The sequence below is a fragment of the Oryctolagus cuniculus genome, chromosome 1 (assembly GCF_051225735.1).
Source record: "Oryctolagus cuniculus isolate XC-2025 breed Fujian yellow rabbit chromosome 1, ASM5122573v1, whole genome shotgun sequence".
Lineage (NCBI taxonomy): Eukaryota > Metazoa > Chordata > Mammalia > Lagomorpha > Leporidae > Oryctolagus > Oryctolagus cuniculus.
Window position 1 is genome coordinate 174,291,620 of NC_142867.1, and position 72,089 is coordinate 174,363,708.

The 72,089-nt window shown below is 36.2% G+C and overlaps 1 pseudogene; it reads left to right on the forward strand.

The window, feature by feature from the left end:
• The first annotated feature begins 30,150 nt into the window (after positions 1-30,150).
• LOC100351554 (RAD52 motif-containing protein 1 pseudogene) lies at positions 30,151-31,074 on the forward strand (annotated as a pseudogene).
• The last annotated feature ends 41,015 nt before the right edge of the window (positions 31,075-72,089 follow it).

Here is a 72,089-nt window from a genome sequence, read left to right on the forward strand (position 1 = left end):
TATAATAAAACCTATCCTCTGCTGAACTTATTTAAAAAATAAAATATACAATAGACCTCAAAGGTTTCTGACATGGAACTATTTTATGTCAGTTCTTAGAACAAAATCTATTGATAATACCTCACAATATGACATCATCTTCAAAAGGCTCATGGCAATATCACATTGTGAAAAGAGGCATAGATTTCAACCTTTTTTAATCTAAATAAACTCATGTTTTAATTCCATTTTCCATGGATTTTTGTTTTTAGTTTTTTAAAGATTTAATTATTTATTTGAAAGTCAGAGTTAGAGAGAGAAAGAGAGAGAGAGTTCTTCCATCTTCTGGTTCACTCCCTATACGGCTGCAACAGCCAGGACCCCAACAGGCATTCACATTGGAAATGGGAGTCACAGGCAGTCTTGAGTTCACTTTTTGGTTTTCCTCACATCATGGTCAAATCAAAATTTCTTATTGTTTTTGTCCATTTGTCAAACAAATATATTGCATTCTCTGTGACATTTTTCAGTGTCTAAAAATATTAATTGATTTAATCTTCATAATAAGTTTGTGAACCAGATAAGGGAAAAGAGAAACAAGAAATTAAGAAAATGTGACTGGTTACATTCCTCATTGTTGGGTTTAATCCAAGGACTTTCTTTCTCTGAGTAGTCCAAGATCTTGACTGAAAAGCTATTCCCTTTCTAACTTTGAGCACATGTAAACTGATGAATACACAAAAGTCGCTGAGAATACCTACCTGGATGATTTGGAGATATAGATGGGTTTCCAAGATGTTGCCTTGTTAGATAGCTGCTACTTCAAGATAAAGTTATATTTCTATTAGTGTCAAATACTAAGAGAAGAATCCTGAATATAATTGTGATATTTTCTAATGTCAATGTTAATAATATATACATTTCCTATCAACAGTGTATAATTTTCAAATTATTGATAACTATTTAGCAGCCTAATTATACGGGATATAGTATTACGTATTTTATAATAATTGTTGCTAACTATTTCCTTGGGAACAACTTAAGTGGAATTATCAAACTGTATATATAATCTCCATCTTCATGTGACATTTTTCTTTTTTTAAATTTTTATTTATTTATTTGACAGGCAGAGTTAGACAGTGAGAGAGACAAAGAAAAAGGTCTTCCTTCCGTTGGTTCACCCCCGAAATGGCCACTAAGGCTAGCGGGCTGCGCCAATCCGAAGCCAGGAGCCAGGTGCTTCCTCCTGGTCTCCCCTGCGGGTGCAGGGCCCAAGCACTTGGGCCATCCTCCACTGCACTCCCAGGCCACAGCAGAGAGCTGGACTGGAAGAGGAGCAACCAGGACAGAATCCAGTGCCCCAACCGAGACTAGAACCTGGGGTACTGGCGCCGCAGGAGGAGGATTAGTCTAGTGATCTGCGGAGCCAGCCTATGTGCCAATTTTTACTTCATATGTTCTTGGATAGTCCTAAACATTCTTAAAATTAATTATGTCACATATGGGAGTAATGATTTCTACCCCCCTAATATGGTCCTTTTCCCATGTATCACTCCACTCTAATTACTTAGCACTACTATTTCAATACCTATCAGTTATGATAAGAATAGGCCTAATAAGGTGACAGCAATTTCTAAAATGTTAATATTTCATGATCCATTTTGCCATGCATTAAAATTAATGTTCATAATAACACAATGTATGTCTCATATATTGGAAATAACACAATATACATCTCATATGTTAGAAAAGTAAAATCTTCCAATGAACCATGGTTCCAGTGGGAAAGGGTACAAAAATTCAATTGCATAATATCTAGAAAATAATAATGCAAAGCATGTTTAGTGAAGTACGTGTGTGTGTGTGTGTGTGTGAATATGTATATGGATAGAAAAGAGATCCTGTCTAATACCTGGTTTAATGTAAAAGATCAATAACAAAAGCTACTAGCAACTATCATAATTATAAAGAAAAAAGTGAATGACTTTTTTGTAGGTTATTAAAACTATAAAATTATAATCTCCTTATATTTAGTACAATAAGGTCAGTATAAATGGAAAGTAAGTAATCATAAAATTAAAGTTACAAATACTCTAATGCGAAACAATAATGCTCGGGGATACGTTCAACAACAACAAAAAGCAAGATTTTACACTAAAAATGACAATCCATTGCCAATATTAATACAAATGGGCCTATGAAATGAACATATACCAGACTCACAAATTTTAAAATTCATTATTTTCTGTATGTTATTTCCAAATGGATCTTTACAGTCAATGAAAGTCCAGAAAAATGGCAGCATTTTTTGGAAGACATTTACATGCAGAATATAAAGATTGTATGAAATGTAAATCATCTAGAACAGTCCAAACGACCTAGGAAAAGAACAATTTTGGAGGAATAACAGTAACTATAATGCTAGAGTGAACAAAATCATACGTATTATATAAAAAATTGACAAGCTCAGTTGCAGAACATGTTTTTCACCAAGGCAACATGGGGTGAAGTCTGGCTATCCACAGACGAAAGTGCATCCTTTATTCAGGCACTCTTCAAAAATCACTAACCATGCAATTTAGAATGATACAACAAACTAATCTTCTGCTAATCAAAAGAAAACACTGAAAATATAAAACAAAATTGAATAGATGAGCCTCTGAGTTAAATACATACATCTGATGAAGGACTCATATCTAAGATGCATAAAACATTTACAGCCTAAATTGCCATAGCAGCCAGGGCTGGGGCAGATGGAAGCCAGGCCCCAGAAACATAATCTAGTTCCTAATATCTAATCTAGTTCCTAATATCTGAGCTATTACCTCTGCCACCCACAGAGTACATTAGAAGGGAGCTGGAACCACAAGCAGAGCTAGGCTTTGAACCCAGGCGCTCTGATGTGGGATGTAGACATCTCAAGTGGCTTCTTAACAGCTAGGCCAAACAACTGCCAGAAGTAATGATGTTAAAAGAAATCAGAGCAGTGATTGCTTATTGTAGATTAAATGGGAAGGAAGATTATAGACTTTTTTTTGGAAAAGATGTATTTATTTATTTGAATGTCAGAGCTACACAACGAGACAAGGAGAGGTAATTGGTTCACTCCCTAATTAACTGCATGGTTGGAGCTGCTCTGATCAGAAACCAGGAGCCAGGAGCTTCCTCTTTGTCTCCCACATCGATGCAGAGGCCCAAGGACTTGGGCCATCTTCCACTGCTTTCCCAGGCCATACCAGAGATCTGGATCAGACATGGAGTTGCAGGACTTGAACTGGCACCATATGACATACTGGCACTGCAGGCAGCAGCTCTACCTACTATGCTACTGCACCAGCCCAATTATAGACTTCTGTGGGGGTGAGTTTCAAGAGTGCTGGGATTTGTCAATTCATAGCTTTATGCATTTAACTTTAAATGATACTTCAATGTACATATTACATGGCCAAAAGTACATGTACCAAACTAAAATAAGTGAAATTTTTTTTCATATATTACATTGAAGTTATACCTCACAGCATCTAAATAACAGGTTGCATTTATTGATAAAAAATAAATTTATTTTACTTTCAGACATAAAAAGGGAGATTTGGAAGATACAACTAGGTATGTTTAAAATTTCTTGCCATGTTTAGGTCAATACAGAGCTATATTTGCATAGATATCAGACCGCCCCTTCCTTCTGATCCTCTTGTTCCTTTTCTTATATTATGATTTAAATGGAAGTCTCTTTTACTTTTCCATTTTTTGATACTTCTTTTTATTGGTTCTTGCTCTCTTCTGTTGAATGGCTATGATGTCTTCAATTTCAAAGTAATAATGTTTCCTGACTTCAGTCTGAAAAGTAGTTAGGAATTTCTTGTGGCAATGTAAATGTCGTTCATAGGTGTTCAACATTCTTATCCTTTTTTTTTTTTTTTTTTGACAGGCAGAGTGGACAGTGAGAGAGAGAGACAGAGAGAAAGGTCTTCCTTTGTCGTTGGCTCACCCTCCAACGGCTGCCGCGGCCGGCACGCTGCAGCTGGTGCACTGCGCTGATCCGATGGCAGGAGCCAGGTGCTTCTCCTGGTCTCCCATGGGGGGCAGGGCCCAAGCACTTGGGCCATCCGCCACTGCACTCCCGGGCCACAGCAGAGAGCTGGCCTGGAAGAGGGGCAACCGGAACAGAATCAGGCACCCCGACCGGGACTAGAACCCGGTGTGCCGGCGCCGCAAGGCGGAGGATTAGCCTAGTGAGCCGTGGCGGCGGGCAACATTCTTTACAATGGAGCATCATCTAGGTTTTGGCCCTTTTAATAGAGACTTTATCTCAAAGAAAACTTTTGTGTATAATAATGTGTGACTGTCTTACTAGGGAAAAATTTTCCAGGGGTGATGAAAGTAGTTTGGGATGACAGCATAAAATGCTTTCCTCTGTACTTCTTACATCTCAAGAATAATTCTCAAGAGGACAAGGTGTTTTAGGTGGGAAACTGGCCCTCAGCAAAGGATGCAGTAGGATTTATCGTCCTTGCCACCTCTTTTCCCCAGATTCAGCTTTGTTTACCTCCTGACATCTCACCTTTTCTTTTCTGGGCTCCCACGTGTAGGTTACACATGGCTGCTAGTCCCAGCTGAAGTGTTAGTTGATAATGAGGATGCTAGCTGAAGCCTCAGGTGCTAGCAAAGAAAATTTAAGGTATCAGCCTTCCTGATGACTTCGTATTTTAATCAAGGACTGTGAGAAATGAAATCTGAGTTTAGATTTTGTGTTTTCAAGGCTCAGTCTTTAGTATGTTTTCCTTGATTCTCAATATTCAAAAACAACATTTCAACTGATGAGATTAGGACAAATATCATATTTAAGTGGAAATATGTCAGTTTTTATAATCTGCTCCTTCCGTCACTGATGCTGGCTGCTGAGAACATACACAATTACAGAGGAAGTAACACCAACAACATGCAGAATAGATTTCTGAACACTTCTAATCCCTTAGATACATCAAGTAAACACCTATATAAAGATCAGTTCTTTCCAAGAGAAAGTCAGAATCCAGTTGAAAGACTCCTAAGTATGAAATGACTGAGAAAATCCATCAAAATGGATAGACAGATTGGAGATACACTCACATATGTGTACTGATCTGACTATGAGCACGGGCTATAGCCAGCAACCTAACCTTTAAAGTGAGGGGGAGATAAAATTTTACTCAGACAAACAAAAAGTGAGGGGATTTTTTTAACACTAAAATGCCTTAAAATAATGATGCAAATATTTATTAAAGCTGAAGGAAAATATTGTTATTTAACTACATGCAAACAAATGAAAAATAAAATCACTGGTAAGCATAACTATATAGTCAAACTCAAAACACAAATATAAAATGCAATGGTTGTATGAAAATAAAATAATCCTCAGTATAAAGATAAAGCTCAAAACTATTAAGGACTAGCTATAAAAACAATTTATTAAAGGACACAATTATAAAAGATGCAAGCTGCAGGGCTGGTGTTGAATAAAGTGAGTAATGCTGCCACCTGCCATGCTACAATCCCATGTAGGCACCAGTTTGTATTCCAGCTGCTCCACTTTTGATCCAGCTCCCTACTAATGGCCAGGGAAAAGCAAAAGAAAAATGGCCCAAGTGCTTGGGCCTCTGCCACCCACATGGGATACCTGGAAGAATTTCTTTGCCTCTGGCTTTAAACTGATTCAGCCCTGGCCATTGCATCCATTTTTGGGGGGTGAATCAGTGGATGGAAGATCTCTCTCTCTCTCTCTCTCTCTCTCCTTCTTTCTCTTAATAATTCTGACTTTCACATAAATAAAAAATTCTGTAAAAATAATTGAAGATACAAGGTATGTAAAGCAAAACAAATTGTGGGACGGGTATAAAATTGTAGAGTTCCTACAACTGAAAAGTCGTTGTCAACTTAACATAGCATATTATTAGTATAAGATATTTAATGTAGGTTTTACAGTAACCAAAAAGGAAAATCCTTAGTAGATACACAAAAAATGAAAAGATAAGAATCAAAGCATACCAGTTCAGAAAACCACCAAAATGCAATGGAAGAGCAGGAGAGGGAGAGAATAACAAAGAATCTGCAAATTAATCAGAAAAGAATGAACAGAATAACAATTGTAAGTGCTTACCTATCAATAGTTACCTTGAATATGAATCCACTAAGTTCTCCTAAGGACCTCAACTGTCTAAAAGAATAAAATAAAAAGAGAATCCAATATATGCTGTCTACAAGAGACTCATTTTACCTCTAGAGACACATACGATTGAATGTAAAGGAATGGAAAATGATATTTTGGAGAAATAGAAACCAAAAGAGTGAGATAACTATACTTATATGAGAACAAAATAAACTTTAATTCTAAAAATGTAAAACATGACAAGGAATGTCACAGTGCAATGATAAATAGGTCAATTCATCAAGAAGATAAAAACAATTGTAAATATTTAGGCATCCAACAGTGCAATATATGTTTATTTAAAGCAAATATTAATAATTCTGAAGGGAGAGATAGACTACAATACAATAATGGTAGGAGAATTAAATACTCCATTTTCAATGCTGGCCAGATCATCTAGACAGAAAATCAATAAGAAGATATTGGACTTGAACTGCACTTTAGATGAAATGGACCTAACAGATATTTAGAGAATATTATATCAGAAAGCAACAGAATACACATCCTTCTCAAGTGCACAAAAGGACATTCTCCAGGATAAATCATATGTTGGGCTACAAAATAAATTGTAACACCTTTAAGATGATTGAAATCATATCAAGTATATTTTCTGATCACAGTCTTGTAAAAGTAGAAATCAATAGGAGAATCTTGGAAATCTCAAAAATAGGTAGAAATTAAACATGCTCCTGAAAAAGCAACAAGTCAAAGATTAAAACTGAATTAAAATATATCTTGAGGACTTTCATGGTGGCACAGTTATTCCTACCTCTGCGGCACTGACATCCCCCATGGGCTCCGGTGCCAGTCCCAGCTGCTCCATTTCAAATCCAGCTCTCTGCTGTAGCCTGGGAGAACAGTAGAAGATGGCCCAAGTGCTTGGATCCCTGCACCCCTGTGGGACACTTGAAGCTCCTGGTTCCTGGCTTCGGATTGGCCAGTGCAGCTGTTGCAGCCACTTGGGGAGTGGACCAGTGGATGGACGGCCTTTCTCTCTGTCTCTCCCTCTCACTGGCTATAACCCTACCTCTCAAATAAATAAATAAAAGCTTTAAAGAATATATCTTGGGATAAAGCAAAATGGAAATAAAACATACTAAAACTTTGAGGTACAGGAGAAGCAATGTTGAGGCAGAAGTTTATAGCAAAAAATGCCTACATCATAAAAGAATAAACTACAATAAACAATCTAACATTACATCTCAAGAAACTAAAATATAATAACAAAATAAGCCCAAACTTAGAAGAAGGAAGAAAATAGCAAAAGGAAGAGCAAACACAAACAAAATAGAAAATAGAATAATAATAGAAAAAAATCAACGCAATGAAATATTTTGTTTTCCTAAAAAGATAGCCAAAATCAATGGAACTGTAACTACATTTGGAAAGAAAATCATCAGAGAGAAGAAATTAAAAGGGAAGATGTTGCAACTGAAAGCATAGAAATACAAAGGACCAGAAAAAACCGCTATGAATATCTATTCACCAAAAAAAATTGTATAGCCTAGAAGATATGGATGAATTCCTGGAAACATGCCATCTACAAATACTGAATCAAAAACAATTAGAAATACAACAAATAATACTGTATTTTGGATATGATTGAGAAGTATCCAGTACAAGGTTAGATTAGCCTAGTGAGCCGCAGCGCTGGCCGAGGTAGTTCTTTTGCAGCTTCAATGTAGTTCTTGCACCAGTGAGTAACTATAAAAGCAGCAAGCCTATTCTGGTTTTTCTCTTTTGTGGGATTAAATGCACAACCTCCATGGTCTGCATTTGCAGAAAATCTGAGTCAGGAGCCAGAGGAATTGGAGCACAGGCACTCTAATATGGGATGCAAAGTGCATCTGAGTCACTGGACTAACTGCTTGTCCCTCATATAATATATTTCACAAAAAGTAGGGGATTAAGAATTTTGAGGATGAAAATTATGATTAGTGCTAATAGTTGTCGTAAGCATATACCAGACTCTGTACTAAGCATTTTAGCTATCATCTTTTTTTTTCTTTTTTTTAAATTCTATTTAAGTTATACAAGTTCCATGTATATCATATATACAGATTTAAGAACATAGTGATAATCCCCCCCCACCTCTCTACTGTCCATGCTCCAACCCTTCTTCCTCGTCCCTTTCACATTCCCAGTATTCATTTTTACAAAGATCTATGTTCAGTTTACTTTATGATCATATATTATGTCATTAACCCTATGTAAAGAAAAGAGTTCAACAAATAGGATGAGGAAAAAAAAAAAAAACACATTTCCTCAACAGGAGAGATGAGTACTGTAGACAATTATCCAATCTCAAAATGTCCATTTCACTCCAATGAATTACATTTTAGGTAATCTATTAGTTACCTCAAATCACGGAAAACACATAATATATGTTTTTGGGACTGGCTTATTTCACTAAGTATAGTAGTTTCCAGTTGCTTCCATCTTGTTGATTTTATTCTTTTTTTACATCTGAGTAGTACTTCATAGTGAATATATATACCATAATTTCTGTATCCAGTCAACAGTGATGGACATCTGAGTTGATTCCATATTTCAGCTGTTGTGAATTGTGCTGCAATGAACATGCGGGGTACTGATAACTCTTTAATATGCTGATTCCATTTGATGTGGCTAAATTACCAGGAGTGGGATGGTTGGATCATATGGTAGGTCTGTATTTAGATTTCTGAGATATCTCCATACTGTCTTCCACAGTGGCTGCACCAGTTTACATTCCCTCTAACAGTGGGTTAGCATACCTTTCTCTCCACATCTTTGGAGCATTTGTTGTTTGTTGGTTTCTGTATGAGAGCAATTCTAATTGGAATGAGGTGAAACCTCATTATGGTTTGGATTTGCATTTCCCTGATAGCTAATGATAGTGACCATTTTTTCAAGTGTTTGTTGGCCATTTGAATATCCTCTCTTGAAAAATGCTGTTCTTGACCGGTGCCAGAGCTCACTAGGCTAATCCTCAACCTGCGGCGCCAGCACACCGGGTTCTAGTCCCAGTCGGGGTGCTGGATTCTGTCCCGGTTGCTCTTCTTTCAGTCCAGCTCTCTGCTGTGGCCCAGGAGTACAGTGGAGGATGGCCCAAGTGTTTGGGCCCTACACCCACATGGGAGACCAGGAGGAAGCCCCTGGCTGCTGGCTTCGGATTGACGCAGTGTGCCAGCCGAAGTGGCCATTTTGGGGGTAAACCAACGGAAGGAAGACCTTTCTCTCTGACTCTCTCTCTCACTGTCTAACTCTGCCTGTCAGAAAAAAAAAAATCCCCCTCCCTCCCTCCTTCTCTCCCTCTGATTAAAGAAACCAGAAAATAACTGTGTGTTAACAGAATCATTTTACATTTGTGGTATAAGTGGTTTTGGTGGGTCATTGACTCAGAGATTAAAATTGACACAATTGAATAGCAATTTATGCTCACTGATGCATCACTAGGAAATGACTTAAATTAGATAGCCCTTGTTAAAAGTAATTTGGTACATGACATTACAGAAAGTGAAATGCTAAGATGTTAAGCAGAAATAAGAAAGAGTTGTAATAATTTTGTGGAAAACAATACTCTTTGTTTAATAAATATTAGTATTTATAAAACTCAGGATGAATTACTTTCTGGAACAATTAAAATTTATAAAATATGAAAGTATATACATATTCTTTTTATAAAGTCTGGGATAATTTCATTTAAAATTAACAGAAAAAGGTCAAAACTATGATTATATTTTTCTTATTCTAGGACATTAGCAATTTTATAAAAAATTGTCATACTAAATATAGTAACAATATCAACATGTCTGGTTGATAGCCATTATTGATGCACTGTGAATAGATATAATTAATTGATATTTTGATTGAGCATTCTAACTAATTTGACATCATAATCCAGCTTTGAAAGAAGTAAAACTACTAGAATATAAAAAAGGGGATATTGATTTGTTTTACATTTCATTTGATATGACCCATGAATGTAAAGGGAAAGTGTACTATTATTATCTTTAATTTTTTTGAAACTATATAAGACAAGGACTTTGTCGCACAGAGATTACTGGCACATAATTATTATTATTATTATTATTTATTTTTTGCCAGGCAGAGTTAGACAGTGAGAGAGAGAGAGAGACAGAGAGTTAGAGTTATAAACAGTGAGACAGAGAGAAAGGTCTTCCTTCTGTTGGTTCACTCCCCCAATGGCTGCCACTGCCGGCACTGTGCCGATCCAAAGCCAGGATGCGGGTACTTCCTCCTGGTCTCTCATGTGGTTGCAGGGACCCAAACACCTGGGCCATACCTGCTGCCCTCCTAGGCTACAGCAGAGAGCTGGACTGGAAGAGGAGCAACTGGGACCAGAACCCAGGGTACTGGCGCCACAGGCCAGGTGGAGGATTAGCCAAATGAGCCACGGTGCCTGCTCTGGCATGTAATTAAAGCATACAATCCTCCTCCCCAATACAATGAAATAAGTTTTGGTACAATAATGCATGTGTTACAACAATACATTCACATATAAGTGTACGCATGACGCACATTAAATGTCTGTTTACATGGAGGGCATAGGCAATGTTATACATAAATAACTAAGTCCCCTAAGTGAGGTCATATGACCAAGTTTTCACCAACAGAGTAGGAGAGAAATGAAATGCTTCTCACTGTAGGCCTCTTCAGTCCAGAGCAAAATATTTCTCAGGGCTTTTTTCTCCTTCTAGATATGCAGTCAACCAGTTCTAAGCATGAACACAATCATCTTGAGGAAGTACTCAACTATACAGAAAAACAGGTCCTGAAGGTTTTCATGAAACAGTGCTACCGTGGTAGCCTAGATTTGTCAGAATGCTACAGGAAGGGAAGAAATAATATTCTATCTTACTAAAGCCATTGTAGTACTGATAATTAGAAAAGAATTCTGAGGAGATTTGTTTTGTCAATCATCAACACTAACAAATTATGTTCACATGGAAGTCAAAAAGTTTTGCATCACTATCAAGAAAGCATAATTGTAACATATAATTGAATAAAGTGTGAACTAAATATTTTGTGGAAAGGACTAAAAATTATGAAACAGATAAAACATTAGAAATTCTCCAATTTTCTCCTGTTTTTAAAAATTTCAGATACACAATTTTAGTTCACAATTGATCACACTGATAGGTCTAAGAGTCAAAGGGATCACACAAACAAGACTAGTGTCTGCTAATACTAACTGATAGAATCAAAAAGGGAGAGAATGTTCCAACATGGGAAGTGGGATACACAGCAGACTCATATAATGGCAGATGTCCTAAATAGCACTCTGGCCTCAGAATCAGCCCTTAAGGCATTCGGATATGGCTGAAGAGCCCATGAGAGTATTTTAGGCATAGAAAGCCAAGACACCTTGGGGGAAAAAAAAAAAAAAAAAACCCTAAATGAAAGATCTCTGCGAGTGAGATCCCAGTGAAAAGAACAGGTCATCAAAGAAGGAGGTACCTTTCTCTGAAGGGAGGAGAGAACTTCCACTTTGACTATGACCTTGTTGGAATAAGATCAAAGTCGGTGAACTCAAAAGGCTTCCGTAGCCTTGGCAACTCATGACTAGAGCCTAGGGAGATTACTGATGCCATAAACAAGAGTGTCAAATTGTTAAGTCAACAACAGGAGTCACTGTGTACTTACTTCTCATGTGGGATCTGTCCTTAATGTGTTGTCCAATGTGAATTAATGCTATAACTAGTACTGAAAGATTATTTTACAATTTGTGTTTCTGTGTGGGTGCAAACTGATGAAATCTTTACTTAATATATACTAAATCGATCTTCTGTATATAAAGATAATTGAAAATGAATCTTGATGTGAATGGCATGGGAGAGGGAGCGGGAGATGGGAGGGGTGCCAGTGGGAGGGAAATTATGGGGGGGGGAGCCATTGTAATCCATAAACTGTACTTTGGAAATTTATATTTACTAAATAAATTAAATTAAATTAAATTAAAAATTAAAAAAAAAATTGAGATACAAAGAGATAAAATGGAAATAGAGGTGATTATAGTGAGATCTTCCATTCACTGGATCTGTCCCCAAATATGTGGAAGCAAAGAATCCAATCTAGACTTCCTATAGGAGTGGGAGAAACTCAAGTACTTAAGCCATCAGCCATTGCCTCCCAGGGTGCATATTAGCAGGAAGCTGGAGTTGGGAGGGATTCAGGGACTTGAATTCAGTACTCAATATGGAATATAGACTCGCAAGTAGTGTCCTAACTTTTGCACCAAACTCCTGTACCCACTTGCCCTTCTGTTACACAATTTTAGAAATAAAATTTATCGGGGCCAGTGCTGTGCATAGTGGGTAAAGCTGCAGCCTGAAGTGCTGGCATCCCATATGGACACTGGTTTGAGTCCCAGCTGCTCCACTTCTGATCCAACTCTCTGCTATGGCCCCCACAGCTGCGTGGGAAACCCAGAGGAAGCTCCTGGCTCCCGGCTTTGGATCGGCACAGTTCTGGCCATTGCGGCCAATTGGGGAGTGAACCAGCAGATGGAAGACTTTGGAAGACTTTCTCTCTCTCTCTCTCTGTGTGTGTAACTGACTTGTAAATAAATAAATAAATCTTCAAAAAAAAAGAAAAGAAAATTTATCTTTTTGTCCCTCAAAATCTTGTACTTCACCATCATCCTATAGGTAAATAATGTTAGCAGTTTATGTCTTCATTTACCTAGTTAATAGAAATATATCTCTATGTAGAAGCATATATACAAGTGCATGTTCTTTTCCATGTTATAGGGAATCATATTGTGTAACGTTTAGTAATTCAAATTTTAAATTTTAAAAATATTATAAGAAGATTCCTAGTTCGATACAAACAGAGCCACCTTATTTATTGATTGATTGATTGGCAATAAATTCTTTTCATCTAGAATACAATAAAAGTAGTTGTTGAAGTTGTTATCAATATTTTAGTAAGTCATACATAGGTGTGTGTGTATATATATATATGAATATATTTTGTAGCTAGAATCCTAGAGGTTTTGTTATTCAACATAAACACAATTCATGCTAAAATCTTCCACCCCAAATGTTGGCAATAAATGATACATTAGAATGTGTATTCTTTATACTCTCTTTTCTCTCTCTCTCTCTCTCTTTTTTTTTTTTTTTGACAGGCAGAGTGGACAGTGAGAGAGAGAGACAGAGAGAAAGTTCTTCCTTTGCCATTGGTTCACCCCCTAATGGCCACTGTGGCCTGCGCGCTGTGGCCGGCGCACCGTGCTGATCCGAAGCCAGGTGCTTCTGGTCTCCCATGTGGGTGCAGGGCCCAAGGACTTGGACCATCCTCCACTGCACTCCCTGGCCACAGCAGAGAGCTGGACTGGAAGAGGAGTGACCAGGACAGAATCCGGCACCCTGACCGGGACTAGAACCCAGGGTGCCAGCGCCACAGGCGGAGGATTACCCCATTGAGCTAATGTGCTGGCCTCTTTATACTCTCATCACCAAATCTTAGATCTTTGTATTCAGAATATGATTAACTAATTAAATAGCTCTTAAAATTCAGCAAGATGAGATGTAAGTGAAAAGTGTAAGGAGAATAATTTAAATATAAACATTCACTAACATAAAGAAGGGTAATGGTTACTAACAGTTGGTGCATGACTTTATAGATTCTTATGTGGCATAGACATGATTTTCTGTTTCAAAACATACAATAATCACATTTCTTAAGCTTTCACAATATATTTGGTATTCATTTTTTCTATTGTTCATGTCATACCCTCCATAACTATCTGATGGTATAATTGAGATTTACAGCATCACAATGATTGAAATATGATGATATCTGAATTGCTTTCATCATCCCCAGGTCTTAAATTCAATTATTTTTATGAACATGAGTGGGGGGATTGCAATCACAGAAAAGTCCAATATATCCCCTGCTGTTTAAGGCATTGAACCAAATATTGCATAGCACGCAGTTAATATAAAGTGCATTGCATTAACTCAAAATTCCCATTTCAATTCTGTAGGAGAAAAACAAAGATGGCATGAAGAAATTGATCTTGATTTAAAATAGTTTCAGAGTTCTCTTATTTATTTCTATTTTTCTTTTCTACTTTCTATCATTTTGTTTGTGCATATGTGTGAAAGTCGAGGAATAAAGTGACTATTTTCAGAAAGAGTAAAAGAGAAATGACTAGAAAATGTGGCCTGGGGTAGTAATTGAGGAATCTGAAGTGATATAAAGTCAATGGGGGCTTTAAAATATTACACTTATGAAACCAGGGTCTGAATTTTTTGGATGGGTAAACTTATAAAAAAAAGGATTAGTGAAATTGTGTATAATAAAAATCAAATATTCATTTTGTATTACCATTGTAATCTGGAAAGCAATAAATAAATATTTCTTGAAATGCAGACTTTTTAATTCAGACCTCAAAATGGTAAGTTCTTTAACAGTAAAGGAAGTAAATCCCAAATAGAGAGTACTATTAAACTGAGTATTTTATAGGATACCATGATTCTTCACACAAAAATAATATGCTCTAGCAGAAAGTCAAATCACCATTTGACACTCATTCTATACTTGAAGAGTACATTAGGGGCAGGAAAGCAGGTTTCGAAAGATATCATAGAAACATATACAGTGAATGTGCATACAAAAAACCCAGTTGTACTTGTTTAATCAGATGCTTGTAACAGCAGCAAACAATAGTAAAGAAGGCATGGAAACAGAGTGTTAATGAGATTCAAATAAATCAGACATCACTGTTGGACTGCAGATGAAAGAGAAGCCCCAGTATATCTGCATTTTAATCAGTCTGATCACAGTTTTGATGAATGTGCCAAAGGGACTCTTCTTTGCTCTGTTTTCACAATGAGTGAGAAGCAACAAAAGGAGCAGTTTTGATTCTCACACTTCTTGACAGATGTCATGTGGGATTAATGCTGGAATTCATTAAAGGTAGAATTCTAGCTAAGGATCATACTTCATTTCATATATACGTTACCATTTTATAAATGTGATTCTTAGGATCCTGCTTTTTGGCTATTGAGCAGGACCTGAATATATACTTACCCTATGAATAAATATATTTGCATACATAACCACACACATAATAAAATGTATGACACTTATACTAGGAGATATTCTGACCATTTAATGAAAAAAGCATTTTAATTTGTTGCTATTAAATTAAAGCTAGAGTTTTCAGATATAGTCATACTCTCTCTTTTTTTAAAGGTTTATTTATTTTACTTGGATGGTGGGTGAAGTTACGGAGAGGGAGAGCCAGAGGCAGAGAGAGAGAATCTTTCATCTGCTGGTTCATTCCCCAAATGGCCAAGATGGTTGGAGCTGAGCCAATCCAAAGCCAGGAGCTTCTTTAGGGCCTCCCACAGAGCTGTGGCTTAGTGGGCTAAAACTCTGCCTGCAGTGCCTGCATCCTATACTACTGCTGCTTCATGTCCTGGCTGCTCCTCTTCCAATCCAGTTCTCTGTGGTGGCCTGGGAAAGCAGTAGATGTTCTGCTTTTCCCTGCATGGGAAATCTGGCAGAATCTTCTGGCCCTTGGCTCCTGGCTCCTGGCTCCTGGCTTCAGATCACAGCCATTGCAGCCATTTGGGGTGTGAACCAGTGGATGGAAAACTTTCAGTTTGTCCATCCCTCTGTCTGTAAATTAAAAAAAAATACAAAAGAAATCAAATAAAGCACAGAGCAACTGAGAACTATGGCAAAGCACCAAATTTCAATATTTGCATCCCTCCCACCACAAGCTCACATGTTATGATCTTGTCCCCTGAGGCAATCAGATTTTGGGAGCTCCAAATTCGTAACTGAGATTAGTACACTTGTGAAATAGATTCAGAAGACCTAGCTGATCCTTGCCATCTATAATGACATCAGGTCAAAGCAAAAAGAAAGTCATCTGGCAAGGAAGGAGCCCTCACTAGACTCTGAATATGCTGGTATCTTGATCTTGGATGCGCCAGCCTCCAGAACCATGAAGAAAAATTTTATTATTTATAGGCTACTCAGTATAAGGTATATTGGTGTGGTAGTCCAAGTAGACTAAGACAATAGGCATAATCCAAATTTCAGAAGATGAAGTAGGAGAGATCAGGGAAGAAAATATATTTTAAAAAACAATATATTTTAAAAGTCTATATTTTAAAAAATAATATATTTTAAAAATAATGGCTGCATATTTCCTATAATATATGACAGACATTGCACCAAGAATCCAAAAAAATACTGAAAACACAAAAATAGTAATATTAACACACACAGATACATGCTTAGCCAAATCATAATCATGTATTTAAACTCTTTAAGAAAGAAAAGCAGATGTTATATATTTGGAACAAAGACTTGAAACACAAATTTCTCACTGAATACCATGTAAAGCAGCAAACATGGACTAGCATTTTTAAAATGCCTAAAGAACAACAAACAAAATTCACAAAGAAACCTACAATCTATAATCCTATACACAGTGAAAATTGTGAACAAAATTTAAATGAAGAAAAGAAATTCTCATACCCACACCACCAACAGAATTGAAGGGATCCATTTGCTTCAATTAATAGTTTTAATTCACTAAGTAACAAGTAATACAGACGTAATTGCTTAACATAGCATGAATTTATTGTTTGATGGTTTCTGTGGCTTACTAGTCTGGGTTCTCTGTTTAGAGCCTTTCATAGCTAAATCATTTTCTTGGCTCGGTGGCTAAATTGGACTTCTCGTGCTCCTCTAAGCTCATTCACTTTGCTGAAGGATTCCCATGTCAATGTAGGATGTAGGTTTTCCTTTTCCTTTTGGGTGACAAACAGGGGCTATACTCAGCGCCTCGAAAATGTTCCCTAATCCCCACTACCTGCCTTTTCTACAACAGTATAACTTGTGTTCCAAGACGAGCACAAGACTGTCTGCGGCATCGAATCTCTGATAAGTAAACTCAGATTTAAAGAGCCCATGCGATTAGGTCAGTCCCACATAGATAGTTTCCTTGTTGGTTATTTAAAAAGAAAATTAGTAAACCTGAATTACATTGACAATATCCTATTTTTGTTACAATGAGACATGATCTTTAGAATGATCGCCATCAATCACAGGATTCACTCAAACTCAAAAGGTAGAGAATTTTGTATTGAGTATATCCTAAATGGTTAGAATCAAAAAACATTTTTATATGAACCAATTTCATCAGAGTCTTTTGGAAAATGATCAAGATAAACTGGTGGAAAGTGTCTTCCAAATTTCAAATTTGACATTGAAAATTCAAATTTTATTCTTAGAAAGAAGTCCTACCAGTTGATTTACTTGAAGCAACAGTTCCATTTTGTTCTTTTGCAAGAAAATATTTGACAAACACTAAGTCTGCTTGCCCTGTCAGTTTCACTTTCAACTAAATTGTGTTACCAATAGTACAGGCCATTTTGGCTCAGAACTCAATCACTTAGGTACTTTTTCCCCCAACAACAATCGTGCCTCAGTGTACAGCATTAATCCTAATTATATACATCCTATTTTATCGCACTTTTACACACATGTATGTCTATCATAAAGACACATATATGAATATGTCTACAACACATGTGTAGTCTAGTGTTGAGATCAGTAATGGTGGACTTTATTACTTCATCAAGGAAATTCATACTTTTTTTTTTTCAAAATATCTGTTTTCAATGTATGTGCTTGACAGTGACAAGTTCAGTGACTTTTAGTACAATTTATTGAACTGTTTTAGTTATGCTAATGGGGTAGTTGTTTTATCTTCCCAATTATTTTATAACATATTATAAATTTAAGCCAAGTCTTAATATTGTTGTAAGAATAATTCTGAATTTGCAGAGGCCTTCCAAATTTCAGAATCACTTTAAGTCAATGGACACTTATTTATTTATTTATTTATTAATATCACTACTGGGGCCGGCGTTGTGGCATAGCAGGTAAAGCTTCCACCTGCAGCGCCGGTTCATATGGACGGTCCATATGGACGCCGGTTCGAGTCCTAGCTGTTCCACTTCTGATCCAGCTGTCTGCTGTGGCCTGGGAAAGCAGTGGAAGATGGCCCAAGTGCCTGGGCCCCTGCACCCATGTGGGAGATCTGGAGGAAGCTCTTGGCTCCTGGCTTTGGATTGGCACAGCTCTGGCCATTGCTGCCAACTGGGGAGAGAACCAACAGATGGAAGACCTCTCTCATTCTGCCTCTCCTCTCTCTGTGTAACTCTGCCTTTCAAATAAATGAATAAATCTTTAAAAAGTAAAAAAAATCAGTGCTTGATTTTATGAACAAACCATAAAGCAGAAGGCTATATCCTCTGGAGAAATAGTTTCTCATTTTCAGCTAATCTGTATGGATAGAATGAACATTTTCTGTTTTTCTGGGTTGTAACTTTTTATTATCATTAATTTATCTACTATGTATAAACTATACATGTATATTTTAGAGTATATATAAAGTATGCATATATATATTAAATATACTAAGTATACATTATATATAAAGTGTACATATGTATGTATAAAGATCTATTTACTCTTAAAAGTGCCCTGATACAGGAAATGAATTACATACTTATCTTAAATTGTAGCAGGCATTATTTACATGATCATAGCATGATATAAAATGCACATTCTGTACTAGAGACACTACAGTGTGTCCTTTATAGGTCATTGCCCTTTGCTAAGTGAAATGTGTATTTATTTTCAAGTAAAAACTTCTATTGATTTAGACCGTACTGTGAGTATTCCAACTGTAGACCTCAGATGGTTGCATGACCACCACATAATTTTCAGAGTTTGAAAACATACATGTATGTTGTACATTCTTTGGAAACAATGCATACTGGAAATAAATATTTTGAAAAAGACAATAATTTATTATTTCAAGGATTGCTTTTATTTCTCATGTCGTTAAGGAAAATACTGCCAATTAAGCCATGAGCTACCATTGATTGTAAGACAACCTATTTTCCAGAGAAAGTAAAAGGTAGAGAAATATTTGGGTTCAAATTGATGAAATGAGGTATAATGTTGCTGTGCTGCATAACAACAAATTAACAAGGTAGTGGTAATGGGTACCAAAATTGTGTATTCTTTGTAAGTAGCCTTGTATTTATGCTAAATGTGTATCATTGATTCAACTATTCTGTGGGGGTCATCATAATCTAGATTATAATTTAGCAAATTGGGAGGCTTGAAATATGTTTTACAAATTTTTGCCATTTTATATCTTATTTGATACACTTTCAAAATTCTTTTGATATATCTGATTTTGAATTTTGTAGAAGTATTTAACCATAATTGTTTTATTCACTTAGTATTTCACTGAATAATAGTGAAAGCATTGTGATGACAGAACAACTCCCACAGACAACGTTCACCCTCTTTAAATTTCTGAATGTGTTTAATAACACAGGTAGATTCCATAGTCAGAGATAAAAATGAAATAACTCTGTAATAATAATTAGAGGGAAAGTTCCTTTCAAAGCTCCACATCATTTCTTAATTGAATTTCCAAGAAGTACAGCTGGCTCTCGTTCTGCATGGAAGTTTGAGTGTAAACATAAATGGAGAAAGGGGCATTTTGAAATTTATTGTTAAAGTATGTATTTATTTATTTGAAAGGCAGAGTTACAGAGAGAGAAGAGGAGACAAAGAGAGTGAGAGAGAGAGAGAGTGAGAGAGAGTGGGGAGGGGGGGATCTTCCATCCATTGATTCTCTCCCCAAATGGCAGCAACAGCCAGGGCTAGTCCAAAGCCAGGGTGAGGAGCTTCATCCGAGTCTCCCATGTGGGTGCAGAGGCCTTGGGCCATCTTCTGCTGTTTTCCAGGCACATTAACAGGGAGCTGCATTGGAACTGGAGCAACTGGGACTGGAACAGGGCCATATGGGATGGGACCGTAGGTAGTGGCTTTACCCCTTCGCCAAATGCTGGCCCCGGAAGAAGACATTTATAAAGTCTTTGATGAGTCATTAGCTAAATTTAGCTGGAGAGATGAAGGAGATACATTCTCTGTTTTTGAACTATGGTTTTAATTCTTTCTCACCTGAAGGATTCTCATGTATCATGAAAACAAAAGTAAAAATACTTAAGTTAGAGTTTCCTCTGTCTTCAGATTTTCCTGAATTTATATTTGGATTTCATAATTATGCCATTAGATGCAGTTAAACTTTGTGAACAAAATATAGAGATTCAAGGAAAAAATTATCAGGGATTCTCACTTATGTTATTGTTATTTATATGAAGCTAAAATGGAAACAAAGGTTATTATAGTTTATTTTAAATTTTAAAATCAAGTGATCTTACAACAAAGATGATAAAATATTATGTTTATCTCAATTATATATTACTATATGGAATCATATATATTTATAAATCTAGCCAGGAGCCAGGAGCTTCTTCTGGTCTCCCATTTAGGTGGCAAGGGCCCAGGCATTTCCAGTGCTTTCCTACTGTCTTCCCAGGCCATATTCCATTGCCCTCCCAGGCCATAAGCAGAGAGCTAGAACAGAAGAGGAACAGCTGGGACATGAACTGGCACCCATATGGGAACCAGCGATCTGATATTGTTGCAGTTGGCCATGGTAGAATATCACTATAACTAAAATATTTTTTCTGTTCCTGTGGCTGTCAATGAAAGATGAAATATCACTTAAAAATAAATTTAAATTTATTTGAAGGCAGAGAGAGAAAAGAGAGATACAAGAGACAGTGATCTGTCTGCTGCTTCCTTCACAGGTGGTCACGATAGCAGGGGCTGGGTTGAGGTGAAGCTGGGGCCAGTAGCATAAGCAGGATCTACTGAGTGGCAGGGACTCAAATAATTGGGAAATAATCAAATGTTAGTCATGAAAAAAGGAGCTGTTACTATGTACTAAATAATATTATACACCTGCTCAAGGAAAAATACGGATTTACTTGGCATGGTAGTATCACTGAAACATAATAACTAAGTTATATTTGTATTTGAACCTATCAAAAATAGTTGTAGGGAGACACCATTCAGATTATAAATAATATGACATTAAATGTACAATGGTACCTTAAAATGTTCATGGAAAAATAGAATTCAAAGTGTGAGATTAGAGTCCAGCACTGTGGCATAGTAGGTGAAAATTCTGCCTAAGACACTGGCATCCTTTGGTCTCCAATTTGTACCCAGCTGATCCACTTCTAATCCAGCTCCCTACTAATAACCAGGGAAAGCAATGGAAAATGGCCCAAGTGGTTGAGGCAGAAGAAGCTTCAGCCTGGCAGTTGCAGCCATCTGGGAGTGAACCAGAAGATTGAAGATCTCGCTCTCTGTGTCTTTCTCTCTCTGTAACTCTAAATTTCAAATAAGATAAATAAATATTCAAAATAACATAAAGATTCAATAAAATAAATAAATATTTAAAAAGTGTGAACTTATTTTACTGCAGGCTTATTTGAAGTCTATGCCTACTACTTTTAAACCTTTTTATATATTATGAAAATTTTGCACCAAAAATTTTTGCATCAAATAAACTCATATTTTAAATTCTTTTTTTTAATTTGACAGGTAGAGTTATAGACAGTGAGAGAGAGACAGAGAGAAAGGTCTTCCTTCCATTGGTTGACTCCCCAAATGGCCATTACAGCTGGCTCTGCGCTGATCTGAAGCCAGGAGCCAGGTGCTTCTTCCTGGTTTCCCATGTGGGTGCAGGGCCCAAGCACTTGAGCCATCCTCCACTGCCTTCCCAGGCAACAGCAGAGCTGGACTGTAAGAGGAGCAAGCAGGACTAGAACTCGGTGCCCATATGGGATGCCGGCGCCGCAGGCAGAGGATTAACCAAGTGAGCAACTGCACCGGCCCTTATAAATTCATTTTTTAAAAGATTTATTTTCATTTGAAAGGTGGAGCCACAGAGAGACAGAGGCAGAGAGAGAGAGAGAGAGAGAGAGAGATCCTCCATTTGCTGGTTCACTCCCCAGATGGCCACAATGGCCAGAGCTGTGCCTATGCAGGGAAGGAACCTGGAGCTTTTCCGGGTCTCCCAAGCGGGTGCAGGGGCCCAAGGACTTCGGCCATCTTCTACTGCTTTCCTAGGCCATGGCAGAGAGCCGGATTGGAAGTCTAGCAGCCAGGACTTGAATTGATGCTCCTATGGGGTGCCTGCACTGCAGATGGTGGCTTTAACCTCTATGCAACAGCACTGGCCCCCTAAATTCATTTTTAATGACTGCTCTGAAATACTTTCCTAAGTGATATGTAATAAAAGCTACTTTTCTATGTTATGTATGTACACAAAATTAATAAAAGGGTTAATCTTTTTGAAGCATATTGGATTAAGATAGTGGCCAAAGAAAACTGTGATGATGTTTTTTGAATTAATTTTAAAACAAGAATGTAAGCATTTACTAACCTAAAAAGGTTTTTCAAGTTACACATGAATGTGTTTTGTAAAAAACAGAACAATATACAAAATAAATGACAAACCAATTTCAGAATCTTCCCCGATTTAGATTTCTTATTGACAATGTAAGAATTAGTAAGAGCAAACATATCAGAGTTAGACGGTAGGAAAACTAATGGGAATTTGTTAATAATGATGAGTTAGTGTCTTTACTAAAAGTGGAAAAACTGCATCATTAATGCAGAGCTCTTTATGGGGAAATAGTGTGTTCTACAGAGGAAATTTACACTGGGACATCAGTCTTTCTGCAGTAAAAACACACTTAAAAGAAATTAATCTTGAACATTTGTGTTCATGGTAAATAAAGTTCCTTTGACTGATTGAAACATTTGTGGAATGCTTAGTATATTCCATGCATTGTTTTATGCATAGCATTTATAAATATATGAAATGCTATCTAATTGCTGTGATAAAATAACAAGATGTGTTGACTGAATTATTCTAGCTATCCCATTGGTATGTTGTTGCCCTATACATTTTTCAAGACTGCTTCACTGATGTTTGAATGCAAAAACTTATAAAATTAGAAAAAAACACATTTTCCAGCTATGATACATTTATACATTTTTGTGGTTTTTTGGTGTCACATCCACTTAAAACAATTCTGCCTCTAATTCATGACGCATAGATGATAGATGTTTTCTTTCTTCAATTCCTTCTTCATTCAAACAGGGGGTAGTGTGGAGCTGTTCTAGAATTGGATCCAAGTCTTTAATATTTCACTTGATCTTAAAGTAGGAGATCAAAGTAAAAATCTGGAAAGCTCACCCAAGCTCACCCAAGTGTCAGAATCGGTTATTCTTGTAGTTAACATGAGGAAATGAATGAACTTGCATGATATTATCACCAGGACAGCAATTTAAATGATACTTATAACCGCATAAATAATCAAATGCTAGTGAAAAATTTTAAAATGATAGTCAGAATGAATGTCTTTCATATTTGCAAATCCACTTAACTAGGTCACATGTAACATTTCAGAAATGTCAATATATTTTGAACATTTGTATTAAATGCGAATTTTACAGGACATGAAGTACAGCCTCACTTGACATCCCACTCAAATTGAAATTTGACAAGTGGTAAATTTATATTGAGTAGTGGCCCCTATAGGGATAAGAGACCAGCAAAAAAGGTTCCCATTGTAAAAGATTTATAAAGTATATGCTTAATTTTTATGCCAACTTAACTGCATAGTCCACTGTGAGGATAATTAAAAATATAACAGTCTCAGAAAGTGCTAGTTTCACCATTTAGTCTACAAAATTTAAAATAACATAAAATATTTTTCATTAAACTAGGTGATTGAAGACTTAATTACTCTGGTTTCCAAGAACTCTCTTAATTTTAATGATTTATAATCTGTCCTGTTACCAGCTTTGGGTGGAATTTTAAGAATATTATGATTAACATGACCTTGAAAGTAATGTTCAGATACTTATAAACAAATAACTTATTTTTAAAAAGATTTGTCTACTTATTTGAAAGATTTACATAGAGAGAAGTCTCTATCCATCTGCTGGTTTACCCCCTAGATGGCCAAAACAACCAGGGGTGAGCCATGCTGAAGACAGGAGCCAGGAGCTTCCTCTGGGTCTCCCAAATGGGTGGCAGGGGCCCAAACACTCGGGCCACCTTCTGTTGCCATTAGAAGGAGCTGGATTGTGAATGGAGCAGTCAGGATACAAATAAGCAGTTGCCAGTGTTACAATTGAATGCTTTTCCTGTTATGCCACAGCACTGGCCTCACAAATAACTTAGACTAAAAAGCAGTTATATGCATAATACTTAAACAATGTTCCAAATAAGATACTAGTTTTTTTTTTAAAGCAAATGAACCAAAAAGTGATTTTCTAAGTTTTACTAACTTTCAAATAAAGAATAATATTATAATGCTGTTTGATAACTCTATAAACAATTTCCTATTTAGTTTCTCTCTCTGTGTGTATACATACATACATACATATATATGCATTTACATATACACATACACACATATATCCACACAAATGGCTGGTGTTCTGCAGCAGGTTAAGCTGCTGCTTCAGACACACGCATCCCATATTGAAGTGCCAATTCAAGTACTGGCTACCCTGCTTCCTACCCAGCTACCTGCTAATATCCCTGGAGAGGCAGCAGATGAAGGCCCAGTTACTCTGGCCACTGCCACCTGTGTGGGAGACTCAGATATAATTTCATATTCCTGGTATCATCCTGGCCCAACTCTGGCTGCTGCAACCATTTGGAGAGTGAACCAGTAGGTGAAAGATATTTCTCTCTCCTCTCTCTCTCTCTCCTCTCTTTCTCTCTCTCTCTCTCTGTCTCTGTCTCTCGCTGCCTTTCAAATAAACAAATCTGTTTAAAAAACAGCCAAAAAAAAAAAAAAAAAGTGAGGCCGACATTGTGGTACAGTAGGTTGGTTGCTGCCTGTGATTCCGAAGGTCTACCATAGGTGTGCCAGTTACATCCCTGGATCTGTCCTATCCAGCTCCTGGCTAATGCACCTGGGAAAGCAGTGGAAGATGGACCCAGTGCTTGTACCCCTGCTACCCACATTGGAGGCCTGGATGCAGTTGGGCTGGCTCAGTCCCAGCTGCAGACCATTGCAGCTACTCAGGGAGTAAATCAGCAAATGAAAGAACTCTCTCTGGCTCTCCCTCTGGCTCTTGGCTCTTGCTCTCTCTCTTCAGTATGTGTGTGTGTGTGTGTGTGTGTGTGTGTAACTCTGCTTTTCAAATAATATAAAAAAATAAGAAATTGGAAAATGTACATTTTCCACCAAGTTTTGAAGACTCTGTCTGTGGTTATATACACAAACACATAATAAAACTTAAAAAAGAATATAGAAGTCAGAGGTGAAAAATAATATGATTTATATTAAAACATATAGATGTACTGGAATATAACATTAATGAGAAAATTGTATATATATGTATATATATATACATATAACTAATAACACTAATAATCCATTTTTGCTTCTGAATAAATAAAAGTACCACATGGAAGGAACTAATTTCCCCAGCAAAGTGACAGCTCAGATAAATTTCCAAAAGGAAAATAAAGAAGCATGCTATTAAAATGTAAACTCCCTTCAAGTTATTACACTTAGAACAGGAAAACAGAGCATGAGAGTCAAAACTTTATTTAAAATGGTTTAAAATGACAATCTATAAATCATGATCCTCACTTGAACAAAAGAAAGTCAAAGACAAAGCTGTTAACTTGCAGCATTTTAAAGACAGCAACACAGATTCAATAGAGGAGTGAGTTCAACAGGTTCAGTAAGACATGAAAAAATGAGGGAAACCCCTGGAGTTCCATGCTGAATGCTCCAGTGCTTGGGAAAAAGATCAGTGTACATATTTTTAGGGACATTATCATTTATATCATATGTGAGTATGTTTCCACAACTATCTTGTTCCCAATACAGTGATAACTATCATTGCTAGGCTTGCAGAAACTCAGAAATCCTCTTCTTTTTTTAATAATAATAACATTTTGAAATTGCTTTTTGGGTGGAGAGCAACATAAAAATAGTAAATCATTCATAGCATTATCCTATGATAAAAATTAGTGAAAATTGTAGAAAATAAAAAGGTCAGTAGATTTGCCTACTTGTAAAAATACACACCTAGAACATAGCAAAATGGAGGATCATTATTTTTTGTAAGAATATTACTACTCATTCATTCATTAGATGATTTGGGGTAGGGATAATTTCTGAGGTTATGCTAATGAAGAATTTTTTTAAGATTCATTTTATATTTTAAAGGCAGAGTTAGAGGAGAGAGAGAGGAAGCAATACAAAGAGATATCTTCCATTTGCTAGATAACTCCCCAAATGGCCACAAGAGCCAGTGCTGGGCCAGGCTGAAGCAAGGTGCTATGAGCCTCACCCAGTTCTCCTTTGTGTGTGCAGGGATCCAAGCACTTAGCCAATATTCCACTGCTTTCCCAGATGCATTTGCAGGGAGCTGGATCAGAAGTGGAGCAGCAGGGACTAACAATGGCACCTGTAAGGGATGCTGGCATTGCAGGCAGTGGCTTAATCTGTTCCTCCACAATGCTGGTCTCAATAAATGCTTTTAGGTAAAACTTTACTTAGAAACTTAAAAAATTCAGCTGAGATCTTTGTAATAACTATCCTAATTAAGAGAAAATTTCTCCAGCACATTACCATTATGTTTGTAATTGAAAAAATCCAATTATATAGATACTTAAAATTTAAAACTTGTTAATTGAAAGTTTCTTTCACATTTTCTATAGTTTCTTTAATATATAAGTCAATGTTTTATAAAAATGTAACTGAGAAATTACTTTTTGTAGCATGGATTCCTTGACCCTGTTATGAGCAACAGAGGCAGTGAAATTTGAGGATTTCCCAACAGTTTTATAGCAATAGACAAAGTAGTTTCACTACCACAGTCAGTTTTCTCTTGTGACTCCAGCAATTCTACTGTCTTTATTGCAGCCAATTTGTTATTTTAACCATTTTCGTCTAAAGTCAAGTAATTTCATTCAGTTCCTTGGCCTGTCCTGATTCCCATGGCTCTCTCTAACTTAAAAGTGATTCTGATGGGTCTAAGACAGAAATTTCTCTCAAAATCAATTTGAGGGCTCAAAAATACCTAGTGTAACATTTGGAATAAATATTACTTTTATTTGAAACACTCATTCCTGAAGGACAAGAACTAATATAGTCCTATCAATATGCTGCTGATAGATCGCCAATAAGCTTTGTCCTCTCATAGTAGGACATGGGAGCCACGCTTCATGTCACAGGTAGATAAAGGACACACTTCTGTCCAGAAGGAACTATCCACAAATATTAATGTTTTTACAGGGCGTCTTGTTCAGTTGTTATAAAACCTATTTACTTTTCCAGGGTTTCACAAGTTGAACATTATGACCAGATTTTTTTCTTGTTCAATCATATTGCCCACTGCAAGTATCAGTATTTCTAGTGATATCTCAGTGTAGATTATGAATTGCAATCAAACTTTGAGAAAGGTTCACAGAAAGCAATCAGATTGCAGGCACTTGAAGATCAGTTACTGCTGAACACATTGGTTCCTGCTTATTAATTTACACATTGTAGCCTTGTTTGTCTTGGTTCCCCTTATTTATAAACTAAATGGGCTAACTTCCATCAACACTAATGTGACTGATGTTGTTTTTGATGATCTATGTTTCTCCAATCCTATTGTCAAATTTATCTATTTTATATGCAATATCCTTCATGACAGATCTTACAATTTGCGAGAAAGTAGAAATATTTATTTCTTATAAAAATGAGTGATCTGTTTCTTTGACCTAAAAATATTTTTTACAATTCTGATGATGACACAATAATATAAGTAGTATCCATGACCACAACACTGCAGAATTTACCTAATTGTGATAAATTGCTTCGGATATTTTTGAAAATAGAAAATCCATCTTCTCTTTTGTAACATTCTGTCTGCAGTTTCATTCACACTGTTGTATAAAAATGCAGTTCATAATTTTATATACCTGCAAGGTGCTTTCTTTTTTGAAATCTGCTATTGAAATATATTCAGATTGGTTTTAGGTTTTTAGTTTAAAAAAATCCAGAAAACCAAGTATCACGGTCATTGTTTCTTTGTAAAACTTGTATGAGTACCTAAACCTTAGATTAGGTTAGTTTTCAATTTTACTATCATGAATTTTAGTTTATCTGCAGTTTTCTATTTAAGAAGACCTTTTCAAATTAAGAACTATTTTTATGTAACTATTTTAGTTCATTTTCTCATCAATTTCTTTTTTTTTCTTTTTTCAATTTCTTTTCAAAATTTTTGTGTATTTATTTATTATAGAGAGAGGGAGCGTGTGTGTGTGTGTGTGTGTGTGTGTGTGTGTGTATGACAGAGAAAGAGAGAGAGCAAAGGCTAGAGTGAAAGTGAGAGCAAGAAAGAGAAAGGGAGATCTTCCATCTGCTGGTTCATTTCCCAGATGACTGCAACCAGGGCTGGGCCAGGCCAAAGTGTTGAGCCAGGAAACTCCACCTGGATCTTCTACACAGGTGGCAGAGGTCCAGACCTTTGGGCCATAATCTGTTGCCTTTTGAGGCACATTAGCAGGAAACTTGATTTGAAGCAGAGCATCTGGGAATTGAAGCGTACCTCTGATAAATACTGAATGGTGCTGTCTTAAACAGCTTAATCTGCTGGGTCACACACTGGCTCTCCATTAATTTCTTGTCTAAAAAGCACAAGTTTTTTTTTTTTTTTTTTTCTAAAATGATGGCATATTTATTATTTCAAGAATGAAAAACATGTACCGGATCTTTTGATGTTTGTTGTCTGTGTTTATTTTGAAGATAGATTAATCAAGATACTCTGTGCACTGTTAAACAATTCAATTATTGATTTATAACTGGATACAAAATAAAACCTAACAATAGGAAGCCCCACGTGAATTTCCACAAGCATTGGCTTTCAAAAATAAATAATTAATATTATCCTAAGCAAGGAAAATTACAAATTATTATTTTTATATAATACTCCATTAATAACTTGAGCATTTTAAATAAATAAATGAAGCAATCTTTTTCCAGGAGCAATTCATAAATAAACTGTTTGCCTCAGAATATTATTTTTATACCTCTTATGTGAATTAAAAATGTTTGCTTTATTCCCTACACTTGAAGCACTGATATGTTATCTTTTTACAACCCTAAATACTTTTTCATAAAACCAAGTACCATTATTAGCAATATGACTTTATCTTAAAAAAGAGTATTTTACTTACTCTGATTGTCCTGTATGAATAAAAGCAATTTGATACCAGCCAATTTGGTAGAGAAAAACAAATTGAAATGATGCAAATTAGTATCATTTTATATGAAGAGAAGAAAAGTTTCTAGAGTTGAGCTCAAAATTACTACACCATAAGCCATTTATATTTTAAAATCTTTGAAATTTGATGCACTTGAACAGGCATTTGCTGTGCTTTCCTCTTTCTCCTGGGGTGCACATCACAGCATTAATTGCCCTATGGTGGCAATTCTTGCTTAATATCATTAATATACTAATAATTCCAAATATCTGAGTAATTTTTAAGGGACTGAATATTTAATTTAAAAAAATTTTGTTATATTCACACTGGAATGGAAATTAAAAAAAAATAGACGCCTTTCCAATCAGTGTGAGCATACTGGATTAAAAGATATTGAACATGCTCACAGATACACATTCTTATAAAATGGTAGAGAATTATGAAATAAGTAATAACACTATGAAAATTATAATATTAAAATTAGGAAATGGGCCAGGATTATAAGAATTGATTAAAGGGAAGATTAAATGACCTTGTCCAAGCTCAAGACACAGTAGAAAAATATATGTGCCTCTAAATAATTGCTAATGAATAAAATTTCCCTTTGCTATATTTTCCTCACATTTTTAAATTCACCAAAGATATTTGTATAATTCTTGAATTATTTGTAATTGATAAATGTAGATTTGTATTTCCACAATTGAGAAAATAAAAGTTAATATTCGAAAAAGCTACTCATTTGTAATATATAATGTATTTGTAAAATATAATATATTCCGCGAGGGACGCGCACAGAGCCCAGGCGGCCTGTGACCGGAAGCTGCTTTTCCAGGAGACTCCAGTGAAGGTTCGTCTTGGCCCCAGACATAAGGCAGTTCAACATCAGGCCCTTGCCCTAAATGGCTCCCTATGCCAAGAGCTGGCAAACTACTACTTGGGTTTCAATGGATGGTCAAAAAGGATCATCAAGCTTCAGGAGCTCTCCGATCTTGAAGAGAGGGAAAATGAAGAGACCGAGCGGCGACTTGCGGAGCGGAGCCTGAAGGTCTTCTGTGCCTTGGAGGTGGTGCTGCCATCCTATGAGTGCTCGAGTCGTGGAGTCGGCGTGGCCGAGGAGCCGCTGGATACGCTGGAGGAGGAAGGACCATTGTTGTTCCTTATGAAGAAGAAGACAGCCCAGAACCTTGCCATTCAGAAGGCTTTGTCAAATGCGTTCCAGAAACTGTCGATTGTTGTTTTAGAAAGTGGTAAAATAGCCGTGGAGTACAGACCCGGTGAAGAGATCCTAGATACCGGAAGCGAAGAAGAACTACACAACTTGATTGAAGTATGTGGAGATGAAAGCTGGAGTGTCACCTAGCCCCGCCTGTGCTGCAGCCCCACCCCAACTTCCTTGCGGTGGAAAATCACAGCTTCCAAGGTTTCAACCAAAATAAACAACGTGGCTGCCAGCTGTGTCCCTGCCGTGGCCTTCAGCTCCTTGTAAGGTCATTTTAATTGCCATGGCTGAGCCACCTATTTCCATGATGCACCTGATGCCATGACCCTTGGGCTGGGAAATGGGTGGCACGCAAGCTCTGCCGAAACTGCCCTCTATAGGATTGGTTAAGCTCTGCCCCAAACCCACCCCTGTGCACAACTCCAGTGCCCAGGGATGGCCCTGAACCTCGGAGAGTGCAGCTCGCTCTTGAGCCTGCCTGCGTCTCCGTCTGCGTGTGAATAAACCTGCTTCTCTGCTGACTTTGAAAAAAAAAAAAAATGCTCCCAAAAAGAATCTCTGACTTGGGAATGTTCACAAAATAGACATGGAAACCATTCACAATGAATCAAGTTATATGCACAGAATTTACACTGTGCACACACACACACATTTTCTGCTTTCCTGTATAATAGGTAACCAGCAATGATGAATACAGATATCAAGTGAAAGTATGAATGGATGAAGGAATTAATATGTGTAAATATGTTTGTTTAGCTGCATGTTGTTGATGAGAAATGAATAAGTAATGCAAGATGAGTCATGTAAATGAATAGCAAAAACAAGGCAATAAGCAAATGGTAATGAAAAAATACAGTAGGATGACAGAAGTTATATAATATATATTTATATTTACTTACATGAGAACATGAGTCTTAAATGCTACATAATCTAAACTGTTGTTTTAAAGTTTTTTTTCATTTTAATGGACTATTACTTTAAAATCATATTTCAACATTGGATATAACTTCAGTCTTGAAAAATTTTGACATTTTCTAAGTATTTTTGCTTAGTTTAATCAATAATTAAATAAGAAGAAATACTATTTTTAAAAGCTTCCTGAACAGAATTAATGAGTTTACATATGGATATAGATATATAGATATAACATAATTGAACACTGCCCATATTAAGTATCTAGAATACAAATAGAATTGAAGACATGCTATAGATATAAAACAAAATGTAAAATATGATCTCTCTGTGTTATGTAATTTTTGTTGTCATCCCAACTTCATATTTTTTGATGTTTTACTTTTTCTGTTTTTGTCCACAATGACTCTTATGCTATTTCCATCAGAAACATGTTCTTGAACGTATAGTAGTATTTTTATTTAAACTTTTTCTATGGTTTTCTCCCTTCATAGAACTTGCAAAAACATGTTAGGAAGTGGTGTCCAGGGGAGCTATTGGGTTGAATTGGTAACTTTCCCCCAGATTAAAGATGCTCTGGATTTGGAATTGGACTGCTACATTTGTCAATATTTATTTTTAAAGGAACAGTTTTTTTTTTTAAGATTTATTTATTTATTTGAAAGTCAGAGTTATGCAGAGAGAAAGAGAAAGAGAGCGAGAGAGCGAGAGAGAGAGAGAGAGAGGTCTTCCATCCGATGGTTCAGATGGTTCACTCCCCTGTTGGCTGCAACGGCCAGAGCTGCTCCCATCCGAATCCAGGAGCCAGGAGCTTCCTCTGGGTCTCCCACGTGGATGCAGGGGTCCAAGGACTTGGACCATCTTCTACTGCTTTCCCAGGCCAAAGCAGAGACCTGGATCAGAAGTGGAATAGCCGGGACTCAAACCATTGCCTATATGAGATGCTAATACTTCAGGCCAGGGTCTTCACCCACTGTGCCACAACACCAGCCCCACTTATCAATATTTTTTATTTTTCATTATCTTCTAGAAATCAAGCTAATCATTTTTGGGAAAATATTCTTTGAGTGTTCATTTTTTCTTTTCTCTTTTTCATCATTTTTTCCCTTATCTCCAATTTTGTTTTCACTGTCATTCAATTTTTCTATTTTTTTCTCCAAATTATAAATCTAATAAAAACTTTGTTCATGTTTATGAGCAAGAAAGAGATGATAGAGCTAGTTAAAATTACGGTGTATCTTTTTAAGTAAAAGAATCAAAATGATGGTGGATGAAAAATGGCAGAATCATAGGATATTCTCCAAATAATTAAATCCAATGGGCAATGATCAGAAAACTGATGAAAAGTGAGTGGAATGGTGATCAGAGAAAACAGTGCAGGAAGTTTTTGAAGTTTGTCTCACATAGTTCTCATTCATTCTCAGGTTTCCTGCATGACAATTCAATTCATCATGCTACAAGTTACTTTCATCTCTCTTTTGTGTTGGTAGACATGAAAGTTGGTAAAAAAAAAAAAAAAAAAAAAAAAAAAAGTTTTGAAAAATTTGAAAATCCAGCCTACTCACTTTTAAACTCTTCCTTCCATCTATAAACTGTTTAAACATAGTTTTTTTTGAATTGTTTTGGTTTTATACCACAGTATTAGATGAAATACTTTGATTTAAATTTTAATCATGCCTTCTCTCTCTCACACACACACACTTTCTGATTGCAGAATCTATCAATAGGAGGAGTCTTCTTTTCCAGGTTTAGCCAAGTGTATTCCTGTGGAATTAGCTGGTGAAAAGCTTTGATTCTTCCAGAGTCTGAAGTTCTTATATGTGACATCTGACAGATTTTGATTACTTATTTATTGCAGATGAAAAAGAAAGAGAGTGAAAGATTAAGCCTTTTGGGAGAGAGTTGGCTGTACATTGTCACTTTGAAATTCCACTAAATTTGGGCTGGTATTCTTACAGTTTTAAATCAAAAGCAAATTCTTAACAAAATTGCTTTCCTCTCTATACTGTATATGGTTAAGACATCAATTATTGCTTTTGAGTGACTACTGGTGAAATCAACAAAAGATCTTTTCAAAAATGTATGGAGATTCTTTATAAATCAAGCAAAATAAGTAATCAAAGTAAAATAAGTGTCCCTCTACATACAAGGAAAAATGAAACTAGCAGTGTTTAAGTGTGTTATTTTAATAAAGCCCTATGTTTATATTGCATAAAAGTTCATAAACATTCTAAAAACAATTTATTATTTTAATATAAGACATTTAATGAATTTATCATTTTGTCTTTGGCCCAACATACATTTTTATATATACCAATATTTTATAGCTCACTGAATATATTTAAAATTTGCCCTTTCTTCCTTGACAGTTAACTGAAGTTTTAGTTCACAAAACACTCACTAGGAATTTTCTCTGCATAAACCCAATCTAATAAAATTATACAAAGTTACCTCAATAACTTTATAGAAAATGGAATTAAATATATTTGTAGTAAAAAATTGAAATCCATACAGTTTTTTTTTCATATTATTCACTTTTCAGAGATCACCTCACATTCATTTCTGTTACTCTTCCCTGCCTTTCATGTACTTACTTTATCTAACTGCACTAATTATTCTCACTAATTCATTATATATTGGTTCCTTCTGCTACAAGTGGATTGTAACAGATGGCTCCAAAAATAATGGGAAGAGAATATTAGGTGGAGATTTGAGCAATATGGTGATGTATGCATAGGTATATCGGATTCTGTAGATGTTCCCTAAACTATATCAACTCTAACTTAAAAGCACATATACTCTTGTCTTAGCCCACTTATCTTGCCTGCTTCTCCTACACACATTCAACAAGGCAGCAAAAATTAAATACTACACACGTGCCTGAGAATTCTTTAGTTTTGGAAAGTGTGGTTGTACGGAATAGGCACAAGAACTATACTAGAACATGACACTGAAAACGATGAAAAGTTGAACAACTCATTTAGTAGGACTCTCATTATATTCAAAATTAGAAAGAAAAAAATTGCAAGTTTGAGAAGTTGTCTAGTCCTCAACAGTTAGTATATTATTATTTTTTATTTGAAAGAGTTACAGAAAAAGGTAGAGCCAGAGAGAGAGAGAAAGAGAGAGAGAGAGAGAGAGAGAGAGAGAGAGGTCTTTCATCCTTTGGTTCACTGCCCAAATGACCCCAATGGCCAAGCTGATCCAAAGCCAGGAGCCAAGAGCTTCTTCCACGTTTGCCATGCAGGTGCAGGGGCCCAAGGACTTGAGCCATCTTCCACTGCTTTCCCAGGCCATAGCAGAAAGCTGGATTGAAAGAAGAGCAGCCGGGACTTGAACAGGCACCCAGAAGGGATGCCAGCATTGCAGGCTGGGGCTTTAGCCCACTGTGCCATAATGCCGGCCCTCTTTTCCTTATGGAATATAATTCTATAGATCTTTGGAAAAGATTTTTGGTTGACAGCGTCTTCTGAATTACTAACCAATTAATTTTAGGAAAGGAGACAAGTATTTGCCCAACAAATACAAGATCAAGATACTCATGCTTCACTTCCAAAGTTGGAGCAAAAAATTAAGAAAATTACTACTGAATTGTGCCTCATATATAAAAAGTCATGATTTCATAATTTATAAAATTGTTTGAATCCATTTAAAAATGGAGGAGAAGAAACAAATGTTCCAGGCCGGCGCCGCGGCTCACTAGGCTAATCCTCCACCTTGCGGCACCGGCATACCAGGTTCTAGTCCCGGTTGGGGCGCTGGATTCTGTCCCAGTTGCCCCTCTTCCAGGCCAGCTCTCTGCTGTGGCCAGGGAGTGCAGTGGAGGATGGCCCAAGTGCTTGGGCCCTGCACCCCATGGGAGACCAGGATAAGTACCTGGCTCCTGCCATCGGATCAGCGCGGTGCGCCGGCCGCAGTGCACCAGCCGCGGTGGCCATTGGAGGGTGAACCAACGGCAAAAATGGAAGACCTTTCTCTCTGTCTCTCTCTCTCACTGTCCATTCTGCCTGTCAAAAAAAAAAATGTTCCAGGCAAAAGTATCACTGCCCTTCAGGAAGTTGAGCATCACACTTCAAGCCTGTGGTATGGTCTGAACATAAATATTTCCCTCCAGAGAATATAGTATGTAATGGATAAAAGTATACTTTACATTAGAATATCTTATTAAAACTACACTTCAACCAGCTGATCAAAGTCAACATCATCAGAGAGAAACAGTGTTGATTGTGTGTACCCTTGATGTAATGTATTGAAAATGGAACTTTACCTCTATTATATCCCAAAGCCCATAACCCACTGAAATTACAGAAAGGTCATGAGAAAAACTCAGAGGAATATCCTACAACATAACTGACCAGGACTCCTCAAAATTCTAAGTCATATGAATAAGGAAAGTCACAGAAATTGTCACAACAAAGAGGAAATTAAGCCATAACATCTAAACATAATGTAGTATCCTGGAGATGATCTTGGAATATAAAGGCTTTCTAGGGAAAGCTGAATAAGGGATGGACTTCATTTAATAAATAAATATCACTACCATGGGCAAATGTTTGGTGCAGTGACTTAAGTTGCAAATTAGGACACTCACAGCCTGGTTCAAGTCCTGGTTATTCTGCTTCCAATATAGCTTCCTGCTAACATACACCCTTAGGAAGCAGTTGTGATTAGTCAAGTGCTTGGGTTTCTGCCACATAAATGACTTAGAAGTCTTGTCTCTGGTCTGACCCATCCGTTTGGCTACTGCAGGTATTTATGAAGTGAATCAGTAGATAGAAAATGTGTCTCTGGGGGCTGGTGCTGTGATGTAGTGGGTAAAGTGACTGCTTGCAGTGCCAGGCATCCCATATGGGCACTGGTTCAAGTCCCAGCTGCTCCACTTATGATCCAGTTCTCTGCTATGGCCTGGGAAAGCGGTAAAAGATGGCCCAAGTCCTTGGGCCCCTGCACCTGTGTGGGAGACCTGGATGAAGCTCCTGGCTCCTCGCTTTGGATCAGCGCAGCCATTGATGGCCATTGATGCCATCTGGGGAATGAACCAGTGGCTGGAAGACCTCTCTCTCTCTCTCTGCCTCTTCCTCTCTGTAATTCTGCTTTTCAAATAAATAAATAAATAAATGTTAAAAAAGAAAAAAGATCTGTCTCTGAATCTCAGATCTGTCTCTGAATCTCTCACTCTGCCTTTGCCTTTCAAAGTAAATGAAAACAAATAAAAACTTGCATACCTGAATAGGCTAATTAATTATATTAAATATATCATAGTATTATAAAATTTTAGAAGATGCAACTGCTAGTGTGATGGAACACTGTACTATCTGCTGAGATTTTTGTTAACCTAAAATGTTAAAAAAGATAACTTCCATTAAAAAAAAGTCTTTTACAACAATGTGAGTAGAATTGGAGTCCATTATGTTAAGAGAAATAGTGAATCACAGAAAGACAAGTAATACATGGTTTCATGCATATGTAGACTCTAAATAACTTCATTTTATAGAACTTGAGAGTAGAATTGTGTTTATCATAGGCTGGGGAGAGAAGAGGAGAGGTATTTTGGGGAACTGTTTCTTATAGGATCTAAAAATACAATTACATAGGAGTAAGAAGTTCTGATGCTAAATAGCACAGAGTGATGACTATAAATAATGATAAAGTATGCAAATTTTTCTAAACAATAACCACAAGAAAAGTTTTTTAATGTTTTCAATATAAAGTATTTTACTCAATTGATAAAATGATGAAGAGACAATTTTATTTATCCTGTCTGGACATTATACAATGTGCACATATATTGAAACATCACAGGGCATATACATAAATGTTTATAATTTTTTTTGCATTCCATTTGAAACAGGGACAGAAAAAGATAGAGATTCCATCTACTGATTTACTTCCTAAATGCTCACAGCAGCTTGAACTGGGCCAAAAATAACTGAGAACCCCGAATCCTATCTGGGTTTCCCACTTGTGTGTAGCAAGAACCCACATATTTAATCGATCATCTACTCCTTCTCAGAGTACACATTATCAGGAGTGGGGCTAGGACTCCAGCCCAGGCACTCCTAAGATTCGCTTGTACTCCAAAAAAACACAAAAGGCTTGAACAAATTTTTCAACAAAGATGATGCAGAAACAGAAAGAAATGGATTGAAGGCGCTCAACACCAGTAGTCATTAAGAAAATTAAAATTAAAAACACATGGAAATATAACTGTACTTATTCTACAATGGGTATAATTAAAATGAATCCCAAGGCTGAATTTGGCCAGGATATAAGCAACTGGATCTCTCACACATGGCAGATGGGTGTGTAAAATTGTACAGTGCTTTGGAAAGCATATTGGCAGTTTCTTAAAACTTACTCATTGTACATGAGCTTGTAATCTCACCCCAAGATACTAATCCAACAGAAATGAGGGTGTATGTTCACATCAAGATTTGAACTCTTTAATTAACACACAATTATTCTTAGGCATTTAAATTTAACTGAAAAGTGATCTCTGTTAAATATAAGAGTGGGAATAAGAGAGGGAGGAAAGGTACAGTTTGGCACATGCTCACTCGACTTACCCCTAATGGTAGAACTAGAAATGTGCCAGGGGATTCTAAATCAATCAAATCAAGGTGGCATGTACCAATGCCATCTCACTAGTCAAAGTGATCAATTTAAGTTCATAATTGATCAAAAAGATAGGATTAAGTATCAAAGGGATTGCATAAATAAGACCAGTGTCTGCAAATAATAATTGATAGAATTAAAAAGGAGAATATGATCCTACATGGGAAGCAGGGTACACAGTAGACTCATTGAATGGCAAATGCCCTAAACAGCACTCTGGCCTCAGAATCAGCCCTTAAGGCATTCAGATCTGGCTAAAAAACCCATAAGAGTTTCCCAGGCATGGAAAGCCAAGACACTGGGGCAAAAAAAAAAAAAAATGACCTAAATGAATGATCTCTGTGAGTGAGATCCCAGTGAAAAGAACGGGCCATCAAAGAAGGAGGTACCTTTCTCTGAAGGGAGGAGAGAACTTCCACTTTGACTATGGCCTTGCTAAATAAGATCAGAGTTGGCAAACTCAAGAGACTTCCACACCCTTGGCAGCTCATGACAAGAGCATTGGGTGATTACTGACATCATAAATGAGAGTGTCAATTGTAAAATCAACAACGGGAGTCACTGTGCACCTACTCCCCATGTAGGATCTCTGTCCCTAATGTGTTGTACTATATATATATATCAGGAGGAAAATATCTCCAGAAATCAGTTTTAGGGTGGGGAACCCCAAATGATAATTGACAAATTGCAAGAGGGTCTGAGAGTAAAAATCTCAGAGTGTCAAACAAGAATGTACCCACAATTTTGTGAGTTTACCTCTTGGAGCTGTGCCTGGTTATGAAAGTTAATATCAGAAAAATTCTCCTTGTATTCCCAGGGTGGGAGTGATTGGTGGAGGAAGGAACCATTCTGAAATATGCCAGTGCATCTGATCTTGTGTTACCATGGCCAACCCTTAAAAAAATCAAAAACAAAACAAACAACAGAAAATTTAATCGGATCCTGCACTCATACTGGGGTTTTAGCTGAGCTTAACTGGCTTTAAAAGGGAAAAACGCAATTTCAGACAGCTGTAGCCTTCTGGCTCCAAATAAATGGAGAGGAAAACTAGGGACGCACTCTAACAGAATAGCAAACCACAGGACCACAGAGCACTTCTTATGCCTACAGACCTCCCTACTATATTGCTAATAGCCTACTTACTAGAGTTCCCTTCACTACGTGTGCTAAGCCCATCTTTACAGAACATACTGAATGCCAAAACAGCATTTGAAGATATTGAACAACCATCAGGACCAGAGTCAGAAATGTGAAGAATATTGTAGTTAGCACATCAGGAATTGGCAAAATACACTGAGAATGTTATTGGTGAAAAAGAACAAAATATGCAAGAACAGATGTGTAATGTAAGCAGAGATGAAGTCTCTAAGAAAGAATCAACAGACATGAATGAGATCAGAAACACTGGAACAGTAACATAGAAGGACTCTGATGGACTTGTTAGCAGACTGGATATAACTGAGGAAGAATCTTTGGTGTGAAGGCATGAAAATAGAAACTTCCAAAATACAAAAGGAAAAATAAAGACAACTCAAATCAAAAAAGAAAACACAACCAGAGGATACTATCAATAAATATAAGACAACTGCAAAATATGTAACTTACAAGATGTTTTGGAAAAGTTCATGGGGAATTCATATTGTGAAAAATATGCATAGATTTCCAACATGTTATAATACAATAATCTTTTAATCATTTTTCCATGGATAGTTGAGGAATTCTCTTACTGTATTCTGGAAAAGGGAAAGCTGTGGAGATAGTAAAAACATCAGTGGTTGCCAGGGATTAGAGCTGAGGGAGGTATAAATAGAGTACAGTGAAATTATTCTATTTGTTACTTGATATTGGTACAGACACATGTCATCATGTATAATTTTTAAGCTACATAGACTGTAAAACACAAAGAATGAGCCCTAATATGACCTGTGGAGGATAGATGACAAATGTATTTCATTGACAGTTAATCAGTTGACACAACTGTACCACCCTGATGCAGAGTGCCAGTGGCTGAGAAGGCTACGGATGTATGGAGTCTATGAGCCCCTACAAGCTATCTGAACTTTCCATTCATTTCTCCAGGAATCTGGAAGTTCTCCAAATAATTGAGTATTCAATGAAAGAAGGTACATGGAGAGAATATTTTCTGGAAAGGAGAAAAATTTGTTCCTGACAATGGAAGAAAACTGAGCAGAGACAAACACCTGAGGATGAGTGATCCAGAAGCTTCTTCAGGCTCCCACAGGGGTTCAGGGGCCCAGTCCCATCTTCTGTTGCTTTTCCAGGTGCAGTAAAAGGGATCAGGACTGGAAGTGGAGCCTCAAGGACTCAAACTGTTGCCCATATGGGATGCCAGCAAAACAGATGGTGTCCTTACCCACTACGCCACAATATCAGTCCCTTGGATCAATTATTTTATCAATATATAGTGTCCTTTTTGGTCTCTCTTTAGAGCTTTTGAAGTCTATTTTATCTGATATAGACATGTGCCTTGCAACTCTGGGACTGTTGCTGCTGGTAGTGCAACCCATGGAGTCACTGACACTTACCTGTGGGATCTATAGAAAAATTTCTTAATTCCTCTCCTTTTAGGCTTGGGACTTCCAGGCCACAGTCCCAATTGAAACAGCTCAGCCTGTTATTCAGGGTCCCCATTGCATCATGTAGCCCTAGGACTGTGACTATTAGTACTATATTTCTCAAATCATTGGAGCATAACTTGTTAAGACTGAGGAAAAGAAACCTATCTACATTCCAGGTCTCCACACTCATACTTGCCAGTGTGCAATTCTCAGTATAACCAGTATTTACCCTATGAGAATGGAACAAGTTCTCCTTGCCCTCTCCCACAGCTGATACATGGATTGTTGGTTCTAAAAGCCACAGCATTAGTCACACCAACATAGCAACATAGCAAGACGTGGGGAAGTTTCTACCCACATCATACAATTTGAGGGTGATAGATACCAGAAACACTAGCCATAGCATGACTCCTATCTGCCTGGTGTGATGTAAGAACATCCCGTTTTGTATCTCACAGCACCAGAAACTTTACTACAGCCATCAAAATCAGTCCCTACTATGATTGACAACAACTAGCTGGGGACTAAAGACACACACCTTTTGGAAACTCACATTCACTTCAAAGCCTCTACTACCTCTAGAAACTGCCGCAGACTAGACAACTATGGTCCTTGTGGAAACCACTGACACTCCTTTCCAATAAAAAAAAAAAAAAAAACCACTCAGCGTTTACATTTATGGGCTCATCTAGAACCAAAGCCAAATCAACATGAAGTGACACCCCACATTTCATCTGAACAAAAAAGATTTTTTTTTCCAACAAAAGCTACTCTATTAGAAAAACTAATTATTATACTGGATGTTCAAATGTCAATATACACAGGAAATGTGAATATAGGAGGAAGCATGATACTTCCAAAGAAACACAACAGTTCTCCAGAAGTAGATCCTGATCTGAAGGAAATTTATGACATGCTTGAAAATATTCCAAAATAATGTTCCTAAGAAAACTCAAAGAGACCAAGAGAATGCAGATAAACAGTTTAAAGGATTAAAGAAAATAATAGATGCCATAAATAATGAATTCAATAAAAAGATAGAAATCATTAAAAAGAGAGACTGGCACTGTGGTATACTGGGTAAAGCTACTACCTACAATGCCAGTATCCCATATAGATGCTGGTTTGTGTCCCAGATACTCTACCTTCAATCCAGCTCTGTGCTTATAGTCTGGGAAAAGCAGAAGATGGTCCAAGTGTGTGAATCTCTGCCACCCATGTGGGATACAAAGATGAAGTTCCTGGCTCATGGATTTGGCCTGGCCCATTCCTGGCTATTGCAGCCATCTATGGACTGAACTAGCAGATGAAAGATCTCTCCCTCTCTTTTATCTCTCACTGTGTCTCTCTCTTTCCATCTGTAATTCTTTCAAATAAATAAATCTTTTTAAAAATAAAAATCACTAGAAAAAAAAACAGAAATTTTGGAGCTGAAAACTTAAGTCAATGATATAAAAATCTAATTGAGACCTTCTACGGCAGAATAGCCACAATGGAAGAAGCTAAAAGACTCTTGATACAACCAGTCAGACAAAAATAAACAGAATATATTAAAAAGAATGAAGAAACCCTACATGGCACACATCAGGTCATCAAGCAAACAAATGTTCATAGTATCAGAATATCTGAAAGAAAATACAAGGTAAAAGTTACTGAGAACCTGTTTAAATAATGGTTGAACAGTTCCCTAGTCTTGTAAAAATGTGGACATCCATGTACTGGAAGCTTCAAACACCACAAAGTTAAGCAAAAAGACTTTCTCCAAGGCCCCTTATAGCCAAATTGTCAAAAGTTAAGGACAAGGAACTAGGGTTATGGTGTGGTGTGTTAAGCCACTGCCTATGAAGCCACCATGCCTTGTGATTATCATTTTGAGTCCACCTACTCTACTTCTAGCCCAGCTCCATGCTAAAGCACCAAGGAAAGCAGTGGAAGATGGCCCAAATGCTTGAGAAGTTGCTACACACAGGGGAGACCTAGATGACATTCAGGCTCCTAGCTTTGGCATGGCCCAGTCCTAGTTGTTGCAGCCATCTGGGGAGTGAACTAGAAGATGGAAGAGCTCTCTCTCTCTCTTTGTGTGTGTAGTGTGTATGTGTGTGTGTGTGTGTGTGTGTATCTTTCTCTTTCTCTATCTGTCTCCCTCCCACATTGTCTATAATTCTGCTTTCAAATAGATAGATAGATAGATAGATAGATAGATAGATAAAGAGTTATCTGTTAGAGTTTAAGGAGAAATAAAATCCTTCCCAGACAAACATCACTATTTTCCTAAATTTGTATATATGAAATGCATGAAGCTTGTATAACTAAAGGAAAATTAAAAAAATATAAACTTAAAGGTTGTTATCTCAAAAACTAAACAGGAAAGAAACAAAGAGAGAGAGGATGGAAGAGAAAGTGGGAGAGGGGGAGGAAGGGAACATCATTATATTCTTAGAATTGTATCTATGAACTGTATTGAACCTGATAAAACTGATTAACAAAAAATAAAAACACAGAAAGAAATAAACATCATGGAAAAACAGAACAGTATCAGATTCACTAACAAAGTAGATACAATCAATAACCAACCAACAAAAACATATGACTTAGTCATTTTTTTTTTTTCATTTGTGTTTGACAGGCAGAGTGGACAGTGAGAGAGATACAGAGAGAAAGGTCTTCCTTTGCCATTGGTTCACCCTCCAATGGCCGGCGCACCGCGCTGATCCGAGGGTAGGAGCCAGGTGCTTCTCCTGGTCTCCCGTGGGGTGCAGGGCCCAAGTACTTGGGCCATCCTCCACTGCACTCCCGGGCCACAGCAGAAAGCTGGCCTGGAAGAGGGGCAACCGGGACAGAATCCGGCGCCCAAACCGGGACTAGAACCCGGTGTGCCAGAACCGCAGGCGGAGGAGTAGCCTATTGAGCCACGGCGCCAGCCATGACTTAGTCTTTATCTATCAATATTAACCTTCTATGTGGATGGATTAAATTCCTTAGCCCAAATTAATGTTGGATGAGTGAATTAAAGGAGCAGGAAAAAAAAAAAAAACACATTTCACAAGTAAAGAAAACATGGACTTAAAGAGAATGGATGGGAAAAGATTTACCATGAAAATGGAAACCAAAACAAGCATGATATATATATATATATATACATATATATATGTATATATATACATGTGTATATATATATACATATATATTGAGATATATATCTCAATAGGCTAATATATTGTGGGGTAATAATCTGAGTTACTTAACTATCACTGTCATCTTTCAACATTATTTATAAATAGAACTATTGAGCTCTTAGAGTTGCAAATTTTATTTGCAAATTTCCTAATAATATTTATGTAGCTGATTATATGACAGAGATTATGAATATTAACTGATATATCCCTCATATCCTGTCTTCTATGACATCAAAGCACTGAAAATTTGAAATTCCCCAAGTAAATAATAATTTCAGATAACCTCAATATGAAATATAAACATGTAAAATTTTTTCAAGGTAGAGACAATTTGTTAAAAGCACTATAATTACTCAAATATTATTTTATTTATGATTGAAAATATTCCTTTTTCCCAAATTTTAGTATTGAAAATAGTCTGGTATATTATGGAAACTCTTACAAAATTGCACACTTTTCAGAAATTCATCCAAATGTTTATAAAAGGTGATAAAACTTGGATTATTTGGTTATAGTTTCAAGAAAATTGTCCAAAATAAGTTGATTGGGTCTAGTATCTCTTGTTTACTGGTAACTGGTTAGAGTAAAAACAGCATTTTGGGTCATACTGTCACAGTTGCCCATCTCCTTGTTTTGCACAGATTTGAATGGATAAAAATTCCAGCACCTGTTATCCCTGAATAGAAAAAAAAATGTCAATTATATGTACAATGTCTCAGCTCTGCAGGCATTGCCCAGAGGAATAGTTGCCCTCTTGTCTATCTTATGCATTAACGGGACTCAACATGATTTTGCTGCCTTGGGACCAGTGAAAACTTCATGGGCAGTTTTAACTAATAGCTGCCAGAACCCATCCACTCAGCTCAGTGTGTAATGAATGGGCTACAAACCTTCAATGCCAACTTCTTGCTGACTAAGTAAAGTGTGAACAGTGTCTAATGATCCAGCTTCATGGTGACTAGCTACAGTCTCCCTTGTCTTAGGTGATGAAGAGACATGGACTACTTTTAATTCCTAGGGGCCTCTCAGAACAAATGAAGCTCTCGGGATAGCAAAAGGTTTTGAAAGCCTTACCCAAATCTCTGCTACAGTGATTGTTGAAGGTCTTCTTCCTTTTGACACCAGTCAGTAAAGATAGGAAGACATAGCTGTTTTCCATATCTTTCAATATGGACAATGAAGTCTAAGAAAATGAATAAAAAGTGAAATAGTTCCCAAAATTTCTAAAATTGATCTTAATAAAATATACATCTGCTTGCCAGAAAACTCAAAATATCCATCACATGGATGTTTATTGACATCTGAGAAGGATATATTTCTAAAAAGATATATAAATCATTTTCAAAGAACCCTACTATCACCTTGGAATGGAGTATCTGATGACTTCATTGAAAACAGGAACTAGACAAAGAAGATAAAAACTAAACTCAAATTAGTAGAAGGAAGCAAATGATAAACATTGAAGCAGAAACAGAGAACAGAAAAAAAAAAAAAAATAGGACAGATCAAGGAGTTGGTTTGTAGCCTTGTGGTTGAGATGTCCAGGTATACCTAGCCCTGGTTTCTGACTACAGACTTTTTCTAGTACAGACCTTGAATGCAGCATTGAAAATTCAAATGTGTGCTTTGTTTCATGCGCTATATGGTAGACTCAGATTGTCTTCCTGAAACTTGTGTCCTGGATTTGGAACAATCTCAAATGTCTTGGCTACTGTGGGCATTTGGAGAAAGGAACTAGTGGATCAGAAATCTATTTTCTCTACCGTCTCTGTCTATCTTCACCTAAATGCTTAAAAAAGCAGAAAATATCAAGAAAACTAAGAGCTGCAATTTTTTTAAAAAAGAACAAAACAGAACAAACATTTAAAAAATCAATACCAACCCTTCTCAAACTCTTCCAAAATTTCAAGAAGGAAGTGATGCTGCCAAAAATACTTTATGAAACTAGAACAATCTTATATCCAAGGCAAGAACATGATATAAAAGTAGGTCAATATTCCTGAAGAACATCCAGGTAAAACTATCAATTATATACCAGAACAATGAGTTCAACAATACATTAAAAGGGTCATACACTGAGGCCACATGGGATGTATCTCTATAATGCAAGCATCGTTTCAATTATACAAATCAATAATATACTGCTTTAATAGAATAAAAGACAAAATTCATATTATCAACTCAACAGATAAAGGAAAAATAGACAAAAATTAAACATCTTTTCATGATTAAAAAGTTTCTATAAAGTAGTTATGATATGATTTGTATCAATACAATAAAGTTGATAAATGACAAGCCCACAGCTGACAAAAATTATACTCCATGAGCCACATTGGCCTAGGGAAAGACTTCCTGGATAAGAAGTGCAGAAAATCAAAAGCCAAACTGACTAATAGGATTACATCAAATTGAGAAGCTTCTGCAATCCAAAAGAAACACTGGCCGTGGCGGCCATTGGAGGGTGAACCAACGGCAAAAGGAAGACCTTTCTTTCTGTCTCTCTCTCACTGTCCACTCTGCCTGTAAAAAAAAAAAAAAAAAATCACCTCACTCCAGTTAGAATGGCCATATATATATTAGTCAAGGTATACACACAATCTAATCTTTTTTTCATGTTCTTTTATTGTAACTAGCTATAAATATAGATTCTGTATATCCTGTACATAATAGGATGTTATCCTTAGAAAGAAGGAAATAATATAATATAGAATAACACGGATGTTTCTTCAGGATATTATTATAATGAAATGAGTCAGTGACTAAAATTTAAATCATTTTGCTTGTGCAATGTACTGAGTAAAGTCAACTTTATGTAAATAGAGGGTGTGAAGGTGATTGTCAAGGAGTTGGGGAGAGGTGTCATGAGAAAATGTTTATGAGTATAAAATTTCAATTATGCATGATGAATATGCTACAGATATCTGCTCTAAATCTCTATCATACACTTAAAATTCTGTTAAGACAGTAGATCTTCTATTAAATGCTCTTAACTCTAATAAAAAAACAGGTTGACAACATTTTGTGGGTATACAAATCATAAAGAATTAAAGATTGATAATTTTTGTTAGAGGGTCACCAAAATTTGAACTGAAGGTATCTTTGTAGGGAAAAATAAGACAAACTCTTATATGCAAGCCAAAAAATAAAATAACTAATAGTAGGATACTCTGTTTGGAAAGGCATTTGGAAAGCACTCCAGTGTGGAAGAAAGAAGACTAAAAATCTTCCAATTCTAACCCCATTAATTTATCCTTTTAACCCCTAACTGTAACAAAGTAATTCCTGAAGATATTGTTGAGCTCCAAGAGTACTCAGGAATAACCTGAAAACTACTTTTTGAAATCAAATTCCTTAATTTTCATAGAAGGAGAGTAAATAGTGGAGAGGTTAGGTGGCCTGCCAGTCATGAATTTTTGCTAACTAATAATATAAGTGGTACAAGATTTGTATCCAGTGTTTGTTTTCCAAAGTGTAAAGCAAAAATATATTTAGAATGTCCTATATCAAAGTAAGTCACTTAATAAAAACTGATATGGTTATGTGTGATTCCTACAAAACATTGCTTGAATTTATTGATATAATTATGGGATTATAGTTCTTTTGGAGTTGAAGACAAATGCAATAATCAGTAATGGCCATTATTTGTCGCTCCCCGTCTTCGTGGAGGAACGACACAGGACCCTGCGCTGTTCTTTCGTCTGCTCGGCCCTCCCCGGGTTTGCTGCTGGTTCTTCCCGGGTTGGCTACTATCCCTTCCACCTCCGTGGAAGGGCAGTTCCCCCTGGCCACATTCCCCACTTCCGCAGGGGAGCGGCACACCGCCGGCCGGCTCTTCTCGGGGGCTGCACAGGTGTTCCTTCAGCTAGATGTTCCCCTTAGATGTTCCTGGTGCATGCCGTCTCTCTCCTCCTTTATAGTCCTCCTCTGCCAATCCCAACTCGGCTGCCCACACGCCGAGTACGCTGCTCTCCTCCAATCAGGAGCAAGTCCTACAGTTTATTGGTTGAACTGGAGGCAGCTGTGCAGAAGCTGTTTACTTCTCTCCCAGCGCCATATTGTGGGAGAGCAGATGCATAGAATAAGTCTTAATTCCAGTAACTCAGTCTAGTCCGGATTGCTCCCCACAATTATTTAAAAAAAAAAATTCAAGCATACAATATGAAAGCATTATATAGTAAATTTCACTTGCTCTTAGGAAAAATCCAAGAGACAGAAAACTCTTTTTTCATTTATTTAAAGAATACCATTTAAATCATGAAAGTGGAAAGCATACTTATATTACTTTATATTGAGTGAAATAAACTAAAGAATATATCAGTCTATCTAGTTTATATTAAATTTATACTCATGAAACAAAATCAAACTAGTAATAAAGGACCATAAGTGTCTGCACCCACTAAAATCCAGACATCTATAGAATAATCAAGCTATTTTATTTCTCGGTCCAGATTTAATACACTGGCATAGCACCTGGTAAAATAATAATCTCACTATCACATCCTAGTAGCATACCAATGTTGTATTGATCACATTTTATCACTTCTTTCTCTTCTTCCTTTTTTTTTTTTTTTTTAAAGACATTTCTATCCACATAGTAGTCATCTCACAGCTTAGACAACATTTCCTCTGAGGAATTTTATCCAATCACATAAGACTATTTAAAAGTGATTCATAAAAGAGTTTGAAGGTTAAAAATGTCTCTCTTTTTTCAAGATACTTTTGAATGGCAGTAAAATTAATATGGTATTTTCTCACAAGGGCAAAGAGTATAATGTGGACAACCAGTGTCATGTTTGAAAACATGATTGAAATAAAGGTTTGGCAGTCAATAAATAAATATTATGTATGGCAGATAACATTCTCATTACCGAGCATATTATGAAATACTTAATAAAATCTCTGTTAACACAGAGCTTACATTCTTATAAATAACAGTGAATGAACAAGTATTCTGTTCCATTTAATAAATATTTAATTTTGTTTCTCTGATGCACATAATATATAAATATATATGATGTGGTATCATTAAAATAAATGTATCCATTCATTTTAAATAAAATAGAGATGAATCCCATGAAGACCAATTACAGGGAGAGGGTGAGGAGGTGTTGAACAATTAGGGCTAAGTAGGCTACAATATGGAAAACGGTGAATAAAGACCTCTAGAACAATCATGTCTGATGGGCAATCAGGAAGTTTAAGTCTTCTGACAGAGAGTATGCCTGTGTACGTCCCCTAAGACAGCTTCTGAAATACAGATGTGTCTGGATCTCACTGAGTGAGGGAAGAATGTGGAGTCACTGCTTTTCTGGCATTAATGTTCATTTCTAGGTGGTTTCTTTTGAAATGAAACACAATTTCCACACCTTTCCAGAGAAACAATGCAAATAATTTTTGAGTCCTATAGTGTCTGAATGTTGTCACCATGCTCCCAAATTTGCTTAAAAATTTAACTGACTATAAAATATTGATTAAAAATAATTCCCTCACTATTAAAAAGAAATCATGTTATTGTCTTGTAGCATTCAAGGAAGATGTAAAAAATAGAGCAGATCCATTCTTTTTCTTACATCTGTGTCCCTTTTTACCTATTCCTCATTTCAAATGTATATTTGGTATATATTGGTGTAGATATTTTAAAGCTCAAGCTTCTCTCTGATCTAGATTTATGTACAATAAAATATGTATATGTATAATAAATGTATTATATGCATCTATAAAATAATATATAGTTTACATAAATTAAAATGAATAAAGCTAGAATGTTTATTCATGCGTTTTGGAAATTGCATTTGACTAGATATGCACAAAACAAGATGTAAATTATTTCTCCCATCTCAAAATCTTCTCTCATTGTTATTTTTGGTCAATTCCACAATGGTATTATATACCATTGCTTCTGCCTAGGGAAAATGACTGAGCTGACATTTATAATTATAGATTATTTTATATTTATTAGTATGCAATTTAAATTTAAACAAAACAAAACAAAACAAATAAACAAACAAAAGACAATGTGCAATCTGCTGGTTTACTCCCCAAATACCAACAAGTGTTAGGGCTGGGGCAGACCAAAGCCAGGATGTGGAACTCAGTCCAGGTATCCCATGTAGGTGGCAGATGTCTAAGTGCTTGAGTCATCACAGTTCTTCCCACGATACACATAGCAGAGCTCAATAAGAAGTGGAGAAAGGGCCGGCGCCGCGGCTCACTAGGCTAATCCTCTGCTTTGCGGTGCTGGCACACCCGGTTCTAGTCCCGGTCAGGGCGCCAGATTCTGTCCTGGTTGCCCGTCTTCCAGGCCAGCTCTCTGCTGTGGCCAGGGAGTGCAGTGGAGGATGGCCCAAGTCCTTGGGCTCTGCACCCCATGGGAGACCAGGATAAGTACCCGGCTCCTTCCATTGGATCAGTGCGGTGTGTCAGCTACAGCGGCCATTGGAGGGTGAACCAATGGCAAAGGAAGACCTTTCTCTCGTCTCTCTCTCTCTCTCACTGTCCACTCTGCCTGTCAAAAAAAAACAAAAAAAAAGTTGAGAAAGGACTCAAACTCAGGTATGAGGATATGAGATTTAGAAATACACAACAGCGTCTTTAATCATTTTGACAAATGTCCATTCCTGCTTCTGTCCTCATTAACTCTCATAATGATTGGAGATTCGATCATGAATCAGTACTACATTCATTTTCATTGTGGCATGCTATTACAGTATACGTTCGCCACAATTTTTTTATTCTGTTCCATATTATGGCTCTCAGTATTTGAGTATCATAAATAAAGCTGCTACACACACTCTTCTCTAAAATTTCTTGTGATTATATATTTTCTTTTATCCTTTTAAATTTTGGTGTACAATGTAATACTGTATCCATTTTAGTATTTTTTTTTTTGTTCTAGCACTATTGGTTGAACTCTGTAACACACAATTATTCTTAGGTGTTTAAATTTTAACTGAAAAGTGATCCCTGTTAAGAATTTGGAAAACATTATGCTGAGTGAAATAAGCCAATCCCAAAGGGACAAATACCACTTGTTCTCCTTGATAGGTGACAACTAACTGAGCACCAAAAAGGAAACCTGTTAAAGTGAAATGAACACTATGAGAAATGGTGACTTGATCAGCACTCACCCTGACTGTTGATGAGCAACTTGATATGTTATCCCTCTTAGTATTTTTTGTGTTTGTTTGTTCTACTTAATACTTTTGGTTGAATACTGTAATCAATACACAATTCTTCTTAAGTGCTGAAACTTAACTGAAAAGTGATCACTGTTAAATATAAGAGTGGGAATAAGAGAGGGAAGAGATGTGCAATTCAGGACATGCTCAAGCTGACTTACCTCAAACGGTAGAGTTAGAAACATACCAGGGGATTCCAATTCAATCCCATCAAGGTGGCATGTACCAATGCCATCTCAAGTCTCGGTGATCAATTTCTGTTCACAATTGATCATAATGATAGGACTAAGAGCCAAAGGGAGCACACGAACAAGACTAGTGTGGGTGCAAACTGTTGAAATCTTTACTTAATATGTGCTAAACTGATCTTCTGTATATAAAGAGAATTGAAAATGAATTTTGATGTGAATGGAAGGGGGGAGGGAGAGGGAAAGGGGAAGGTTGTGGTGGGAGGGAAGTTATGGAAGGGGAAGCCATTGTAATCCATAAGCTGTACTTTGGAAATTTATATTCATTCAATAAAAGTTCAAAAAAAATTTTGGTGACAATTCTAAGACTATAAATGACTCATTAAAGGGTAGAATGTATAATTTTTTAGCTTTGTAAAAAACTAAAATCTACCAGTAAAACTATAAAAGAAATCCAAAGTAAACAATATTTATGGAAAAATGGTAGACCCAAGTCATTACTTATCAATAGATAAGTTGAATGTAAATGGCCTTAAGTCATCAGTTAAAAGATACAGACTGGTCAAATGGATTCAAAAACAATACCCATCTATTTGCTGCCTACAGGAAACATTTCTCTGCAACAAAGATACAAATAGACAAAGTGAAAGGATGGAAAAATATATTCCATGCTAATAGAAAGCAAAAAAGGGTTGGTTTTGCCATCCTAATATCTGTTTTCAGTTAAATTTATACATATATAATTAACTCTACACTAAGTATAGAGTTCAACAAATAGTATGAAATAAAAAAGAAAAACAACAGACAAAACAAATAAACAAAAACTCATTGTTCCTCAACAGTCAAGACAAGGGCTATTCAGAATCATTGCATCATAAAGTGTCAGTTTTGCTCCCACAGATAACTTTTAGGTAATCTATTAATTGCCATGGATCCAGGAAAACATATGGTATTTATCTTTTTTGTATACTGTAGAAGATGCAGTGCCTTCAATGTAGAGCCATTTTTAACAAGAATTGGAAATGGACACATATTTTTTTTTAATTTTAGTGAATGTGTTATATAGTAGGTATTTGTCTCAGTAGGGAATGTATTTTGCTTCAAGGAATAGAAAAACGACCTATAGGACTTAACCAATTAAGAGTTTAATTTTGGGGCCAGTGCTGTGGAGTAGCAGGTAAAGCCATCTCCTGCAGTGCTGGCATCCCTAGTGGGTGCCAGTTTGAGTACCGGCTGCTCCACTTCTAATCCACCTCTCTGCTGTGGTCTGGGAAAGCAGTAGAAGATGGCCCAAGTCCTTGGGCCCCTGAACATGTGTGGGAGACCTGGAAGAAGCTCCTGGCTCCTGCCTTCAGATCAGTCCAGCTCCAGCTGTTGTGGCCAGTTAGGGAGTGAACCAGTGGATGGAACACCTCTCTTTCTGCCTCTCCTTCTCTCTCTCTGTAACTCTGCCTTTCAAATAAATACATATTTTTTTTTTTAAAAAGAGTTTTTCTCAACTAAGCTTGGAAGTAGATCTCTTGATTTCAAGTCTACATACTTAGTGGTATCATCAGGTATTAAGACTCTTTTTCTATCTCCGTTTCTATTATTTCTATCATTTCTTTATTATTTCTATTATTTCTATTTATATTTCTATTTCTATGTCTATTTCTCAGTGCTTACCTTTTATGCTTGCAGTTTATCTCCAGTTGATGTAGATTGCTGCTAAAGAGCCACTTACTTTATTTGCAGGAAGGCCGGACAAAAACGAAAGTATAACACTAACAGATTTCTTGTTGTATCTTTCTGTTTTGTAAGCAGAGCTTTCTCAAAAAGCATTTCCTCAATGACTCTGTTAGTGTAATTCAGACCAGAATTAGGTCATCTACGCACACATAGTTTCAAAGGAGTCTGACAAGTGAATATTTTACTTCTCCACCCTCTACATCAAAAACAGGTGAGGAAGTAAAAGGCTAAACATGATTCTAAATTTGTTAACCAATGGCATGAGCTAAATCACTAAATATTTATTGAACTAGCACTTTATTTAAACCTATAGAAGATTAGAGAAACAGTTAATTATTCTTTAAAATAATATGATTAATTTCATGAACTGTAAAATGAGATGGAATTGAAGCTGAGATAGCAAATTTAAAGTCTAAGGGAAAATATTTTAAAGTAGTATCATAATAATGATCCAAATGATGTGTCAAACTATTTTTTACTGATATTTATAAATTAGAGTTTCTACTTGGTAGTCATTAAGTTACACTACTGTTTTATAAAATACTTTAGAAAACATAGTAATAACAGAAGAGGTATCATTCTAATTTTTATATTAACTTCTTTTGAGAAAAGATATACTTATTCATTTAGAGTCTGTTTGCATATATATATATTCATACTACAGAATCTTGATTGCCAATTGCTGTTTTATTATTAAATTAGAATATCAAATTAGGAAAATAGTTCTTAGTTGGTTGTTTGATATAATAAAATAAGACAAATGATAATTTTTATATAATCATGTATAAGGCAAAGTTACCTTGCTATCATCTGCTATTTTGTACTATAATGCTTTTCTGATAATTATTATTTTAAATATTTGTATATTTATTTGGAATGCAGAGTGCCAGAGAGCAGGGAGGAGGAGAAACAGAGATAGAAAGGGAGAGAGAAAGATAGAGATCTTCCAATTGCTGGTTCATTCCCCAAATGACTACAATGGATGGGGTTGGGTCAATCCAGAGCAAAGAGCGCAGAACTGACTCAGCTTTCCCACTTGGGCAGGGATACAAGTCCTTAGACTATCTTCTGATGCTTTCCCAGGTCTATTACCAGTGAACTGGATTGGTAGCAGAGAGAGTACTCAAACTAAAACAGGTACTCAAAACATTGCAACTGGTGTGTTAACTTTGCAAAAATGCTAGCTCCTGAGAATTCTTTTTGCATATGAAATTTTACAAATTTTCTCAGTTTCCACATACTATGTTACCATATTTTGCATCTCCATGATTTTTCTTTGGGAGGAAATATATTTAGAGAAAAATATAGAAGAGTGAAAAGAAAAATATTATTTAATATTCAGCAATTAAATTTTCTTGTCCAAATTAAGATTATATGTACTGCACAAAGTAATAACATCACAACTGAATAAAGCTAAGGTCTATAATTCATATACATATGACTACTACTTTATGTCAAAAACTTCTAGTATCTAAATGGCATATTTTCTGATTACCTTATTGAGGGTCGAGCTTTTTCAAGGAGGAAAATCAGCAGCAGTATAACAAAAAATTAAAAACCTCTCTTGTTAAACAGAAATAGAAATATAAGGGTCTAAGAGTAGAGGTTTTTTTTTGTTGTTGTTGTTGTTATTTGTTATGTTTTTACCTTTTGTTCTGTCTCACTTCATTTTATGAGCATCAGCCAATTTAAAATAAAATCAGACATTAATTTAATTTATTAATTATGCAGCAAAAGATAAGGAAACTAATACTATGACATTGTAATTCAAGTTAAAACTGTAAAGCTTTTAAAATATTGTATTATTTTGAAGGTTTACTCCTCATGCATATTTCTGTCCAGTAAGATATTGTAAACTTTTGCTAAATACTACTGAAAATATTTACCTCATATTTGTTCTCATATTTTTCAAATTGTATATGAGAATATGTATCAACAACTCCAAATATTATATTTGTGATTTTAAAAAACTTTCAAAAAAGTCAAATTTTATTGATTCTTCTTTCAATTTCACAAATCAATAGCACCAACTAAGAAGAAGTAGTATGGAAAAATAACCTTTAGGCATGTGAAAATTAAAATACTTCCCCAAATCCCAAGTTAATTATAAAAATATAAGAAAAGCAAGTGAGTTTCAATCAAAATAAGTGAAATAAACTCAGAATTTCTTTGTCTTTTTGAATGAAATAATTGACACAGTTAGGAAATGTTGACAGCATCAGTTTTATCTTCTCAACTTTTATTGTTTGCTTTCCTTTCTGTTTCTTACATAACTCATGACTTTCTTAAACAAAAATATTACACTAATTCTTGTTAATTTATGAAATATTGAGTAGAATTATCTGCATTGATACTAAAATTGACTGTGTTCTTTATCTATATTATAAATAAATAGATAAAATTCAAATTTACCTTACCACAATTAAAAAGCTAGTAATCACTGATTTTTCTCCTTACAGTGAATTTTCTAGCTTTGAGGTCTACTTTGTTTTTGTTTCTCTCCTAATGACAAGTCAATAGGAAAACTAGTTAGTTCATATGGAAAATTATATCTGATAATCTAAACTGGAGAAGACATCTCCTCCTTCCCTTTTGAGCTAAGTTTATAATACAGTTTTTAACGGAAAGAACATTGCAAATAAACCAACTTATAATTGTATATTGATATTCTTCACTTAAAACATACATTTTCTGAGGAATGGAAAAATACAAAGAAACTTAATTCTGTTTACTTTTGATATTCTTTTTTCAGTTTTTTTTTTTAAATTTAAGGAATACAAACCATGCATTTCATATATACAAATTGGGGAACATAGTGATTTTTCCCACTCTTCCTCCCTCCCACCTATACTCTCACTCTTCTTCCTCCTTCCTCTCACATTTTTATTTTTTATAAAGATCTATTTTCAGTTAATTTTATGCTCATAAGATTAACCCTACACTAAGTAGAAGATTCACCGAATAGTGTGAAGAAAAAAGAACAGCGAAGAAAAAATTTTGTTCCTCAACAGTCGACATAAGGGCTGTTCAAAATCATCACATCTCAAATTGCCAATTTCACTCCTATACATTACCGTTTAGGTACTCTATTGTTTACCACAGATCAGAGAGACGATATGACACTTGTCTTCTTGGGACTGGCTTATTTCACTAAGCATAATGCTTTCCAGTTGCATCTACTTTATTGCAAATGACAGAATTTCATTTTTTTTACCATTATGTAGTGTTCCATAGTGTATATATACTGCAATTTCTTTATCCAGTCTTCAGTTTATGTACATCTGTGTTGATTTCATATCTTAGCTATTATAAATTGAGCTGCAATAAACATGGTAATACCAATAAACCTTTCACATGCTGATTTCATTTCCTTTATGTAAATTCCTAGGAGTGTGATGGCTGGGTCATACGGTATATCTACATTCAGCTTTCTGAGATATCTCCATACTGTCTTGTATGTTGTACAATTTATATTTCCACCAACAGTGGATTAGTATATCCTTTTCCCCACATCCTTGCCAGCATTTGTTGTTTGTCGATTTATGTATGAGAGCCATTCTTATGAACATGATGTGAAACCTCATTGTTCTTTTAATTTTCATTTTCCTAATGGCTAGCGAGCCTGCACATTTTTTCATGTGTCTGTTGGTCATTTAAATCTGCAATCCCAATTAAAATACCAACAACATTACTCTCAGATCTGGAAAAAATGATGCAAAATTTCATATGGAAATACAAGAGAACACAAATAGCTAAAGCAATTTTATACAACAAACGAAAGCTGAAGGCATTACAATACCAATCTCAAGACATATTACAAAGCAGTTATAACCAAAACAGCCTGGTACTGGCACAAAAAACAGACATGTAAACCAATGGATCAGAATAGAAACTCCAGAAATCAATCCACACATCTACAACTAGCTTATATTTTACAAAGGAGCAGGACCAACACTGTGGTGTAGCAGGTAAAGCTACTGCCTGCAGTGCCAGCATCCCATATGGGCACCTATTCAAGTCCTGGCTGCTCCACTTCTGATATAGATTTCTGCTGTGGCCTGGGAAAGCAGTAGAAGATGGCCCAGGTCCTTGGTCCCCTGCACTTACGTGGGAGTCCCAGAGGAAGCTCCTGGTTTTGGATTGGTGCAACTCTGGCAGTTGTGGCCAATTGGGGAGTGAACCACTAGATGGAAGACCTCTCTCTCTCTCTCTCTCTCTCTCTCTCTCTCTCTCTCTCTCCCCCTGTCTCCTTCTCTCTCTCTGTAACTCTGACTTTCAAAGCAAATAAACAAATCTTTAAAAAAATAAAAATAAAAATAAAAAAGACCTGCTTTAGCAAAGGAGCAAGAATCACTCCCTCGAGCAATGCCAGTCTCTTCAACAAATGGTGCTGGAAAACTGAATCTCCACATGCAGAAGTAAGAAACAAGACCTGTACCTTATACCTTACACAAAATCCACTCAAAATGGATTGGAGTCCTGAGTCTGTGAACTGAGACCATCAAATTACTAGAGAACTTTGGGAAAACCATACATGACATTGGCATGGACAAAGACTTCTTGGAAAAGACCCAAAAAAACACAGGCAATCAAAGCCATATTTACCAAATGAGTTTACATCGAACAGAAGCTTCCGCACTGCAAAAGAAACACTCAGCAAAGTGAAGAGGCAACTGAAAAAATGGGAGAAAATATTTGAACACTATGCAACTGATAAAAATTTAATATTCAGAATCTATAAGGAGCTCAAGAACTCAACAACAAAACAAACAGTCCAGTTAAGAAATGGAAAAAGAACCTGAGCAGACATTTCCAAGAGAGGAAATTCAAATGGTCAACTTTTGGTACTCTTAGTTTTTGATGAGTATAAACACAATTCCAGCCAGAAAGTACTCATATTTTCCTTCATGGGAGTTTTAATTCTAAATACTGCTTTGGTGCTGTCAATTTAATCCATGCAAAAGTACATAACATAAGTAGCATTATTATCGCCTGAAGGAGCCTGACTTTACACAAAGGTAAAGTACATCTTTTCAGGTCATACAGTTAATAAATGATATGTTCATACCTTACAAATTATAACTTTAAACATAATGATGCTTCAGAGTTTTTGTAACATGGCTTTCAGAGGGTTGACGAAAGGGCAATTTTCACAGAGTAGAATGGATGAAATACAAGAACGTAAGCTGAATAGATTGGATCTTTATGTATTTAAACAACATGCAGACACCTAACATTTGCTAAAGGAAAACAGATAATTTTTGCCCTTAGACACAACTCAATTTGTCTCAAATTAAATGAAACAAAAGGGCGTTTTATTGGATCTTTTCATATCTTTCACATTATAAGTTAAAACTGTAAAAGTACTTTCAAATAAAATTACTTTTTGATGTGAATATTCTGAGTCGATATTGTGTGTTAATCGTTGCTCTCAAGTTCTTTGTGCAAAGTGCAATTTTATGTGAGAGAAGACCAATACTGTCCTGCCTATCACTGCGCTACTAGAACTGAGCAATATCCACATTTTAAGTGGGATAATTGTTGTGGCCTATGCATTGTAAGAAGCTTACAAACATTCCTCTGTTCAATCTACTATATGCTAGTAGCAATCCCCAATTGTGAAATCCAAACATTTCCCCAGATATTGCTGTATATCTCATGAGGGACAAATTTGACTCTACTAACAGTGTTGCCCAACAGCATGGTAACTGATATACAGTGCAGGCTTAGATATTTCTATTAATTTTTGACTTAAAATATATGTGCCTACAAGTTTATTAACATAATTTATAGGAGATATAAATATATAACACTAAATAGTAAATCAGCGAGTGATCCTGCCATCATTTGTCCTAGAATAGAGCTTACAACAAAAAGGGTGAAATTTTTCAGAGTGTATGACTGTTTTGAAAATTTCAAGTAAAGGAGATTGTACAGACAACCTCTGTATAAATTATTGAAGCCAAATCAAAATAATAAAAACACCTGTTAATTGCATACATTAATCTCTACTAATACTTTCCCTGAATCTAATTTAAATACACACAGTTGTACTTTTTAATATATTAGCGTTGTCTCTAATCAGATCTATTACGTAATGCTATTGCTAAGAAATAGTGTGGAAAGGAATAGGGGGAGAAGGGCATATTTATCCTCCAACCATAATATCTGAGTTGTTCCAGACTGAATAATAAATAGCATACATTGAGTTGCTTAAATAACAGGCATTTATTTATCACAAGTTTGGAGTTTGGGAAGTCCAAGCTCAAGGTTGCTTGTAAGTGTCCCTGGTAGTCCTGCTTCCTCGTTGGAGACAGCTGCCTTCACGCTGCATTGTCATATGGTGGAGAGACAGAGACAAGTAATACTATAAGGGGCTCCCAAACTTCTGACTTCTTTGAAGTCTAATTACCTCCTCAATTTCTAATTTCCAAATATTACCACACTGGGGGCTAAGGTTTCAACATACAACCAACAAGGGGACACAAACTTTTAGTTCTTAACATACAATAAGATCACAAAACTGAAGGAACGAATTTGGACCATAACAACTTTCATACTTTTACAAAGATCATTATGTTACTTAAATGAAATCCAGAACCTGGAACTTCATCCAGGTTTCCCATGTGCGTGGCAGAGGGCTCAAGCACTGGGCAGTGTTCACCTTCTTTCCCAGGCTCATTAGCATGGAGCTGGATAGGAAGTGCATCAGCCTAGACTCGAACTCAAATGGGATGCTGACATTACAGGGGATGGCTTAACACACTGGGCCACAACATCAGCCCGTAATTCTTAAAATTCTACTAGTATCAATGTATTAAGTTTCCCTAAAATTTCTTTATTTTTACCTCAATAAATAGTTTGAAGGGAGATCTCAGTGATATAAAAATATGCTGTTAATTTTTATTTTATCAATGTAAATAAGTTTTTCAACTTAAAACATATTAACTTCTCTAGTAGCTATGGTTGTTTTCATTAGTAACTACTAAGTTTTTTCTAAATTTCCATCAGAGAAGTAATCATATTACTTTTTCTTTTTCTCTTTGAAAACCCAGGAGAGGGTCTTTTAGACCTATATTGAATTTAAGATACTTTCAAGGTCTAAAAAAAAAGGATAAGATTTTTAAAAGATATGTTTTTTCAAATAATTAATATTAATATAACTTTCTTTTATACAGAATAAACTTACTCATCATGCCCAGCCCTGGCTGTTGCAGCTATTTGGGGAGTGAACCAGTAAATGGAAGATCTCTCTCTTTCTCTCTCTCTTTCTCATGCTACCTTTCAGATAAATGAATAATTACAATTTTTAAACTTTGTTAAAGATCATACTTTCTCTGATCACACATCGAAAAGCCTATCCTTCTTCAAGAAATATTTTCTTCATCTTCTAAATATATATAGATTTATTCCTTCCCATCTCTACTGGTAGTACCCTATTGTAAGCCCTTATCATTGCTCACCTGATGTGGTGGACAGGAGAGTGTGCCATTTGCAAATGTCTAGTGCAGGAGACTGCTGGGATCTATGGATCCCTCTGCTACAGTCTGAAACCTACAGCTGCAGTTGTGTTGCTGTCAGGTTTTCCTTGGATCGTTTCTAGTCAGTGGCTGAACACCAGGGGTCTAAGTCAGAACCATTTATGAGAGGTGTGGTATTCATGTGTCAGGTGTCCTTGGTTAAAGTCCCACACTTTCTTAGGAGCACACAATCCAAGATTAATGCACCTGTCCTTCCTCTCCTCCACTCTCCCATCTTTCAGAGTGGTGGGATGACCTCCCCTCAGTTGTTTAGTTCTCCACTACTCCCCCATTCCCCTCCTCATTTTCCCTCATATTCTTTCCTTTTAATAAATCTCTTGTAGGCGGAATCCCTTTTTGGAATCTACTTACCAGAAGACCCAGAACCACACGCCAAGCTTATTTCAGTAACATTCTAAGTGATCTCACTCTTTATATTCTTGTTCCCTGGCAGACTGTTAAAAAAAAAAGGCAGGCAGAGTTATCTTAAAAATGTAATTCAGAATAGCATGTATACCATGCTCAAGGTCCTTGCCATTTAGAAAATGAGGGTCCTTATACATGCTGCTCTACTTCTGAGAATCCTCTTTACCAGATAACCACAGGACTAACTCCTTCATCTACTTTAAAATCGCATTGCTTTGATAATTACTTCAAGGCTTTCCTGAGTATTCTTTTGAAAATAGCAACTGATTTTCTGGCTTTCAGATACATTTTATCTTCCTTTCTTGGTATCTATCCAGGGATTGCAACAGTCTTCTGTTACCTGGCAACATATAATTGAGACTAATGGGACTAGATTTAACCTTACCAACTCTAACACTGGACTACTTCACCCATTTATGCCTAGCTTTATCTTCCATGAAGGTCGCCAGGTCATCAGCATGGTTATGCATCTCCTTTGAGTTTCCTGTTTCGGCTGCAGATGATTTGATTACCCTGACAATGACATTCTGTGTTTACAAAATCCATAAACCACATGTGCGGATTCTACCTCTCTCATAGAGTCATTAGTTGTGGACAAACAAGGAGTGCTGTCACTCTCCTGGAGCACAACTCAAGCTGAATTATGGCAGGCTGACCCAAGTACACCTTCTAGTTTTCATTTTACTGGTAACTCTTTGCCTGTGAGTTCTAGTCTACAATACATGTGATTATCCGAGTCTCTGTTATACAACTTTTCAAAATATTGTGTATTTTATTTACATTGTATAAATTTTGCCTCCAAAATTTGTTTTTTAAATATTTATTTATTTATTTGAAACTCTGAGTTCAGAGAGAGATAGAGGGACAGAGAAAGAAAGAGATCCTCCAACTGCTGGTTCACTCCTCAGATGGCTGCAATGGCCAGGGCATGGCCAATTCAAAGCTAGGAGCCAGAAACTTATTTTGGGTAGAAAGAAAAATAATTTTTTGTAGAAAATTATTTTTTGTAGAAAAAATAAAATATTTATGAATTTTACCAATCATATATCTATATATCTCTAATTCTGTATATGTCTATATCTATATCATATATCTATTTTTTAAATATTTATTTTTATTTATTTGAAAGTCAGAGATACACAGAGAGAGGAGAGGCAGAAAAGAGGTCTTCCATCCTCTGATTCACTCCCCAGGTGGCTGCAATGGCTGGGCTGAACCAATCCGGATCCAGGAGCCAGGAGCTTCTTCCAGGTCTCCCATGTGGGTTCACAGGCCCAAGGACTTCGGCCACTTTCCACTGCTTTCCAAGGCCACAGCAGAGAACTGGATTGGAGGAGGAGCAGCCGGGACTAGAACAGGCGCCCATGTGGGATGCCAGCACTTCAGGCCAGGGCTTTAACCTGCTACACCATAGTATCGGCCTGAAGTTCACTCTTTATGTTATACATTCTATGGGTTTTGGTACCTGTATTATAAAAAAAAATAAAATAAAGAGATGAGTCTTTATGTAAAGCTTTAATTTTGACAATAAAGAAAAAATAGAATTGCAATCCAAGCTATTCCTAAATAGGTCTAGGAAGCTTCTGGCATATATCTGGAAAAAAAAAAAAAAAAACACAAAGACAATTTGGGTTTTATTGGGTAAAAAGGAAAGCTACATAGGGTGTTTAGAAAGAAGTTTCAGTGGTGCTTAAAACTATAGGTGAGAGCTAAGAGGTTCTGACTGATAAGTGGCTGTAGTCATTAGGTCAAATATTCTTAAAGTCATAGTAAGTTGTTTTCTTGGATTTGTCTTGCTAGAAGGTATGCCAGGCAGAGTTTTATTTAAGAAGCTCACTTCCAATGTGTGACTTATGTAGTTAGTTGTGATTTAGAAAATTCCCTTGTGACAGTTTCTTTATAAGATGAATCAGGTGTGAAAGTCCTCCCTTCATAACCCTCCAGGTTCCATTTGCCAGGGCTTGAAACAGTGACTCCATTTTGAATCTGACAACTTTCAGAGTGCATTGGTATATACTGACCACTAAAGTATCACACAGAAAATTTTCCTAGTCATAAACATCCTCTGTGCTCCTTCTACTCATCTCTTCCTCTCTCCCTGTCTGAGCCATTGATAACCCTTGAACTTTTCTCTCTTTCTGTAGCTTTGCCTTTCCTGGAATGTCACTCTTAGAATGAAATCAAATGTTCTGGCTGGCTTTTTTCATTTAACAATAGGTATTTTATATCCCTTCACATATTTTCCTAGGGTGACAGTTCATGTTTTTTTTTATGCTTTCAATATATGAATCTACCACAGCATGGCTGTTTCCATGTTTTGGTTAGGAAAAAGCCACTATGTACAAAATCTTGCAGGTGTTGGGTGAACAAAAGTTTTCAATGAAATTGGATAAATAACCAAGGAAAGAGAATGCTAGCAAAATTATAATTCTTTTTTTTAAAGAAACTGTGAAACTGTCTTCCAAAATGGCAATACCATTTTGCATCCCCCAAAAGTAAAGGATGAGAGTTCCTGTGGCTTCCCTATTCTATAATATTTGCTATTAGTTGTTTGCATTACATATTTTAATAATCATTTTCTTGTTTCAAAATCTATTCTGAAAATATGCAGTGAGCCTCTTTCTACAGGCATATTTGCTATTACATAATCTTGTTTCTTAAAATGCCTCTTTTTTGACCCTTTAAACATTGGGGTCATTTGGTTTTTCATTGTTGTGGTATATTTTAGATTTCAGTCCTTTATCAGATATACACTTTATAAATATTTCTCCCACTTTTTAACTTTAATGAATATTTTTATTCTTTGCATTTTGAATCTAAAATGTCACAACCAAAATAAAGGTTATCTAGATTTCCTGTATTACTATCTAGGGATTTAACAGATTTGCACTTAATATTTAGATATATGATTCATTTTGTGTTACTTCCTTTGAAAAGTTTATGGTCATATCTAGATGACGATAATGATGTTATTGATTTTAGAAAGTGAATCTCTGCTTATTTCAGTTCTATATGTTGAAATAAAATCCTTTTAACTGTATTATTTTGTTCATTTGTTAAAAGAGTAGTGGATATATTTCAGTGGGTTTGTTTTAGGTTCTCTATAATTTTATAGTGAATTTATAATATTTATGTATTTGTGTATCAAAATACTAATTATGGAAAGAATAAACATGACTACATTGAGAGTAAAAATGAAAATAAAATATCAATTATTTTATCTAGAAATGTCCTTTTCTATTCCACTGAATGAATAATGTTGTAGTTTGCAAGGATTTTCTTTGTAGTTCTTTACTAAGACAATTTTGCACACATGCCTTGTGAAATGCATACAGAGAAAAGGAATTTAAGCTTTTGCAGTTAATAGAGTGCAGTTGCAAACAGAGTTCAGTTGGATCAATTTCCACATCGCCAATAGAAGTCATTGTTATTCTTGAAGTCACCACTTAAAATCCATGTTCATGAAATAAACTCACTCAAAGAGCACTTTTATTTTATATCATGACACCGTGCTTTAGGCGATTTTTTTAAAATGTTTTGTACTATTAGGCAGAAAGAAAATTGGTTTCACTAAGTTCTCTGAGAAGCAATGAGAAGAGGACTAATTATGGTTTCCAATGAAGGTATCATTGTTTATTGCAAATCCCATCAATTTCACAAAAGAAGGCAGGAGAAACAATTTAAGAAACAACTAATAAATTCAAACTATAAATAAGAACATTATGGAAACACTGAAAATGGGAAACCCTACATTAATTGTTACATATTCATAAATATTTTAATAAATTATTTTTGGCATGCCAGCCAGACATCCCCTCTGTGATGGAGAGGAAGGATTGGTCAGATCATGTTAGTGATTAATTTTACTGGAATGGTTAGGCAAACCAGCCTTCTTCGTCTTTGGCTATCTAATATTACTATTTATTTACCATTTTGATCACTTGGCATTCCTGTTTGCTTCCATACCAAGTGTAGTAAGAGTTGCAAAGGTCCTTTGAGAGGAACTAAATGCTCTCAAAGGTCTTCCTGAAAAGACAGGCACTTAATTTGAGTTGAATTTTCTTCTGTGCCTCTTGAACCCTGGCCTTTCCATTAGAGCCTTAGACAAGAGGGTTGAATCCAGTAGTGGCCTCTGATTTATTCTATTAGGAGCATTTGTATTCCTTAAGCCTTGGGCTTAAATGTCTAATTCATGTCCAAGAGACCTTGGACACCAACCAGATGGTCATGCTCTCATTTAAAATGAAACTGATTTTGACCTTATGCCTAGATGTGAACTTTTCTTTAGCACATTTCTTTACGAAATGTGCTTCTTCTGTGCTAATTTTCTCAATGCCATGCTTGAGACACACCTATGGCTGTGAAAGTTCTAATATAGAAGTAATTAGAATATATTGTAAGTGGCAGAACAGTCTTAATTTTCTTACTTGCTATTGTCATAGCCTCTGTAAATTACTTTTTGAGATTCTCACATACGTGGATCCACTATGTGCCAGTCCTTTACATTTGACACTCAGAGTAATCTGCTGAACTAGTTATTATCATCAATTTACAGATGAAAAAATAATGCTTAGAAAGATAAATCAATTTTATGAGAATCCACAGTTAATAAAAATCATTCTCTTGATTAAACCCAAATCCAGGTACCTTCAAAGTGGTTACTCATCTCACTGGATCTCAGAGTATTTTTGAATGTATTCACCCAAAATCATAAGCTGAAATTTAATTACCACTGTGTTAGTAACTAGAGATAATGACTCTTAGGGCTGACTGGGTGCTGAGGAATCTATCCCTAAGCTTTCCCTGTGAGAACATAGCAGTCGTCTCCCGGAGAGGATGCAGTGTTTTGGAAGCCATCCAGGAAAGAATGATCAGGACCTCACTATTCACTGAATTTCTAGTAGTTTCATTGGGGACTTCTCAGCCTCCAGAACTATGAAAAATTAAATTCTGCTGTTAATATGCCACCCAGTCTTAAAAATTCTGTTTTAGCAAAACAAATGGACTGAGGCAGAGATCTACACATTCTTCCACCAAAATATTTCAATCATGCAGAAACATCAAATTTAAATAAGACAGTTCCCTGCAAGTTTGAAACATTACAGAAGTTTCATTTTTCACTTTGAAGATGATTTACTTTGGTTATTATACCATATGACATATACATACAAACACCACTGCAAATTAGAAAATAATGAATATTACTTACATGTTAAATTACATATGTTTCATCAAATATTGGAGATAAATTAATGCTACACGATGTTACATTGTTTGCTTTTATCCAATAATTATATTCACTTTTGTACTTCTAAAATTAATGAAATATGTACATCTAGTTGGGAAGCAGCACGTAACATGACACATTAAGTGGATAAACAAGATGAAGGAGACAACAAAGGGCTTGGTAAGGTAAAGGGTTCAGTGTAGGTAAAGAATAGGGAACACGTGAATATATACCAGCTTCCATCAGTGAAACTATAGAGAGCATGAGTTATACCTTGTTTTAAATTTATTACTTGGAGATCATTTTAGGACACAAAATAACTAATCTATCAAAATAACTAAGTGCAATATAGTACACTCTAAAGTGATTAGTAATATGATAAGCATCATGCTAGACACTACAGTGTTACAAACATTTGTAAAATATAGTTCTACTCTCAAGATGCCAACAACCTAAGAGAGGAATTAGCTCACGGAACTAAAGTAAAAACAGTATAGGCATTTGACGTTGCAGGTAAGACCCAACGTGGGATGCCTGCATTCCATGTCGAAATCCCTGAGTTTAAGCTCTGACTTCATTTCTGATCTGAAATTCCTGCCAATGTGCACCCTGGAGGCAGCAGTGATGTTTCAGGTACCTGGTCCTTCCTCTCAGACTGGGTTCTGGGATGCTGGCTTTGGCTGGCGCAGTCCTGGTTGTTGTAGGTGTTTCAGGAGTAAACCTGAGGTGGGAGTTCCCTGTCTGTGTGTCTCTGTTTCTGACTCACCAGCTTTTAAAGTATGTAGATAACACATAGACACCACACAAAGGGTATTTTATCTGGAGTGCTATCTTTCCTGGGTTTTTAAGTAAGTTTATAGCTGGAGTGCAAACATGGACAATGAGATACAGTTATGAATAGAATAATGTGCTAAGTGATTATTACATCTTGAAACAGGGCAAACAGCAGAAGAATGCTCATTATAGTTATTATATTATGGTTGGGGAAATATAATGTCAAGTAAAATAAGAATAATAAGGCGCCCTTTAAATGTTAGCATGGTTTGCTACACTTTTCCTTTATAAAACTCAGTGTACCAACTCCTTGTTCAATGGTTATCTTCTGTTACACTGTAAAATAAAGAATTGCAGGGGTTATGTCTGTTTCTCTGCTGCTTTGCATAGTCCCTATCTCACAGCATGTGTGAGGCTTAAGGAATCACTAAAGAAAGCAAAAGAAATAGGTACCTGCTTTAGTGCCCCCAAACAGCTAATGCTTAAAAGTCATATTGAGGAAATGTTATGTGACAGTTTCTTTTTTTTTTCTTTTCTTTTTTTTTTTTTTTTTTTTTTTTTTTGACAGGCAGAGTGGACAGTGAGAGAGAGAGACAGAGAGAAAGGTCTTCCTTTGCCGTTGGCTCACCCTCCAATGGCCGCCGTGGCCGGCGCGCTGCAGGTGGCGCACCGAAGGCAGATCTGAAGGCAGGAGCCAGGTACTTATCCTGGTCTCCCGTGGGGTGCAGGGCCCAAGCACTTGGGTCATCCTCCACTGCACTCCCTGGCCACAGCAGAGAGCTGGCCTGGAAGAGGGGCAACCGGGACAGAATCCGGCGCCCCGACCGGGACTAGAACCCCGTGTGCTGGCGCCGCAAGGCAGAGGCTTCTTTCTTGAGAAGAGTTGACTGGTAATAATATGAGGAATGGATTGCATGGAATGTAGATGAGATAGTAGTTCGTGCTTGGTGTGTGCAGTGATGGTTCATGTAGGGAAGAAAAGGATGACTAGTAGACATCTGCTCTTGATAAAATTGCCCAGACTTCTGCATAATAGGATAAAAAGACTGAAGGAAACATGAGATAAAAAGAAGATTCAATTTCCACTTTTGAAGACAAGACAGAGGGAGTGTGACTATACACAACTATTTTGAGGGGAGAAATTAATGAGACTTGGTAAAAAAAATTACTTGGACCCAATAAATTTCCTTAAACTAAAGAAATTTATCTGCTCAATACCAGATATTTTATTGTTGATGTGTTAAAACTTGCAGTTTTAGGGTATGAATACAGCTGAAATGTTTTTTAACCTCGCTTTATGGCTTTATACATTTGTTTTTATTTCTTTAAGTTTTTTTTTTAATTCAAAATATCATTGCTTGGAAAGTGAATTCTTAGATTCAGACCTCCATTGTTCACACTAGTTCCAAAAGCAGGGGATTGCATTCTTTGAAAACAGCTAGTGTCTTATTGAAAGAACTATGGCGTGCCCTTGAAAATCTTGCTCTTAACTTTACAACTAAGAAAGGACTCCATAAGAAAATATAGCCCCCCAACCCAATTCCAAGGGAACACTGAGAGTGCTTGCTTTCTTTCCTTTTCTTTTGTTTTGGAGGGGAAAACTCTGTCTTGTATACTCTATTTGAAGAACTTTTTCTCAGGTAATGAGGTCATGGAGCCTACAGTCTGAATTAACAGCACAGGCACATCAGTTTTCCTTTAAGCTCTGGATGAAATGCAGAGGGAAGACCAATTCAATGACTCAATCTTTCTTCAAATGTTTTGCTTCCCGATGACCAAATGTGGATTATGTTACTGTTGACTTTGCTATCTCCTATGATCAGAACATTTCAGATTAAACATTGGAGTATAGTAGAAAAGGTTTTATCTTTGCTTACAATATTTATTCTTAGCAAGAGAAGGAGATGCTTATTTTTAAAAGTGCTTGAAGAATCTTAAGTGAATTCAGATAAAATAAGAAATATTATAAAATTCTTGGTAGCAAGATAAAAATAATAGGTAATTCTGGAAGATTTGTTCTAAAACTAATCTTTGCTTTAAGAAAGAATATAAATATTAAGAGTGAATGAACATAGTTGAAACTGTGATAAGACTATGACAGAATAAAAAGCAATAACAGCCATTTGATTCTAAAAGCTTAACAGAGGTGTTCTGCATGAAACGATGTATGAAACAGTATAGAGAGCCAACAAGAGGGCATCACAGAAACAGTTTCATTTTTACATAAAAATGGATAGAGAGTGAATAATGGGATGATAGAAAAGTGAATATACTGAAATTACATTCTTTTGCAAGTTTGTCAGATAAAACATAAGTTTCTGAATTTTATGAAATCCAAAGTCCTGTATGTCTAAGTGTAGACAATATGACACATATGATACTCTATATTTGTAGCTAACTGTGGTACTTATAAATGTTTAAAGCGTATTTGTAATATATTATAACATCAGTACAAGGTGATACTACTGTAGGTTATAGCTGTGCAGTTCTTATATAACTAAAGAAATAATCTATTTTCAAATTCTAAATTCAGATGGATTATACAGCCCATCCTAATTATTTTTTTAGTGGGAGGTAAAATAGCAAGATTTATTAGGGAAGGGACATCCATAAGAACGGATGGGCACCTCTCCAGACAGGACCTGAGAGAGTGCCTGGTCTATATTTAGGCCTGGGATTTTAAAGAAGTGGGTCTTTGTCTTCACACACTTCCTCCGGAAACAAAGGACTTTATGGATGCAAATGTTAAGAAGCTTCTCCCTGAGTTTTGCAAATGTTAAGAAGCTTCTCCCTGAGTTTTCTCTAATTATTTTAAACTTAAAAATATCTGTGCCCATGTATATCTTACAAATAGCTTTGGATATTATAAGATTTTTAAATCACTCTCTCATCCATTAATAAATACTGCTGGGTTATGCTTTTGAGACTGTATATACATGTTTCAGTTTAATTCTTCTTTGCCCTAATTCAAATGAAAGCAATAAGAATGAATTTAAAATATGCAAACCACAAGCTGTGCAATATTTGTGGGTGATGAACTAGAAACTAGGTTGTATTCGCCATCTTTTGTACATTTAGAATTAAAGCAATTGTTCCAGAGGTGAATCCACAGTGTCCTTAGAGCCAGAGAACACGATTCCAAGATCCCATGTTGCCAATAACAGTTTGAAATTGTGAAATGAGTTTATTATTTGCACCTGAAGATTTTGTTCATTTTTTACATGAAGGCATTAATTGTCTAAATATATTTTGTGAAGATTAAAGAAGACAGAGAAAATGAAAGTGAAATAGAGTACTATCATATCATTACACATAATAACTCCTATTCTGTCTTTGCTTCTGTACTGGCTACATGGCCTTTATAAGAGGAAGGAAAATAATAATAGGAAAGTTCCATTTTATTTTATACATGCGTATCTACTCTTCTTAAAATGGCTTCTTGACAATGAAAATTGATTCTCTTGATTTTCAATAATCACAGTGATATACTCGTTATATTTATTTCAATGAAGGCCCAGATAGGCAGCTTGAATTTCAGACTGGCAATTGCAGCCCTACTGGGAAAGAGTCAGCCTCCCTTATGCTCACCTAAACACATCTTGCAGTGTCAGCAAAACTTTTAAATTTCCTTCTTCTGGCAAAGAACTTAATCAAAATTTCAGCTCATTGAATTCCAGAAGAAACTCAACATTTTATTTGTTAATTTCTTGATTGATACTATTTTAAGTAGTAAGAGGGAAATGAAAGATCAAGCAAGAGAAGAAAAAAGAAGAGTGTCTTTTCAAAGTTGGGGACAGAATCATATCTGCCCTCACCAATTACCACGCTCAGATTTAAGTTTATGTGTTTTTTTTAAGACTTGGGCGTGCTCCATTGCTTTCCTAGAGTGATAAATACAGCCTACTGGTTGATTTCCTGGTTTATATCTCTTTCAAGTATTTTAGATTGATGAGATCAAGGGAGAAATATGGAAACTATTCCATAGCACACCTGTGATATACATCCTCAGTCGCTGGATAGGTTTCAGACAGTAGTGGGTATCTAAAAAACTGGATATGACAAAATTGTGCTAATAGGAAAATCCATGTTGAAAGAGGCTTGGGTCGGCACCGTGGCTCAATAGGATAACCCTCCGCCTTGTGGCGCCAGCACACTGGGTTCTAGTCCTGGTCAGGGTGCTGGATTCTGTCCCGGTTACCCCTCTTCCAGGCCAGCTCCCTGCTGTGGACCGGGAGTACAGTGAAGGATGGCCCAAGTGCTTGGGCCCTGCACCCCATGGGAGACCAGGATAAGCACCTGGCTCCTGCCTTCAGATCAGCGCAGTGTGCCAGCCGCAGCGCACAGGCCGCGGCGGCCATTGGAGGGTGAACCAATGGCAAAGGAAGACCTTTCTCTCTGTCTCTCTCTCTCTCACTGTCCACTCTGCCTGTCAAAATAAATAAATAAATAAATAAATAAATAAGGCTTGGAGTTATAGAAATGATGATGCAGTAAGTCTCTAGGAGAAAAATTAACCATTGGGTCGAATATGCCATTACCTTTAAGGAACTCAGGACCTAATATTCTAATTTCACGGTATTTAGGATAATATAACAGAATTTGAGTATAGCTTTCTGTGTGTTTTAACTGTAGTTATCATCCTTTCCTGATTTTGTCTCAGAGAATATAAAACTCCTTATACTACTGTGTGGCTGCCAGAATCAGTCAATGGGGTCATCATAAAGAATATGAAACTTTGGTTTATAGGTCACAGTTGTTCTGAAAGTGAAACACATTTCTGAGGGGATAAGCATGAGTAATTCTTAAAAAGGAGTCATCATAGAAAGTAATAAAGCAAATTTATTTTTTATTATAAGACAGAAATGCATTTTTAGATAAACAGGTGGTAGAAATTGAATGGAGACTTCAATATCCTTTAAACACTAATTTAGATTGTGGTTTGTTGTCTAAGAGCAGTAGCTGAAAGCAGATTTTTTGGGAAAGAAGTACCACTTTCTTAAGTGGATCCTCTAGTATCTTCAAGTATGGACCTTGGAAAAAAATTGGTCGTGATTATGTGTAAAATATATTCTGGGGGTGCATTTTAAGAAAGCAAAAGTGTGTCTAAAATTTGTACCTCTACTTATGTTAGCAAATGTCCACAAGTAGGAAGGATAGAAGTAGGATCAC